The 61482-nt window shown below is 42.8% G+C and overlaps 6 protein-coding genes and 1 long non-coding RNA gene across 15 annotated transcripts; 5 read left to right on the top strand and 2 right to left on the bottom strand.

Annotated features, from left to right (window-relative positions):
* Positions 1-770: 770 nt before the first annotated feature.
* Positions 771-10276, bottom strand: LOC144716356 (long chain acyl-CoA synthetase 9, chloroplastic-like). Of its 8 annotated transcripts, none has more exons than XM_078591481.1 (13): positions 10119-10276; positions 9149-9619; positions 8442-8522; positions 6586-6858; positions 6061-6192; positions 5800-5973; positions 5499-5728; positions 4707-4824; positions 4499-4630; positions 3383-3517; positions 3092-3298; positions 1479-1672; positions 771-1046 (listed from the first exon to the last, which is right to left on the bottom strand). In XM_078591481.1, exons 2-12 carry the CDS (start codon positions 9593-9595, stop codon positions 1508-1510), a joined length of 2094 nt encoding a protein of 697 aa, XP_078447607.1. In that variant the 5' UTR covers positions 9596-9619; positions 10119-10276; the 3' UTR covers positions 771-1046; positions 1479-1507. The 8 variants fall into 8 exon arrangements, with proteins under 8 accessions (XP_078447607.1, XP_078447603.1, XP_078447605.1 ...); XM_078591477.1 differs by having other exon boundaries at positions 771-1022; XM_078591479.1 differs by having other exon boundaries at positions 771-1019.
* Positions 10277-10722: 446 nt separating this feature from the next.
* LOC144716358 (DNA ligase-like protein) lies at positions 10723-16441 on the top strand. 2 transcript variants are annotated; one of them, XM_078591483.1, is made up of 9 exons: positions 10723-10955; positions 11052-11141; positions 11618-11677; positions 11831-11870; positions 11947-12040; positions 12264-12323; positions 12406-12497; positions 12595-12699; positions 16235-16441. In XM_078591483.1, exons 1-8 carry the CDS (start codon positions 10849-10851, stop codon positions 12679-12681), a joined length of 630 nt encoding a protein of 209 aa, XP_078447609.1. In that variant the 5' UTR covers positions 10723-10848; the 3' UTR covers positions 12682-12699; positions 16235-16441. The 2 variants fall into 2 exon arrangements, with proteins under 2 accessions (XP_078447609.1, XP_078447610.1); XM_078591484.1 differs by lacking the exon at positions 16235-16441 and having other exon boundaries at positions 12595-12783.
* PNSB4 (NDH dependent flow 6) lies at positions 12991-13774 on the top strand. Its single transcript, XM_078591485.1, has one exon. It carries the CDS (start codon positions 13080-13082, stop codon positions 13596-13598), a length of 519 nt encoding a protein of 172 aa, XP_078447611.1. The 5' UTR covers positions 12991-13079; the 3' UTR covers positions 13599-13774.
* A 592-nt stretch (positions 16442-17033) lies between the features above and the next one.
* LOC144716360 (V-type proton ATPase subunit c4) lies at positions 17034-28742 on the bottom strand. The gene is made up of 3 exons (XM_078591486.1): positions 28551-28742; positions 28201-28486; positions 17034-17394 (listed from the first exon to the last, which is right to left on the bottom strand). The coding sequence occupies exons 1-3, from the start codon at positions 28630-28632 to the stop codon at positions 17262-17264; spliced, it is 501 nt and encodes a 166-aa protein (XP_078447612.1). The 5' UTR covers positions 28633-28742; the 3' UTR covers positions 17034-17261.
* On the top strand, positions 19725-21457 carry LOC144716357 (uncharacterized). The gene is made up of 2 exons (XM_078591482.1): positions 19725-20838; positions 21180-21457. The coding sequence occupies exons 1-2, from the start codon at positions 19725-19727 to the stop codon at positions 21206-21208; spliced, it is 1143 nt and encodes a 380-aa protein (XP_078447608.1). The 3' UTR covers positions 21209-21457.
* Positions 28743-29878: 1136 nt separating the features above from the next.
* On the top strand, positions 29879-33247 carry XRCC2 (homolog of X-ray repair cross complementing 2 (XRCC2)). The gene is made up of 10 exons (XM_078591135.1): positions 29879-30114; positions 30196-30349; positions 30713-30852; positions 31109-31179; positions 31572-31634; positions 31792-31929; positions 32570-32621; positions 32701-32737; positions 32818-32915; positions 33014-33247. Exons 1-10 carry the CDS (start codon positions 29935-29937, stop codon positions 33083-33085), a joined length of 1005 nt encoding a protein of 334 aa, XP_078447261.1. The 5' UTR covers positions 29879-29934; the 3' UTR covers positions 33086-33247.
* Positions 33248-35062: 1815 nt separating this feature from the next.
* LOC144716298 (uncharacterized) lies at positions 35063-37657 on the top strand. Its single transcript, XR_013584879.1, has 3 exons — positions 35063-35735; positions 36202-36297; positions 37341-37657. It is a non-coding gene; the product is annotated as an uncharacterized LOC144716298 (long non-coding RNA).
* The last annotated feature ends 23825 nt before the right edge of the window (positions 37658-61482 follow it).

The following is a 61482-nucleotide window of genomic DNA, read 5'->3' as shown; positions in this document are numbered from 1 at the left end:
TTTTATCTAGAATATAACCCACGAATAATATAAATCTCTCTTTAGTAATAACATTCTTCCAATTTTCTTTCTAAAAATATATCTCTTAATTTACCTTATCTTAATTTTCAACTACAACATATTCAATGTGACTCTATGAAACTCTATTAACTCAAGATTTTTACACCATTCTATTTTGTTATAATTTCTCTAAACACTGATAATAGCAATTTATCTACGTTAATAAATCTTTCAATGGTGAAAGAAGAATCTTAAATTAATCAATCTCCAAGTATGATTGATATAGTTGAATAAAAAAAAAGAGTATTCAGAAATTAAAATATGATTAATCAATAAATGTGTATAGTTAATCAAAAAAAATCTCATTTGTGATAATCAGGAAATCAATTCCAACATTCTCTTCACTGTACATATAAACCAGGTCAGTACTGCATCGTCCCTGTGGGCAATAAAATGAAGCTAACCTGTCCCACATCAAGTGTATGAAAAGAAAAAACAAAAGCCCTCCACGCTTTCACTTACAGTCAAAGTTGATTCTTATTTCTTGAATTTGTTCTGGTATTGACCCCGTGATGCGTGGTTGAGTGACAATACCTCTTGCATTAGATGCTCCAGCACATCAGTGGCACGGCGCTGATTTTTGTTTGCCTTGTTGGACAGAACGTTCAACTGATTTTCTAGTTCTCACATTTCCTCTGGGGGGTCTGATAACCAAAATGTTATGATCCTGATTTAAGATCAGTGATCAAACGGTAACTCATGTATGAAACTTCAAGGAAACGTCATATGTAGTAATGTCATTCAAGAATTCTGTCAAAAGCAAGATTAAAGGGAGAATGGTGAGAGATGATGTGAAATAAGAGACAGTAGTGGCCGAGAGTTGCAGTCGTATCAACTCCTCTCCAGCTGCATGGAGTCAGGAGAATCTACAAGCTCCAAGAGGCCGCTGCTCCTTTCTTGGAAATCAAGCAATTGATTCAATACCCAACCTCCTTTATTTATAGGCTTCCAGCTCCTGGCTTCTAACAATTCAAATCAGCCTATGCCTGAATGATTTCACATGCTCAAAGACACCTCATTCTTTTATTTTCATGCTAGGCTCTCGATACAACATTATCATTCTCATAGTTTCTTAAAGTATTTCTGAACTAGCTCAAACCCATGAAGTATCATTAAAACATAGAAGATAGCAATACAAATAATCTTTTATCTTTATGAAAGATTGCAACAAGCATCAAAGGTTGTACTTCCACTTCCAGGTATCTTATGACTGTTAGTAGTTGTCTGACACCACCTCATTGTCCAATGAAAAATGAGGAATAGATTTCAGGAAAGCATACAGAAGCAGAATAATATTGCTGAAGTGAACCTGAATTGTCCAGGGAGATGATTCTGCTGAACCTCAAAGTAGAGCTGAATTATGGATAAAGGAGGGGGAATTAAGTGTGAGAGAGGAGAAAAACAGACAAAAATTCTACCTGATGAAGTGGAAGAGTGTGTCTATGTGTCACTGGTAAAGATGGGCAAGATCATCAGCAAATGTCTTCCTGATGACTTCCCTTTTGAGCTTCAGCGCTGCAGTGACCAGCCCAGATTCTGGAGTCCACGGCTCTGGCACAAGCTTGATCTTCGATGGAATCTCAAATTTCTCCAACCGCCCCTTCTTGGCCACCTGCCCAAATTGACTGGTCAGAGAGAGGGAGGGAAGAGGGAGAGAGAGAGAGAGAGCGTGTGTGTGATTGTGTGTGTGTGTGAGTGAGAGAGAGAGAGAGAGAGAGCGTGTGTGTGATTGTGTGTGTGTGTGTGAGAGAGAGAGAGAGAGAGAGAGAATGCCTGTATGAAGGAGAGAGTATTTGTGCGCATTGATGAGGGCAGGGAGGCAGAGAGAGAGTGCATGTGTGAGGGAGAGAGAGGGAGTGGGAGAGGGGGAGAGAGAGAGAGAGAGAGAGAGAGAGAGAGAATGCCTGTATGAAGGAGAGAGTATTTGTGCGCATTGATGAGGGCAGGGAGGCAGAGAGAGAGTGCGTGTGTGAGAGAGAGGGAGAGGGAGAGGGAGAGGGGGAGAGAGAGAGAGAGAGAGAGAGAGAGAGAGAATGCCTGTATGAAGGAGAGAGTATTTGTGCGCATTGATGAGGGCAGGGAGGCAGAGAGAGAGTGCATGTGTGAGGGAGAGAGAGGGAGTGGGAGAGGGAGAGAGAGAGAGAGAGAGAGAGAGAGAGAGAGAGAGAGAGAGAGAGTGTGTGTGGGGGAGAGAGTATGTGTGCGCAGAGGAGAGGGGGGGGAGGGAGAGAGAGAGTGTGTGTGTGAGGGAGAGAGGGGGAGGGAGAGAGAGAGAGAGAGAGAGAGAGAGAGAGAGAGAGAGAGAGAGAGAGAATGCCTGTATGAAGGAGAGAGTATTTGTGCGCATTGATGAGGGCAGGAAGGCAGAGAGAGAGTGCATGTTTGAGGGAGAGAGAGGGAGAGGGAGAGAGAGAGGGAGAGAGAGAGAGAGAGAGAGATTTATACAGGGCATCATCACAAATCAAGATTTAGTGAAAAAATTTATGAATAAGCATTATTATGTATAAAAATAAGCATGACTTCTTTATTATTTGCAAAAATTGTAATGATTATCAGGTTAAGGCAAATTTTCTAAAGCATGTAACAAACATTAAACATGGACGCAAGGTTAATTACAATGAGCACAAAGCATCATTTAAAACAAGGTTTTGACAAAAAAGGGGGAATATGTTTTATTCATCTCCCATTTACTGAAGTATGATTATGTAACTAAACAAAAAAAAGGTTCCAGGACATTCAATACAATGAGAAGGGTATAAATGAAATCATTTCCCAGACCTCACTGACAGATGTTCGAATTCCCCACAGATCAAGATTTAGTAAAAGCTCACGTGAATGGCTCATAAAAATAAGCATAATTTATTTTAGTTTGCATTATCCACAAAAAGCTTACTGACTATCAGGTTATTGTAATTTTTCTACGAGATGCAGTAAACATTAAAAGACGGATGCAAGCAGTAAAAGTTTCACCAAGTATTATTTCAAACATGAGATTAACTAAAATGAGAAGGGTATAAATCCTTTCCCAAACCTCTCTCAGAGATGCTTGGACTTCTTGGACTGCTTCTTCTTTCTGGCACAAATCTGACAAGTCAGAATATGAAATTCCATGTTTCTGGGCCCACTCTTCCAAGGCCTGATGAACGGGGACGACAAGCGACACACAGTAGCTGTAAAAAGAATTAGCATGGACCATGATATTGTCAACGTAAGGGCTTGCCACGAGCATGGCTTCGACCTGCATTGCCACCATCTTGCAGTGAGAGAAAAACTAGAGAGATAAAGTAGAGAGGGTAGAAAAAATGGTCAACGACATGCTGACCTTGCCCAAAGATACATATTCACCATGCTGTAGTTTGACTATGTCTTTCTTCCGGTCAATGATCTCAAGGCAGCCATCAGGATGGAACTGCCCGATATCCCCAGAGTAGAACCACCGCATCCCCCTTTCATCGACCTAATCAACAGCCAAACAGACCATTCATATTCTTCAACAAGTAAGAAAAAATTAAACGAAAAAGAACTATAGCATATAGGTTTTGGTTTGATCCCCATAGGATCAGAAGGTCGTTAAGCTTGGACCGCAAAGTGGTATTTGATAGATCAATCTTGTTCTATCAATCATCATTGAATGATCGTTGGATTCTTGGTATGATGCACACCATTTATAAGAAGTCTCGTCATTTCACCAGCTAGGGGTGTTTCGCCATTTCCACTCTGCTTGAATTCCTCTTAAAATTGGGTAGCCCTCCCTTTAGGAGGGCAGCCAAGAAGTAAATGGAAGCTGTTGGGTTTTATACATCCTTCTCTGGTGATCCTCTTCGTGCTACCTACCTCCCTCTGCCAATGATCTTTCTGGTGCTCTCCCTCTCTATCTGAATTCTTGGCAACAATCTTAACGCCATTTCTCTTATACCCTTTCATATCCAATAAGAACACTCCGGTTTTTATCAATTTTTTTCCAGGAAGACACAAACAGTGTGGATGACAAATCATCATTGTTGCTGTCATAATTCCAAATCATCAGATGAAGCATTCCTCATCATTTCTTTACTGCCATATCATTGTCTCCTCAATTGTAAAATACCAAAAAAACAGTTGATGATGATGATGCTGGAAAATTCTTCATAGCCTGCCAAACCATAACTGTTTTGATTGATGAAAAAACAATAAAATGATGCAGCAAAAAAATCAAACAATAAGATCCAAAGAGTCCCCTGTTTATCAACTTTACCAGATTTCCATATCAATTGATCAATGGCCGATTATAACTTCCATTGATTGAAAAAATTGGCTATGATCCAACCAATCAAAACGATTTGATCAATATTTGACTGAGTCCAATCAATGAGACCAATATTTAAATGGATCACATTGATAAATATTGAATTAACAGAATTGGGTTCCCAACCCCAAAAGCATAACATCTTTAACACACCTTGTAAACCTCACTGGTCTTTTCGTTGTTCTTGAAATACCCAGCAGTGACATTTGGGCCGCCAATGACTATCTCTCCCCGAGGCATTGGTAAATCAGTAGTCAGATACCCACCCTCTGGCCAGTCAATGAGCTGCAACATAATCAAAGTTGATATTTAATCGAATTTAAATATTTTTTATTTTCTAGTTTTCTTCCACAAGGATTACCTTAATGAAGGAACACGGGAGAGGAGAACCAACTCGACCAACAGAAGAGTCATCAAACTCAGAAAAAGTCCCTCCAGCACAGGTCTCAGTGAGCCCGTATCCTTGCCCAATAGGCGCTCTGCAACCAAACAAAAACATAAGCTGATAGGAAAACTTAATCGTTCTTCAATGAGTCAGAGGTAATAGGCAATTAGACCAAATTGGATAAGATCCGGGGGTTCAAAAGATAAGCCCTGACCATGAATGTATTGACTAGATCAATTATTGGATCAATTAGTTGATCCAATCTATCCCATCAAAAATCTGATTGATTGCTGCCTGGTACTAGTGGTAGGCATCAGGGATCTGATTAGATTGGATAGGATCAAAAGAATCAATTGATCCATCAGCCCTGATAGTGATCTGTTTAATCCACTCTGACTGGAGCAAAAAATCGATGGCTCAGCCCTGATCATGACTGGGTGAGCTGGATCAAGGTCAGATAGAGCGGTCAACTCATTAGGTTTGATAGAAGTCTGATCAATAGGCAAACTATAGCAGGGGCACGGGTCAGCACTGGATCGGGTCAGATCTGATTGAAGTATTTGATCTATGCATTACGCCTTATTGGATAGATCTGATTTGATCTTACGATTCAAGATCAGAAGAGTCAGGTGGAGATTGGATCAATCAGTTGATACAATAGATCGCCAAAACTATGACAGATGTGAGTGACTCCAGCATATGTCATAATTACATAAAAAATAAGCAGATCTTCGTAAACAATGTTTAAGTCAAAGAAAAACAATATACCCAAGAGTAATGTTAATGAATCTCTGAGTGTCACCAGAAAGTGGGGCCCCGCCTGAAAGAAGAAACCGGATCTGGCCTCCTAGAATCGCCCGCACCTTTTTAAAGACCAAAAAATCCCATAAGATCCTTTCAGGCCCCCGCGCACCCAGCCAACTGCCATTAACTGCACTCAATCTGCGATTGTAGGCAACATCAAATAACTTCTTCGCGATTCCTCCTTTCATTTCCACCTGAAAACAATAACTTCAACTTCAAAAGTCTATGCAAAGAATTCAATTAGCATGAAATAGACTTTGATTACCTTCTTCCTAACACCATCCCTGACCCTGTCAAGGATTGCAGGAACAGCCGTCATCAGCGTCGGGGCTAAGACTGAAGCATCACCTTTTGTGCCTTTTTTTATTTTGTTTGAAGTATCAGTAAGTGTCAATGGGGAGCCATATCCTATGGCGCACCCGACAGCCACCATTACATTCTGCGATCATTTATATATGTTAAACTGATCAAGGAGAAATTATTTTACTTGGGGAAAACAACAAGTGGAGTGAAAGTTACATTGTACCTCTGCTGCTAGTTCAAGAATATGGGCCAACGGCAGATAAGCCAGATAGACATCTTTGCTCCGAAGTCCAGGGACAATAGTCATGACTGCAGATAGCGTGGCTAATACATTGCCATGACTCATCATCACTCCCTGTGAATAAACAGGAATAGAGAAAGAGATCAGCCAGCTAAACTTTCTATACGTGGCAGAATCTTTAGCATCTGAATGGTGAAATATAGACGAAGGTAAGTTAACGGAAAAGATTGGTCGGTCAAAATTTGTTAAATAGTATTTATCTATCTCAGCAGGAAAGATCAATGAACCTTTGACCATTCGTTAAATTTTAGTATGACACAATGATTACAAAATTAATGACGAATATGTAGGCTTTCTTATAGAAGATAATACTGGTACATGATTAATCATCAGACTACTTGCAATATGATTTTTTTGAAGAAACTACTTGCAATATGATCAATACGTCATTCGAAAATTTTATAAAAATTAATATAATAAATATTTTTTTCTCAAGGAGTAGGTAACCTTAGGCAAGCCAGTGCTGCCACTTGTATACATGATCACGGCTATGTCTGCAGAGGCAGGCAACTGTGCGCTGGCGGGCCTCCCCAGTCCAGATTTCTTGACTTCCTCGAAAGAATTGATCTTCCAGCTTGTGTTTCTCTCTGCTGTGGAAACATCGGTAATGATGCCCTCTTCTTCTATATGAATAACACGTTTAACATTGTCAAGCTGCCCGCTAATCTGAACCAATTTCTGGAATTCCTTTGGCCCACAAATCACAGTTGAAACCTCCGTCTAGTGTCATAGAAAAGGTAAAAATAAAATTAAATCAATGTCAAACAAATAAGAGTAAAATCATCGTTCTTGCTATTAATGGTGACAAAAGAATCTCTAAATAAATACTCCATAAGAAGTGTCTTTTATTTGTGCCTGTTAAATAGAATAGGTAATAAAGCGTCTCAAGTTAAATAAAGGATCAGATATGAGATTCTTTTCTCAATGGCCTGTGACACCAACAAAAATATTTATTATCGATGAAAACTTTAAGCGATCAAACTTCGGCAGTTTGATGTGAAGAACGCCTTCCTACATGGCGATCTGAAGGAGGAGGTGTATATGAAGCAGCCCGAGGGGTACACCCTTGGTCCTCCCGGCACCGTCTGTCGGGTAAGGAAAACGCTGCCGAAAATCATGGGACAGCGTATGCGTGTAGAGCCACCCCAGGACAAACTTCTCTTCCGCATTCCACGTGGCGTAGTGGACATGCGTCGGTTGGAGCGGAGCCTCGGTGCAGTGCTTGAACAGGAAACGTGATTCCAGGGTGGTTTGGACGTAGCGGGTCCATTCCAGTAGATTCGGGCCCCGAAGAAGAGTAGATTCGGGGACCGCTGGGAGGGGACTCACAATTTTGTAGGAGAGAGGCTTCTCGAGGAAATCGGCATCTTCGAACGGCATGATGTCAAGTTTTGGGTGCGGGACGGCAACCGGTTAGAGGGGCGACCGGCGTCGGAGAGGCAGACGGCCAGAACAGGGCCTGGAGGACGTAATGGGGCCGTCCAGGGGGCGGATGACGGAATGGATGACGAAAAACAGTCTCGGGATGACGCACAGATGAAGAGGATGACGGAAAAATCGTCCGGATGACGGTTCGGACGGGTCGGTTGACGGTTCGGACGGTGATCGATCGGATCGGATCGAATGAGTCGGGCGTGATCGGATGACGATGCGGACGGGATCGGTTGACGGATCGACTCGGGATGACGCGCCGGGATGACGGTTGGCGCTTGCTGCGGCTGCCGGCTGCGGGCTCGGAACGGCCGTCAGACGCCGGAAATCGAAGGAGGAAGACGGTATGGAAGATTTTGAGGATGAAAATCGGAAGAGGAACGATTTTAAACCAAAAATGACTGGAATGAAGAAGAAATTGCGAAGCGGAAGGGAAGTTCCGCAAGAGAAAGGAGACGGTTCCGCGTGGCGAAGATAGTCTGCGCGGGAATGTTCGTCGGTAGAGGATCTCACTCCTTAGAGAGCCATTGGCTCTGATACCATGTTAACCCTAGGAGGGGGAAGTGGATCAAGAGAGATGGAGTGAGAAGGAAAATAGAATAATGTACCAAAGATGTTACAAGAAGAGGGTATATATATATACCCTAAGTGAGAGAAGAGAGATAAAGGGCTAATGGGCTTATAGAACAGGGCCCATTAGCCCGATATAGGAATATATCACTAACAAAACCCACTTCTCTTCTTATCCACATTTAAGAGACCAATAGGAGCCGCTTGATGCACGATCTTTCACCAGACAGGGAAAGGGAACGGAATAATTTTGTAATAAGAAATATCTATAAAACGTTAGATACACATAGTTTGTGGGAGACCTCGTTCAACGAGTAGCAAAGCGCCTCCTCTCCAAGCGAAGCATAAATGGTGACAACAGTGATGTTTTGCCGGAAGCATCCCTAATTCATAGAAGATCAAGAAAATATGATTTACAACAAACATAAAAATCAAAGTAGGAAAGAGCCGAAACAAAAAACGTCTTATATCATTGGAAAACCCATACCCCAGAGAAATAATTTTTCTCTCTTCTTTCTGTGGTAAAAAATGTTTTAAAAAGCCTAAGTGCTCAACCGAATGGGCCAGAGTGCAGCTCAGATTTCAGACCTTATAAAACATAACACCTTAAAATTTATATTTATATAAATACGGAAATCCATTCGTAACATTTTCTCAGAGAAAAATATTAATTGATTCGTATAGACATTATCCCTCGTTATTCCATGGCTTGACCAAGTCTTATGACAATGCGACACACATTCCTTTGAGGATACAAAAAGTTGTTGCCGTATTCACAACTGATGAAGTTTGAGGGATGAAGGTCTTGTCTTTCCTGACCATTGTTTTGATTGAAAACTAAATAATATGGCGATAAAGAAGCGCAAACTTACCTAAGGCATCTGTTCAATTCATAGGAATGGAAAGAAACAAGTCCATCACAATATTATAGACCTCTAAATTAAAAACACATATTTCAGGGTAGAACATGTTTCTACGGTCTACCAGAGATCCGGAATTAGTAAGATACCTGCAAGGCTATAAACCATTCAGCCCTCGTCTCAGCAAATATTGCAGCACGTTCTCCTCTTCCGTGGCCGATTTCAAGCAAACCAGATGCGAAACAGGAAGCATCTACAAAAGTTTGGCCATAGCTAATCCATTGATACATTCCTAAATGAAGCTTCTCCAAACTCCTTCCGTCCGCAGCTACTTCTGTCTCTTTGGAGATTAGCTCCCGCGAACCCAGCAAATTTCTGCTTGAATATAACTTGCATGACTCCTCGAACAACTCTGCGAGTGTTGAAATTCCTTCCCATGCAGTTTCAGTAAGTGTTGAAGAACGATAATTACGGATCGCGTATCCTGGTTCTCCACCCACATCAACTGGCAACCCTCTTCGTTTTGGTTTCTTGCCCTTCCGCAGAAAGAGTGTGCAAATGACCGGAACAACAAGGCCGATAAAATAAGGGTTCATCTTTTAAGACTCCTCGTCGCTGGCCTGGCAATTGAAATATCAATCAGGGGAGGAATATAGATTGAACCCCTATTTGGAAACACCTGCATGAGTGGACGCAATCTAATGGCCACCAGAAATTGTAGGACGGAACTGAAAACTCAGGGAAATAAACTTTGGGGACGATTGTAGAAAGAAAAAAATATGGCAGTTCAGTAGACTTCGCGATTGTACTGCATTTCGAAGTTGGCATCTCATCTTCCCACTAAATTCTCTTATCACCAACTTTTCAATTCCTTTGCTAGGAAACCGTGAGCGCACCGTCAAAATTGGAGACCATCTTCAACTGTATAAGCATGCATGCGAGGATCTTCCTCCACAGATACGAGGATATTCAATGCAGGTCTCCGGATGATCGCAAAATAAAAATCCACCACGGGAATTGCGAAAAAGGGCAAGAAATGCGACGAACAATGCAGAAACAAAACATAAATTTTCAGATAACGAGAAAAGTTTAGTTAAATTAGCAATAGGGACACCATACTTCGGCCGCAGAAGTCCGAGCGCTTCACGTAGGAATGAACTAAGCCGATCTTCCGGACATGCGAGCAGCGCCACAGCTCCGGATGAGGAGCTCCTGCGACTTTGAGTTCTCCGCAATATATATAGCCGGTCCTCTCCAGACACGTCGTCCCGCATCCGTCCCAGCTCCGTTCCGTCTCCCCATTTTCGTTGTCCGTCCCCGAACTTCCACTAGGTGTAAACTCGTTTTCACGACACAATTGGCCTAAAATGCCTTTTCGTTTATCGAAATCGTGCCCTCCAAAACTATTTACGGAAAAACCAAATAGTTTAAATAAATTAAGTTTTCATCTTGCATTGTACTCCCCGTCTTTACTGTTGCCGGCGAATTAGCCTAAAAGGCTTTTTCGTTTATCTAAATTTTTCGTTTATAAACGGACAAACCAGATAGTTTAAATAAATTACGTTTTCGTCCAGCGTTCTGCCCCCCGTCCCAACTGTTACCTGAGGAATTTTTTAGAAAGGAACAAAATAAAATTTATTGTAGAATTCCACAACCATTTGGTACTGTGCAAAATATACAATGTTGAGGTTGATATAGTAAAGGGTTTTGTGTCACTATATAAGCGGATTTGAAAAAGCGGAGAGATGGGTGTAGAGTTCGGTTTTGGCGCCAAAGAGAAGCGACATCAGGAGACAAGCCCCGGAGATTTGAATTTCTAGCGTGTGGATCTGTCGATTTGCGCAGAAGGATGTCTGCCGTGAAGAGGAAGGAGAGAGGAAAGGCAGCCGATCCATTGATCTCCGAGAAGAAATTAAGCTTAGATGATGATTTGGATGCAGATCTAGATCTTTCCAGGTGAATCTTCTGTCATCTCGCTGATTTCTACTTGTCTTTGTACTCTTGAGAGTTTCAATGCGTCTCTGCTTTGGCCTAATCTTTTGAGATGTCCAGCGACATCAAAGGGATCATCTCTGCTTTGCAGCAGATAAGAGAGAAGGCACAGAAAGACGGACAGAAGAAGAATGAAGAAACTGTTGGATGGTAAATTCTCTTCGCTGGCACTCTTCATCGTTTAATTCCAGCGGAAGAAAATTCTGCCTCTGGTTTTGCTCTCTGTACGGTAATCCTCTTCCCGGAGTTCCGTCGGATTTTCCGGAGAGAATTCCTTGTGCCTTGGCCACTTAGTTCCTAGATCTGATAGATCTTTCCAGTTGATACTCTTACTGCTCGATGAGATTATGCCAAGGGCTCGTACTCTTCGGTCCGGCAAACATAATAACTATGACTCAGATATTGGTTGAACAAATAGCTGTTAATTTTGAAAAAATGCAAGGCAAAGGTGCTAGTCATTATTAACTAATATACAGGTGTCATGACAAGAAATAGGAAGTTTGTTTAAATAATATGGTTAATTTAAAGTTAAAATCATCATAAACTCATTCATAAATAATTGTGTTCCAATCTCCAAGAAACTAATTGTTGCTGCCTTTGCGTTACTGATTTTATATTGTTTGCAGTGTGGCGTCAGAAGTGCGGTCTATGTTGGATGATGCCAAGTCTAAATTCGAGAAAGAAAGGTAATGATTCAGGTTGGCGGTAAATCTGTATATTATTAGTTTCTACTCATAAGTTGGAAATTTCCTAAACCTAGTTTTAAGATGGCGGAATCGGACAACGGTGCCGTTATGTCACCCCGAAGGCGTCCATGACCATTTTATCTTTGATTGTAGGCAAAATTTTACAAAGGCTCTCACTAAGAACGCCAAAGAGGTAAAAAAAATCTTGTCATAGAATTAAATTAAACTCTTTGTTGAATATTTGGTGGCGTATTTTTTGTCATTTTCAGTGTGAAAGTATACTCAGGAGCGAATATGCCAAATTCCTAGCAGTACATGACAAATTTTGCAAAGACAAGGCGGCATATCTCGAATCTTTCAAAGGTAAATCACCGTTTTTTAAAGCGAGGTTTTCTAGAGGTATCTCATCTGAAATCCATGCGCCTTTGAATTTTTTTACAATCACTAGAAGGATACGACACATTATTATTATTTTTTAGCCAGTAAAAGAATTTCCTTTTTTTATATGCTCCATATAATCATTTTACCTCTGAAATGACGCACGAGAACAACAAAAATATCAATCTGTTCATCGACATTTTCCCAGAGATATTTTGCAAATTCGAAGATGAGAAGGAAAAATTGTTCGTGCGCTATGAACAACAACGTGAGTAGCAAGAATTCTTTTCTTTGCCAGAACGTTATTATGAAATCACGAATCTTACGTACAGAGCATCTGTTCCTTGCAGGCAAAAGAGAGAAAGTCGCGCTCGCTGAAGTCGAAAAGGCTTGTCTCGGGAAAATTGCGGCAGCAGAAGAGTCTCTGAAGAAGAAAAAACAGGTGGGTATTTCCACATTTAATATATAGTCTCATTAAAGTGCGTTTTCTCTTTAATTTGAAATAACACGATGGTTTTTTTTCTTCCGCAAAATTGCAGGATGATAGATCCTTCAGCATGCTCAGAAAATCCCTCGGTTCATTCCTAGATAACGGCTCCGATGATGATTACGGCCCAGATGACTGACTGACTGACTCTCCGATGGTATTCATCCTTCACCTCGCGGCATAGTCCCTTTTTCTAGGTCCCTTTTTTTTAATATTTTAGCGCTAAGAAAAAAAACAGAAATATCCTGTATATCGTCTCATCTTGGCGGAAGCTAATAACGGAACGGAACGGAACGGAACGGGAACTCTAAGGTTTTCGTTCCGCCTCCACTAGGATGACGATGACGAAGTTCGTCATCGTCGAATAAGAAGCCACGTGGAAAATTTTCATTGGCGGAGCCTAGAGTTTCCCCCCTTATCGATAACGAAGGGGAATGTGTGGAAAGGAGAGCAGAACCCAGAGGCGAAGGAAGAGTACAGGCAAAAATAGGGGTCCGTCCATCAATCAGTCTGCCCTCGTCTTCCCCGAGAAACGCCATGGCTACCTCCATGGCGGGTCCTCATCTCCCCGGCGCCGCCGCCCGGGCCATCTGCGGTCGGCGGTCGCACTTCCCACTGCGTCGGGTCGGCTCGTCTCCTTCGGAGAGGAGGCTGCCGCCGTTGAGGGCGACGCCCGCGTGGCAGGCCATCTCCGACTGGCCAATCATGGCGGTGATGGTGGAGCACGTGGCCGGGCAGCGCGACTACCTGGTGCACAAGGCGGTCTGGCACTTGAGCGATGACACGCTCAAGTACGTGTACACGATGTACATGATGTTCACTTGCTGGGGGTGCTGCTTCTTCGGGTCGACCAAGGACCCTTTCTACGACGGGGAGACGTACCGTAAGGACGGGGGGGACGGGACGGTGCACTGGGTGTACGAGAAGCAGGAGGATATCGAGGAGGCGGCCAGGGCCGAGCTGTGGAGGGAGGAGCTCATCGAGGAGATCGAGCTCAAGGTCGGCGGCCTGCGCGAGCTCGAAGAGGCCGGCAGGGAAGAGCAGCTCGTCAAGTGAGGCCCTCCCTCGCCCCCCCCTCCGATGATCACGCATGAGATCATCGTCTTTGCTTTCTAGAGAGAGAAATCATATCTCTCTCTCTCTATATCTTTGTCTATCCTTGTCTCACTATACGCATGCCTCCATTGTTTGCCTGGATTCTCTTGGACTTAATTATGGTGGCGGCTACCTAACCATGTCTTCTGTTTTTCTAGAGAGAGAAAGTCCCCCCTCTCTCTCTATTCTCTATCCTTACTATACCATAAGCATGCTCCCATTGTTTGCCTGGATTCTCTTGGACTTAATTATGGTGGCGGGTACCCAACCATGTCTTCTGTCTTTCTAGAGAGAGAAAGTACGTCGACCTCTTTCTCTTTATCTATTGTCCTTACTGTACCATATGCATACCCCATTCTCTACCCGTATTGTACCACACGCATACTCCCATTGTTTTGCCCTCCAACCATGTCTTCTGTCTTTCTAGAGAGAGAAAGTGCGTCGACCTCTTTCTCGCTTTATCTATTGTCCTTACTGTACCATATGCATACCCCATTCTCTACCCGTATTGTACCATAACCATGTCTTCTGCCTTTCTAGAGAGAGAAAGTGCGTCGACTTCTCTCCCTCTCCCTATCTATTGTCTATCATTACTGTATCGTATGTTTGCCTGGCTTGTCTTGGACTCGTTGATAGTGGCATCTGTCTTTCTAGAGAGAGAAAGCGCCTAGCACGCATATCTCTCTCTTTGTCTATCTTTCCCATGCGATAATCACGCCAACTTTTCTTATCTGGATGACCATAGAATTATTGATGCTGGTGGCCATCCTATCATATTTCAGTTTTTCTAGAGAGAGAATCGCCCTTTCCTGTATCTCTCTCTCTGTGTTTATCTTTCACTTAGCATACCCATGCCACCATTTTTTAACCTAGATTTTCTTTGAATTATTGATTGTGGCTCCATTCTTCAGTGTTTCTAGAGAGAGAAAACCCACGACATGCATATCTTTCTTTGTGCCTCTCTGTCTATCCTTCCCATATCAACTTCATCCCACCATTGAATATCTGAAATTGTCTTAAGAGTTATGGATGGTGGCGGCCATCGTATCATGTTTAAGTGTTTCTCGATAGAGAGAAAGCGCCTGGCATGCATATCTCTGTTTTTTTTCTATCTATCCTTCCCACACCATACGCCTACCACTTATGTTACCAGTCACGGAGGTGGCGCCAATTTCTTTTGCCTACTGCAGCAGGAGATCCACGGCTCTTTTCAAAGAAAGAAAAGAGGTGAGAACCAGAAAAAGAGATAAAAAGATCGATGATGAGTGGATGAATGCTAGATAGATGTCTATGTAGGTTGATAGAGTGATCCATTAGAATCAAATATGTGACCATATTGTATCTCTTGAATCACAAGTGAAATTCCATCAGATTTCGGCTATCCTCAAAGCTGAATTGTGGATGACAAATACATAAACATGGTGGCAAGAACTTTTTCCTTCATTTTATTCTTAAATACGTGGAATATCCTCTGGTCTAGGCAATTATAATGTGTAAGCTACGCTCAAGCAATCGCCTAGAGCCTAGACTGGGCATTTCTCCCGGAGCAATGAGAGCCTTGGCGTATAGGCCAAGTAATGGAGTTTGGAAATGGGTTTTCATCATGGGTTTTTCATGATATAATGATCATAAGAGGTGAACAAATTGAAACTTGAAACCCTGTTCAAAATGATCCAGACCAAATCCTAGAGATAGTTGAAGTATGGATGGGAAATTGAGAAGGGTATTCAAGTCAAGAGAACTTTAAAACTCTGGATATTCCCTATTCGCGCCATGGATACTTCTTACTCCCTAGATTCTTCATCTCACAATGTCCCACAAGGACAAAATACAAAGTCACAACAGAAGAAAAGCAACCTGGCCTTGGAAAGTTGTACATGCAGATCCCTTGCCTCTACCACTTATGCTTTCACAGCTTTGAGCTTAATTCTCATCCTTATGCCGCCAAGGCTTCTTAAGGGTGGATATAATCCAAGTTTTACTCCTAAACTAGCGCTCGTGCAGCATGCCGCGAACCACCAGTCCGCCCACACAAAATGTAAATTTATTCTTTACTAGCTCCGCACCCATAGCAATATTCTCAATTTTCAGATCAATCCCAGATAATTATAATTCAGCTCTACGTCGTTTTTTAGATCTTTACCAATGGTCTAATAGATCTTAACTTCAGTTCACCGTGGTGTCAATTTATTTATTGATCTCCACTCCAAGCGAAGCTCAATTATTTTCAACAGTATAGGTCAGTCCAATCTCATATGCAATTTCAATTTAAAACAACCCATATTTATCTCATGGAATTGCAGACCGAATCAATTGACTTCAAATCAGTTATTACTTATCAGCTCAGCCCTACTCATTTGACTCTCTTTTTGTATTTCCATCCAAATCTATTTATTACTTCAGTTCGATTCAATGCTATATCTCTGTATAACTTCAACTTTAATTCAAGGTCCTCTCTTTATATTTATCAATTCCCCAATTAATTAATTTTTTTTTCATCTCCTATATTTCACCCAACTAACTACGTCTACCGGAGTCAAGTTTAGGATGATACTTTTGAATAATCAGATTCAAGTACATGATTCATTCTCTTGCAGATCTCTGTGTCTGATCTTGGCGATCAATATTTAGATTAACGAATATGCAGTCCAGGGAAACGTACTTAAGGCTAATTTTTGCTAAATTGGACATCAAACTTCGTTCCTTTCCTTCTTTGTTTGAGTTCCTGTTATTTTGAGAGCTCGTACAAATTTTGCATATGTGAACCAGGCAACTCTAAAAATATATACCAAGATTCTGTTTTCCTTCAATCTTCTTCAATATTATTTTTCGTCTCAGATTTCTCTTAAAGAATAATGAGATATTTCACTCGGTTTTTAACTACTTCACTCATGTTAAGAGTGGAGCAGAACATTTGGCTGGAATATAGATCACAAAAAATGAATATTGTCATAAAATTATGAACTTCATACCCTAAATTATCATTTTCAATCCATAGGTTTGACCTGTTGACTTTGATGGCATAATTAAGCTTCATTAACATGAGATACCAACATCAGACCAGAATGATTTATTTATTTATTCCTAAATGGGACTGGGATGTTGTAGGTATATCTTGAGTGTAGACAATTAGTTGATCTAACTCACGCTGTTTGACCACGGTTTGACTGTCTATTGAAAACACATTTCCCATTATTGACATGGGAACACAGAATTTGAGAAATATTTTCGACAACTTTTTATGAAAAAAAAAAAGTGAAATTCCGTTATTCAAAAAATACCAACTTTTCGTCGCTCGCAGAAAGAAGCATCAATCGCAAGAAGGTTTCGGGTGCGCGAGTGCACACGTCGGATCACAAAAATAGGCAAATAAAGCGGGTACAATTAGAATAAAAGTTATTCAAGAAAAAAAGGAATCTTTCCGGATTATTTCAGAAGGATAAATTCAAGTTCCGGTTCAACTAACAGGGTGCCCCCACAATCATGAGATTTCGAGGGAATGAAATAAATCCATGATTATTCAGACAATCCACCTGGCTTTTTTTCCTGCTAAACAAGCTTTTCGGAGAGACTTTTTATGGATTTTCTTTTCTGAAGAGAAGTAAACTGGACAACCAAGCACCTTCATTCAGCTCGGGATTGGCCGGCGCGTGACGAGAGGATGATGCCGACGATGAGGCCGTAAAGGGCGAGAGCCTCGGCAAAGATGAGGATGAGGATCATCCCCACGAACAGCTTGGGCTGCTGAGCGTTGGCCCTACACAAGAAAAATTCGTTTTATAAGGTTTACACTCTCAGAATAAGTCATCTTTCAAAAAAAACCCTCACAGAATAAGCATAATCTCTTATCAAAGCCATTGAGGGATGTTTCTAAACTCTCTCTCTCTCTCTCTCTCTCTCTCTCTCTCTCTCTCTGACAGGAATCTTGGAGTTCCTATCAGGGAAGAGAGGGATTTCAGAGGGAATGATAAGAGAGAACCAACGGGGTGGAGGAGAGATTGATCAGAGGTGAGGCAGGGATTATCCCACACAAATAAAACCAGGGATAGATCCACACGTTCTTGACAAACGTGTCAGTTGATGACGACCGATGTAACCGATAATTGCAATGGTTCTTGATATTCAATGGCAGAAGAAGTCTGATCTAGCGAGTAGATAACGCAGGAAAGAGAGGGCAGGAGAAAGGAGACTAATAAAGGAAAATGATGAAAATACATTATTCTCTCTTCTTGGCTGCCATGTTTAAAAGGCAAACATGCAGGCAAAGCAAATTACAAAAACATCCATAGAATACCATAGGGATTGTATCATACACACCTAGGCAGATGAAAACGGTCGAAGAAGATAGAATATAATGGTTATGATGCGTTCTTTACAAGAATGAATTGGCCAACTAGAACACACGTGCGAGCGCTTGCCCGTGCGAACCAGTTTAAAACAGGAGGCAACCTGTGCGGGAGAGGTGTCGCGTATTTTCTTGGAAGACTACTAGAATCGGAAGGGCAGTCGGAGCAGCGGAGGGACCATTCGCAACCTGAGGGGACTCGTCCGTCGAGGGCAGTCCATCTACTATTTCTCTCTCTGTTTGATTTCAATGTGATGAACTACTACTCTTGAATGAAATATCTTGGATTTTCCTACGGAAGAATGCGATCTGGATACATGATCGTATCAGGTTACAGCCTGTGATCTGTGCATGTCATCCAAGATGTCCATTTCTTTATTTTTTATGCCTAATTTACAACGTTGCTAAGACTATTGTGTCTATTGGATACAGGCTACAGGGCCTGTAAGAATTTTAGGGTTTCTTTTTAAAATCTGGTTCTCTATTCGTCTAGGGTTGGATAGAAGAGACAAAAGAAGTTGACCAGGGCAACAGGTGGATGAGGCCTTCATCAACCTTGGTCAACATTGTATCAGAGCAACAAAGACGGTACGTATCACTACAAGAACAGGGGGAGTTCATGATTTTCAAGAGTTGTTCTGGCCATATCTAGACACAAGGCTGTTGCAGAACCCACTGGCAGCAATGTTGATTTTGAGAACTCATCTCAGGACTACCAGAGATTCTAGATCTTCCAAAGTAAGCTGACGATTTGGAGACTTCTTGGGCAAGGCTATTGTCCACGCATGTAGCTATGATAGAGCTAGGAGGAGCCTTGTTTGTGATTCAAGCAATTCCCGAGTCGATGAAGCATAATAGCTTCAATCATTCCCGTTGGGGCAAGTAAATTGAAATGGTTCTTGAGGGGAAACAATTTAGTCATTACTTGACAGAAGAGGCACGCCCAACCGATCCTCAGTTAAAATCGTGCAAGTCAGAAGACGCTATGGCTAAAACATGGCTCCTAGTAAGCAAGAAGCGGTAGTTTATTTATCAAGTATCTTCTCCTGGACGTGCCTCTTCTGTGGAATCAGGTACACAAGAGTTGCTCGCAGCAGATTAATAATTGGAGGTGTGGGCATTATGGCTCCCATTTTTTATTTCCTAATTAGCCCATTAGGGCATTCTCCTTAATCAGCCCATTAGGGCTCCTATAGAAACACTTGTAATCGTGTCTTTGAGAAAGTAGTATTTTTCGATTTCTCTTCTCTTCATGGTATCAGAGCCGAAAACCTAGTTTCAGCCTTGGCTGTGCTATCTGTTCATCGGCGGTTTCCGGCCAACATCAGAAGCTCCGGTGAATCTTCGCGCGATATTCCGGCCTTCCTCCTTCGCACGATATTCCTTTGCGAATCTTCCTCACTTCGCGCGGCCTTCCTTCGGCCTCCTATGCGAGCGGAAGAATCGCTTGTGTGGCTACCTTCACATGGAGTACTTCTAGCCGGGCGGAGCTCTTCTTCAGGATCTCTGCTTCGGCTTTCTCTGCTTCTTGCGGCTTTCTCTGTTAAGCGGCTTTCTCTGCTTCGGGCGGAGCTCTTCTTGCGGCTTCCTCTGTTAAGCGGCTTTCTCTGCTTCGTTAAGCGGAGCTCTTCTTCTCTGCTTCTTAAGCGGTGCTTCTCTGGACCCGGCTAATATTCGGAGCTCTGCTTCACCGGCTAATATTCTAGCCCGGTCTTCTCATAGTGAGGAACTCTCCTACATCCATGGAGACCGTTGATCATCCCAAAGCTCAGTCTTCAGGTGTGTCCCCAGCCTCTACTCCATCCAGTTCTGCTCAGACGCCTCCTGCACCGGGGTCATCTCTTGAGCCGGGAAATTGGCGTACTTCATCTGGACTTTTTTCTCTGCCTAAGATGCCTCCGGACGGGATGTTTACTGGCTTCAACTTGCTTCAATGGCGCCAGTATGTTCAGATCACTCTCAAAGGTCGTCTGATGCGCCATTTGCTTGAAGATGGACCACCCAGGACGGATTCCAAATATTATGACTGGCTGGATGTTGAAGGGGTGGTCCACCGATGGCTATTGGACAGTATTTCACCTAGCATCAAGGGTGAATTTTTGTCCCTTGAGTCAGCTCGGGCAGTGTGGGAAGCTGCCCTTGAAAGTCACTCCAAGAAGCATAACATCGCCACGCTATATGAGCTAGTACATCGGGCTGCCAACCTGCATCAAGGAGACAGATCTGTTATGGAGTATAGCACGGAGCTTATTTCTCTGTGGAATGAGATTGATCATTACATGCCACCTGATCCTCATTCTGTGGACCGAAAGTATACTCTCCAGCTTCGGGTCTTCCAGTTCCTTATGGGACTTAACCCGGAGTATGAATCTCTACGGGCTCAACTTATTCACCGGGAGAAAGAGCTTACTTTCAAGGATGCGCTTCGTAGTGCACGGGTTGAACAATCCCGTTTTCAGCAGACTCAGAACCCGGCTTCGGCGCTTGTTATACAGTCCTTTGCTTCCACTCGTCCTCCGACGACGACAACATCCACCAGAGCTTCGTCTCATGGTGCCTCTACTCGGACTGAGGAATCTCCTAAAGGTGATCCTTCGCTTTTCTGCAATAACTGCAAGAAGCGAGGTCATTCGAAGGAGACGTGTTTTAAGCTTCAACGGAAGCGAATGCACCAGGGCAATCTTGCTACTACCGCTTCTTCTGCCAGCCAAGAGCCACCGCCTGCTCAAGTACCTATGCCATATGATCTTCTGCCCACCAATGCCTCGCCTACCAGCTTTACTCCTGAGGAAATGGAACGTCTCCGGCGACTGCTTGATCCTCCTGTCGTAGGCTCATGCTCCTTAGCCCACGCAGGTACGTCCATCATTCTTCCTACACCTTCGTCAAATTCTAGGCAGTCTAATTCCTCCTCCACTTGGCTTCTTGACTTGGGTGCCACTGCTCACATGACACCTAATCCGCGCCTTTTTGTGACTTATGAACCTGTTTCCGGTTTTTCCAAAGTCAAAACTGCATCCGGTGATCTTCTCACTGTCGCCGGAATTGGACGTGTCGCTCTTTCTTCTTCTCTGCACCTCCCTAAAGTCCTTCATGTACCTCGCCTTGCTCACCATCTTCTCTCTCTATCCAGTCTTGTTCGTGATCTAAACCAGGACATTACCTTCACTCCTAATACCTGTTTTTACCGTGATAAGGTGTCAGGGAGGACGATTTCCATTGCTGAGGAGCATGAGGGTCTCTACCTTGTTCGACCTTCTTCGCCCTCTCTCTCTGTTGCTGCTGCTGCTGTTTCCCTTTCGGCGTCCCATAAACGTTTGTGGCTTCTCCATCGACGTCTCGGCCACCCGTCTTTTGACACTCTTTACCGTTTATTTCCCAAACTTTTTCAAGGTCATTCTGTTGATCGCTTTGTTTGTGATGCTTGTCGCATCTCCAAACATCATCGTATGACGTACACTATTTCTTCTTCTCAGTCTACGTTCCCCTTCTCCCTTATTCATACCGACGTGTGGGGCCCAGCCTCTGTTCACAGCGCCTCTGGAGCTCGGTGGTTATGCATTTTCATTGATGACGCTACTTGCTTCACGTGGGCCTATTTATTAAAACAAAAATCAGATATATCTCTTGTGATCCCTCAGTTCTACTCTCTTATTCACACCCAATTCTCTACCCCTATTCGTCGCTTCCGCTCCGACAATGCCCGAGACTATGTCAACTCTACGTTAACCACGTTCTTCCAACAAAAAGGCATTATCCATGAAACCGCTTGCCCCTACACCCCCCAGCAGAATGGTGTAGCAGAACGCAAATTCTGTCACCTTTTTCATACCACTCGAAGCCTTTTATTTCATATGCATGTGCCCAAGTATTTTTGGGGCGAAGCCGTTCTTACCGCCACTCATCTCCTCAATCGCCTTCCGTCCCGGGTGCTCGATTATTCTACTCCCATTGATCGTCTCCAGCATTTCTTTCCCCATCTTTCTCTTCGAACAAATCTTCTCCCTCGTGTTTTTGGGTGTGTTTGCTTTGTCCCTAATCACTCTCTTCGTCGTGACAAACTTGACCCTCGTGCCATTCAATGTGTATTCGTCGGATACTCTCCCACGCAAAAGGGTTATCGGTGTTACCACCCGCCCTCTCGTCGCTTTATCGTTACCAAGGATGCCACCTTCGACGAATTCACCCCTTATTATCCTTCTTCTTCTCACGTTTCCCCTTCTTTAATCCCACCGTCGGATCCCCTTGAATTTCTTCTTTTTCCCCCATCACCCACGTCTCTACCAGCATCCCTTCCTCGCCAGTACCTTCTGAAGAATTACCACCAAACCCTCCCATGGATCTGGCATCCTCTGTCCCTGCTCATTCACCGGATTCCCCAGCTGATCTTCCCGAGGATCCACCTTCTGCTCCATCCCCTCCTCCAGAGGATACCCCATCCGACACATCTCTTCCCCCCTCTGGTGCTCTTTTCCCTCCACGCCGATGCCCTCCGGAAAAACGTTATGGTCTCACCCTCGCTCGTCGAAAACCTCGTGCCCCCCCCACTCCTACAATACACTCATCCTCCTCCAAACCTTCAGAAAATTCCTCCTTAGCCCTGGTGTCTTGTCCTCGTCCCTCACCATTATATCCATTACCTGCCTTTGTATCATCCCACCGCCTCTCCCCGTCCTTCCATGCTCTTCTCACCTCCCTTGACTCCATCTCCCTTCCGAAGACGGTGGACGTTGCCTTATCGCTTCCTCATTGGCGTCGGGCTATGGAGGCGGAGCTTCACGCCCTCGCTCTAAATGATACATGGGATCTGGTTCCTCTCCCGCCGGGCAAGCATTTGGTTGGCAGTCGCTGGGTTTATGCTGTGAAGCAGCATTCTGATGGCTCTATTGAATGGTACAAGGCCCGTGTTGTAGCCCAGGGCTTCACCCAGAAGTATGGCATTGATTATCAGGAAACGTTTGCACCTGTGGCCAAGATGAACACCATCAGGATTCTCTTGGCCTTGGCTGCAGACCGTGGCTGGACATTGCAGCAGTACGATGTCAAGAATGCTTTTTTCCATGGTACCTTAACGGAGGAGATCTATATGGCTTTACCGCCTGGGTATTCCTCCTTAGTTCCCTCTACCTCGCGCTCGGTTGTCTGCCGCCTGAAGAAAGCTTTATATGGCTTGAAGCAATCTCCCCGGGCTTGGTTTGGCCGTTTCACTATGGCCATGAAGCACCGTGGATATCGCCCGTGTAATGGAGATAACACCCTTTTCTACCGTCATTCCACGTCAGGGGGAGTTGCTATTCTTCTCGTCTACGTGGATGACATTATTATCACGGGTAATGATACGGACACTATTGCCCAGCTTGCTGCTTATCTATCCTCGGAGTTTGCTGTTCATCATCTTGGGCCGTTACGGTATTTTCTTGGTATTGAAGTGGCTTACTCGTCCAGTGGGATTTTTATCTGTCAGCGTAAGTATACGATGGATCTCCTTTCTGAGCTTGGCAAGGAGGACTCCAAGCCCATTTCGACTCCAATTGATGCAAACCATCGACTTGGCGCTGATGAGAATGAAGATTTTGCTGAGCCCGTACAGTATCGGAGACTTGTGGGAAAACTGATTTATCTTACCCACACTCGTCCTGACATCGCGTATTCAGTGGGTGTTCTTAGTCAGTTTATGCAAAATCCTAGAATGAGTCACCTTCATGCTGCCCATCGACTTCTTCGGTTTCTGAAGGGCACGATTGGCCGTGGACTTCTGTTCCGTCGTCATAGTGGACTTCGACTAGCGGTATATACTGATGTAGATTATGCAGGGTCCGTGGTTGATCGTCGGTCTACCTCCGGGTACTGCACCTTCTTGGGAGGAAATCTTATTACTTGGCGGAGTAAGAAGCAGACGGTGGTTTCCCGATCCAGTGCTGAAGCGGAGTTCCGTGCACTTGCGCATGGTCTTTGTGAAGCACTTTGGATCACCAAGATTCTTAGTGAGCTACGGTGTCCGGCTCCAGCCCCGGTTCAACTGTTCTGTGACAACAAATCTGCTATCAGCATTGCTCATGATCCCGTCCAGCATGATCGCACGAAGCACATAGAGATCGATCGACATTTCATTAAAGAGAAGCTGGAGTCGGGAAAATTCTGCACGCCATATGTACCGTCAACAGATCAGATTGCAGACATCTTCACCAAAAAGCTCCATGCCCCTAGGTTTGAGGAACTCTGTGTCAAGCTGGGTGTGGAAAACATCCACTCTCCAGCTTGAGGGGGAGTGTGGGCATTATGGCTCCCATTTTTTATTTCCTAATTAGCCCATTAGGGCATTCTCCTTAATCAGCCCATTAGGGCTCCTATAGAAACACTTGTAATCGTGTCTTTGAGAAAGTAGTATTTTTCGATTTCTCTTCTCTTCAGGAGGATCCATGAGTTGACCTCCATAACAACACTTCTTCAGCAAGGGGAGAAGATTGTAGGCCAATATATTTCTGAATCAATAAGCCTACAGAACTGGTGACGATTAAAGAATCATCACCACGAATCAGTAGCCCTCAAGATGATGATTTTAATTCAGGCAGGACTATTGCACTGAAAACATGGCAGCGGGCCTGTACCCAACACCGTCAATGTGCCTAATCAAATACTGTTAATTCCAATCAGTTGTGCGCTCGATACCACACGTTTATTGCAGGCTCTGGATAACAGGATTAGTAATCCTCACTCGAATGGGCATCTCCTTCCCCCCATCTAGTTACGACTACAATTACCTTCTCGAAAATGTTGACACCTCTTCAGGTCCTCCTAAGCCTTTATTTATATGGCTACCTTAATTCAGTTGACTGCACACCCTTCATAGATGTTTAATGTTCTTATATGTTAGCGGTCGACTCCAAAGGCAATTCATGAAGCCCAACAAGAACAACACTGGAGGAAGGCGGTGGATGAGAAAATGGAGGCTCTAATCAAGAATTAGACATGAGATACTGTGCAACTGCCGCGTAATAAAAGAGCAGTCAGGCTCAGGTTTGTGCATATTATAAAACATGATGCCAATGGTTGATTTAGTGGTGTAAGTCCAGATTTATGGCACAAGGCCACATCCAGTCGTGTGAAATGGATTTTGGAGAGTCATGCTCTCTGTGGCAAAATAGAATATTATACAGATGTAACTGGCTGCGGCAACTCGCCTGGATAGGAGAATATATGAGTATGATGTTAAAGATGCCTTCCTACGTGCTGACCCATATGAGGCCTATATGAAAATTCCAAAGACTGTTGTTCACAGATCCCTAAAGGGAAAGTATGCAAGCTGAAGAAGATACTGCATGGACTGAAGCAGTCTCTACACAAGCCTGGTTTCGAAGATTTCTCAAGCCAAGAAGAATATGGGCCAAAGACAGAGTAATGGAGATCATGATGTGTTTATTAAAGTGTATGTGGTAAGGTGGCAGTGCCCCTAGTATAAATTGATGAAGATCATCATCATCGCAGAGAATGACGAAGATGAAAATTAAGAGTCTGAGTCAGAGACTCTCTCTCATCTTTGACATCACGGCACCTGGAATACTGCAATACTTTCTGGGAATTGAAGATGCTTAATCCATGGAGGGAATATTCATTTCAGAAAGAGAGTATCTTGTTACAAAGATAGAGTATCTTTGACATCACGACAGACCAAGAAAGCATTCAGACGAAGATAGAGTAGAGTTTCAATGTGCTAATAGAGCTAAGGATGGCCAGATCAGTACACCCTTCCCACAACTGCTAAGAGAATCTCCCCCCGAACTGCTCCGAGGAATCACAGCTCCTTCTCATCAAGAAATCGTTGATCCCCTGAACTGCTCCCAATCCTTCTTATTTATAACCTCTGCTCCATCCCTTCATGAATTTTAACTCGCACGTGCTGGACCTGAGCTACGTGCCGACTGGTGCCTCCTCCTCTTATAACTATGACAAATTCGTGTAGGAATCTTATCATATACTTTGGATATCCTGGAAGAGGCAGGAATCAGTGATAGCAAGCCATCGGTAGTGCCAATTGATCCCAATGTGAAGTTAGGACCCGGTGAAGAAGCTACTCTAGTCAACAGGGAGTGTTATCCAAGGTTGATAGGCAAACTGATCTACTTGAACCATTCTAAACTGGATATCGCCATTACTATTGGACTACTGAGTCAGTTTATGCACAGTCCCTGAGAGTGTCATATGCAGGCAGGGGGGGTACATTACTTGCCCTTCTAAGAGGAAGTGCAGGTCAAGATTTGATGTTTCAAAAATATGAATACGTGGTACTGGAAGCATACACCGATGCAGATTACGGAGGTTCTTTGGAAGACAGGTGATCTACTACAGGATACTCTTCAATCTGGGTGAAATACATTATCACATTTTGCAGAAAAGCCAGAAAGTTATGGCAAAATCCAGTGATAAAGCAGAACTTCGATCAGTCGCCAAAGGAATCTGTGAAATTTTGTGGATCTGAGGGATCATACTATATCTAACGATAACTCACAACACTCCAATAATGCTATTCTGTGATAGAAAACCAACTCAGGATATTAGGCACAATCCTGTAAAACACAACAAAGACAAATCAAGGAGAAATGTGACTACAAGGTCATCCAGAGGAAGCACTTTCAGCAGTAGGGGCAAGTGGCTAATTACCTCAACAAGGGTGTACCTGGGAGTACATTTCAATGGATATTCTCCAAGTTGGGCATGCAGAGCATTTACCTACCAGCTTGAGGGAGTCTGAAAGTTGAGACGTCCAATTCTTTATTTGTTTCATGAGTTTTATGTTGTTACGAATATTGCGTGAATTGAATATGGGATATCGGTTCTGTCCGATAGCATCCCACTTATGCGCTCACGGTATGTAAACCGTGGGCTGTTTAAGAAAAAAAAACGAGGTATTCTTTTCAAATCATGTTCTCTAATCATCTAGGGTTAGAGGAGAGATATAGAAGAAGAGGACTAGGGTTTCAGGTGGAGGTCTTCATCAGCCTTGGTCTACAGTGCCTGCCCCCACTTCAGGAATATCTCCCCAGCCGATTCAAAAAGTTGTTGACTGCCCTCCTTACCAAAGGGCTCCATGATTTTTTTTAAAAACGACTCAATGGACAAATAAAAAATACCCTAATAGGGTTGAGAATCTTATCAACCCGCTGAAGATATGGCGATAAATGACTAGGGGATAAATGAACTGAAAGGAAGGGACTGAGACGGTCGAAGGAGTCTGGAGATGGATAGAGGAACTAATGCTACTTCATTTCTAAATTCTTAAATTCCCGCCTAAGGAAACAGCCTACAGATATGTAAATGAAAAAAGTACCCAAACAATCAAAGACCAAAACGTCCCCTTACGGACTGCAAGGAAATAAAACCCCTAACAAGTATATAGATTGTTGCACTCTCTCAGTGAATTCAATTTTCAGGCAACAAAACTAAGCGGAGAGCCTCTGGGATGACATTCATGGAGATAGATGACATATGATTTTCTCAAAAGGAGAAACTGAGAGACCATGCAATTCTAAATATTTGGTTTCGTTGGTGTGAAAACTCGATATCAATCTTAATTCACACACCACTCCGCGCAACTTCATCCCGGAACTGGTTACACCTTAAATGACAAAATTCACGCGAATTTAAGGAATAAATGTCGTGAAATTATTAAAACGTTTCGAAGCTAAATTTTCCAAAGCAAATTGTCCCTTCGTTTGTATTCAATATAGTTCGCAACACGCAAGTGCACGCCCAAGTACAAATGAGTGAATTAGAAAGTAGCAAATAATAAGTTCATAACATTGAAATAACCAAAAAAGCAAGCAAGCTCATCCCTATCAGCAGACAGAACTTCAAAAGCGACGGAAGGCTGATTAAGATATATTAAATAGATGCATACCCAGAAAACGAGTGAGTCTCTCTGAGAAATTCTTCCTCAAAACGAAAAATTTGTGGGAACTTATTTAGCATCAGTTCTGCTTGTTTTTCTTTAAAGCCATCGTACATAAGCTAACACAGGAAACGATTCCAAGACCATTGAGGGCAGCCCCAAAGTATGAGGTTCAAAGTCGCATATAGATCTGGTCCTTTTCTCGCATATAGATGTATAAATAATCCACGACATAAATAGAGGAATAACACGAAAAACAAAGCTGAAGGCGGCAGGAAGCAAACAAGATAAACCCGCAAATAAAATTACCAATATTTCAGAAAAATTATTACCTCACTCCTGCGTCTCCCACAATCCCGATCGCCATCCCTGCGGAGAGTCCCGCAAGCCCACAGGCCAGACCAGACGACAGATGCGCGTAACCATCAAACAGATAATACGACTTAGCCTTGGGGTTAATCCCAGTGCTGATGATGACAGCTATAATCAATCCGTAAATCCCAAGTACTCCCGCCATGACAACAGGAACAATCGATTTCATCACCAATTCGGGCCGCATCACGCCCATCGACGCCACTCCAACGCCACTCTTCGCGGTTCCATAGGCTGCTCCCATACCTGCAGGACGAACCAGCAAATTAAGCATCTCAATCTGTGAAATCGAAGCAACGCGCACACTCACATGAGAACACAAGCGCCGCGGCAGCTCCGAGGAAGCCGAAGAACGGCGCCGTCTCATCCCCACTGAAGCCGGCACTCGACATCTTCAACAACAACTCCAAGATCCGCAGAAGGAACTTCGATTTCCGCGTGCGATCTCAGCTTCTCGCTGTTCCCTCTCCGTCCTTTCTCCACGAAAAAATCACGAGTTTCCTGAGAGCTCAAGCCTATAAATAAATAGCCTCCATCCAAAGGTAAAATAGGTATTTCATCACCATCCTCATTGTTTAGTGTTTACTGTCCTGACTTTTCTAATAATCAGTGTAAACTCCTATTTATAATAAAACTATGTGGGCATAATCGGAATTATATATTTTATGGTCTTTGATATTTTTGTTGGGGTACCTAATTTATTTTTGGGTTAATATCACGTGGCAGTCCAAACCACGTCAAACCTCTGCGATCTAACCTCAGCTTTTTTTTTTGGTATAGTATATCCCAAACTCACTAAGTCGTTTGAGATATAACCTGGTGATGACGTGGAGTCCATCGTGGCTGCCAGGTGGATCATCGACTAGTTTTTGACCTAGAGGGACCCACTTGGCAGTCACGGTGTACTCCACGTCATCACCGGGATATGTAGACCTGCCAAGGGTTTTCCGGTGAAAGAGAGACGTGCATTCTAGAAAGAGAGAGAGAAGGAGAGAGAAAGAGAGGTGTTCTAGAGAGAGAGGGGCATTTTTTAGAGAGAGAAAGGGAGAGAGAGACACTCTCTCTAGAACACCTCTCTTCTAGAGAGAGAGAGAGGTCGGGTCTCTCTAGAGCGCCTCTCTCCCTTTCTCTCTCTAAAAAATGCCCCTCTCTATCTAGAACATCTCTCTTTCTAGAGAGAGAGAGAGAGGTCGGGTCTCTCTAGAGCACCTCTCTCTTCCTTTCTCTCTCTAAAAAATGCCTCTCTCTCTAGAACACCTCTCTTTCTCTCTCTCCTTCTCTCTCTCTCTATCCCGCCTCTCTCTCTCTCTCTCTAGAATGCACCTCTCTCTTTCACAGGAAAACCCTTGGCAGGTCTACATATCCCGGTGATGACGTGGAGTCCACCGCGGCTGCCAGGTGAGTTCTGCTAGGTCAAAAACTGGTCGACGATCCACCTGGCAGCCACGATGGACTCCACGTCATCACCAGGATATATCTAAGACGGACTTAGTAAGTTTGGGATATACTGTACCAAAAAAAAGCTGAGGTTAGATCGCAGACGTTCGACGTGGTTTGGACTGCCACGTGATATTAACCCTTTATTTTTTTATCAAGAGAAAATGACCGGATTTGAAATGGGGACTTTCCCGCCAAAATGGAGTATCAATACGGGGTAGTTGTTGCGGGATCGATGAATTTTCAGGAAAGGGGAAATGGAGGAAGCGCGGAGATGGATCGAGACGGACGAGAGCGCGCTGGAGATGCTCGGTCGAACCCTCGCTCAGCGGCCTTTTCTCCTTCTCCCGCCCCTGCATCGCGTTCCGTTGCGAGTTGGCAATGTTGTCGAGATCGTCGGCCCCTCTGCTTCTGCGAAATCGGGGGTCCTTCTGCAGGTAATCGTTGTGAAGGTGGTGATTAGTACTTGTCGATCGTCTCATGATTTACTCCTTCGAATTTTGATGCTGTGTCTGCAGGCGGCTGTGCATTGCATCCTCCCAAAGGACTGGAATGGCGTACACTTTGGCGGGATGGAGCGGCTGGTGGCGTACTTTGACCTGGACTGCCGCTTTGATGTTCTACGGCTTTCTAATGCGCTGCGGTGTCGGATTAAGGATGCCTTGAGCGAAGGTATCGTAATCGAGTCGTCGTTGACGTTGGTGTCTTCTGTTATTTGTTTGAAGGCGATTTGCTCGTTGTTCGCAACTACGGCGTAGATTTTATCCCCATAGTGGTGACGAGATTTTCAATTTACGAAAAAGTTTAAAAGTTTATGTAATTTTTCTATCCCAAAAGGTAAACCAATTCGCGGTATAGGAATCGAGCGGTAGAAGGGGCTTGGTCGGACTCTTCTCGCTGGAGAATCTCTGGTGGAATAATTAAAATCTTATGTATCAACGTATTTCGTCGGTGCATTATTTTCTGATTTACTGATCTCTCTGAAATATGGAGTCGTTAGTTGATTCGCGATGAACATTGCTGGTTTCGTGTCAGGAGAGATTGGTGCTGGTCCGGTAAATCGGCATCAAAGAGTTGGTGATCACTATAAAATCGAAGAATTGTTACTTGTTTGCATGAGACGCTTCCTATACATCAGATGCTACAGCAGCTCCGAATTTCTGTCGGCTCTTAAGGTGAGTTCACATTCATCTTCATAACGTGAATCTCTTCCAATTATTACTGTTCTCTGACTGACCCAGTTACTATCTCCAAAATCGTCTGTCCCCTCAATTGCCTGGTCAAGCGCTTTTCTTGCATTTAATGTCCAATGTTCGCTTGTCTACAGTATTTTACAAAAATTACCGTTTTTTCTTTAATTTTTCATTCTCTCCTTCAGCTTGAATCCATAATTTTGTTGCAATTTTTCATACTTCTTTTTCCAAATCGTAGACAATCCAATATCAGATGCATAAGGAAACTGAAGCCCAAGGAGTTCGTGTTCTTTTCCTCTTGATTGATAGGTCTGTGAACTAGCTGGGTTGTCAATTTCTCTTTAAAACTTATCCCGATGTCTTTTTAGCCTTTATTTTTTCAAGTATTTTGACTTGCTTATATGAATTTTTAGGAAGTATCGAAAAAAATCTCTGTAGAAGTCTACCTTTTATCCTAACTTATCAAAGCATAGACTGAATCCATAACGTTCTTGAGGAAAAATCGTAGAAATTATTGACCACCCTTTGTGCAAAAAAGACATAAAGCTATTATCTATGTTTTGTTATAAACTTGCACTGTATAAAATCTGAAAGCCCGCTTATATTTTCTCTAGAACGGCAAATACGGTCAGTACGTCCATTAACTTACTTTTTTTTTTTGAACAGTCCATTAACTTAGTTTTTAATTCCACTTCTTGCAGCATCAGTGCTTTTTATTGGATGGATCGAGCATTGCAACCCATTCTAATGTCAAATGACAACAGGTGACTATCCTTAGGATTATTTCCTCTGTTTCTTCAAAGAATTCTAGACTTTTATATCCTTCAGCATGCTGAGGGCAAACTTTTCCTTTTCTTCGTCCCACTTATTTTCATTAGTTTAACGGATGATCTTTGCCATGCTTTTCTGGACGATGTTTAGGAGAAGCCTATCGCTTCAACACATCTCTGAATCAATCGTCCTGGAGATCAGTAGGCTTTTGGAAATGGAGCCAATGCTTGTCCTTTCGACCAAGACAGCCATATTAGGCCCTGATGTTGCCAGAGATGAACGGAAAAGGTTTGTTGTTCAGATTACGTTGATGAAGTAAAACATGATCTCCTCTGCTTTTATGTATGCTACCCTTCAATTTCCCAACTGTTTAGATTCATTCTTGATGATAATGATGATTTTGTCATCGTCATCATCATTTCATATCATCTCGTCAATGCCTCGTCATTATCTCTTGATCGTCTCCTATCAAAAACAATGTTAAATATTGGGGATCGGAATGCCAATTATCAACCAACCTTACCAAAAAATAAAGCGAACTAGTTTGTAACAGTCGACCGTGGACTGTTCAGCTGTTTTTTGTTTATTTTTTCCTTATACCCTGTACTTTGTAAATTTGTGTAATTGGCCTTATGAAGCTCACGTGCGAGGGTCCTTTTTTAAAAAGGCCCGATAAGGACCACTCAATATGAGTGGCCCACATTGTAACATTACATATTTTGGTAGGGACCCTTTACTGTGCATCTGAATGTCCATTTTTTGTCATCTACCTTGTCAGCTAGGATTTATGCAGATGGAATCGACAGAGAGAGAGCTGGAGACGCCAGCTGCTGACTGCTTAACTTACATAAAATTGTGCAATTTTTTTTTCTAAGTTCTGTCTTTTCTAGTTTGTACAATTATAACAGTATATAATACTGTGTCACAGGCTGGACAGGGGGCATAAAAAGTACCGCGAGTTCATGCCTTCTGCTTGGCAGGTCTTTGACTTAGTTGCACTAGCATGAATATTTTTTACTGCATAATATACTGCCTAATCTCCCGATTATTAATTTCCAGGGCTTCGTCACGCACCGGGTGTTACTGAGACTCTCTGGTTGCCGTTAGACCTTATGATTTTCATCTCGGTTTCCATCCTTCATTTCCTTGTATTAAAAAGAGAGTTTCTATGCACAGAGGATATTATTGGTAATGCTGATGGTCATCCCCCAATCTACACATCTTCGTGGCTGCAGCCTTTTGTCAACTCTTTGGACAAGTTCTTTGTCACTGATGTGAGTGCCCTTTTCATTTAATCCTCTCGCATGAATCATCTTCCATGCTCATTCACGCTTCAAAATTCTTACAGTCTTACTTGCTCTTGTTGTTCTAGTCTGGCATTTCGATGGTTGAAGGGTCGGGGCATGCCTGGCGACTTGGCGCCCAATCTAAGTTTGTCACTTGATATATATTTTTTTTCATTTTCGATGATCTCTTTAGTTTAGAAATTTATGAAATTATAACATTTTTTCACACGATTTAAAATTAATCGTGTTAATCCTGATAAATGTGGCATGTAAACACAAGATTGTTATATTTAAAGGTCAAGGTCATTTTCATTTTGTTATTGTTAATTTTGTCATCCAGAGTTGTGTTGATCTAAGAATATTATGATGAATCTCTGCTAAGCATGACTTTGTGACCTACATGTAATAAAAGTATCACTTCAAACAAAATATTTGGTGGCTACGAGTACGGCCTGAGGCCATGTCATCCAAATTATAGTGTCATCATGGACCGCCATTATCTTGGGCCATGCTACTTCGAGAGCCATGAGTCTGTCCCTGAGGCTATATCATTCATGATGTGACGTACTTTGTCCAACAGGCAGAAGGGATGTAGATAACATGATGTACTTTACCGAGAAACTGACTCACAAACTAAGTGCACGAATTGTTGTAAAAAATTATAAATTTTAATGTAACAAATAAAAATTTGTAAACCTAAAAATCCAGGGTTACCATTGTTTAATCATCCAATGTTCTTAAGTTGAAATTTCCAAATATTTTCAGTATACTTAAATCTGATAATTTTGTCACATAAATTCTAAAAAGGGTACTTCTAAATATTAGTTACTTTATGTGATATGTACCAAAGCTAGTAATTAAAAAATAAACGTTTCATAATACTTATATGAGGTTACTCTTTACATGTTTTAATAGTGATGTTCCTACATATTAATTATCTTGATTTTATATGTTTCGATAAGCACACGAGTTCGATCGTTGCCTGGTTTTGTGAAAAAACTAAACCTAGACCTGATCGATCATGGTATCTGGTTGGGTCCCAGTCTGGTCGTGTCCCAGTAGGTCATGTTGACTAGTCAATGTGAAAGTCAATGCCAGGTTGATCTGGTCTACTCATTGCATCAAACTAGATATCGTGTGAACTTCACCATGGGTGCGCTTTGGTAATGAGAGAGAGAAAGAGTGGCAGGACACCAATTAGAAAGTGAAAAATGAGAAGGAGAAGGAGAGAGTAAAGGGGGAAATAATGAGAAGGAGAGAAAGGGAGAGGGAGAGGGAGGATGAGAGGGAGATAGTGAGGGCGCGAAACAGGGAGAAAACATGAGAGGGTGAGTGAGAGGGTGAGATTAAGAGATAGAGAGAGTGCCACTTTGAAAGAGGAGAGCAGAGAGAGTGAGAGATTGAAAGAGGGAGAGGGGAAATTGAAAGGGAGAGAGTGCAAAAGGAAAGGAACTGCGAGAGGGAGAGAATGAGAATGGGAGAGAAGGCAAGAGAGGGAGGGAGAGAGAATGGGGATGATAATGGGAGAGATGGAGAGCATCGGGGAGCGAGAATGGAGGGAGAACGGGAGATAGGGTGAGAGAGGAAGAGCGTGAGAGAGAGAGGGAGGGAGGAGAGTGAGACCAGGGAGAGAGGGTGAGAGAGAGGAGAGTACAAGAGAGAGAGAGAGAAGATTGGGGGGGGAGAGAAGGTGAGAGAGAGGAGAGTACGAGTGTGAGGGGGGAGAGAGGGAGAGAGAGAGAAGGAGAGTATGAGAGTGGGGAGAGAGAAGGAGAGTACGAGAGTGAGGGGGGAGAGAGGGTGAGAGAGAGAGAGAAGGAAAGTACGAGAGTGAGGGGGAGGGAGGCTGAGAGAGAGAGAAGGAGAGTACGAGAGTGAGGTGGGACAAGGGATCGGGATTCAGACAGATCATTCAAATGTTCGATCAGATTGGGCATTCGAAAAACGAATCCAAACACCGATCTGTCCACTTCCGATCCGATCCGAACATGATCTGCGTGTCTGTTCGTATCGGATTGTTTGAACAAGCTTGCTGTTCAGATCGAATGTTCAAATAAGATCCGCCTCTAACACATTGTTCCAATTGGATCTAATCGAATGTTCGAATCCAGTGGCGCCAGCTAGGAACGGCATGTCCGGGATGTGACGCCCCGGACGTGACGGGATGGATGACGGGTTGTGATGAACAGTGACGTGACAAAAGTTTCGTCACGTCACCGTCACGTCACTCATCCGAGGATTTTACAAAAATCCATCACGTGCCCGTCACTCATCCTCGCGTCCTCATTTTGTCATGCCACCGTCACGGTGACGGCGTCACCATCACTAGTGACAGGATTTACAAAATTATGTTATATGATATGTATTTGTTATTGTTATTAATATCAGTTAATAACGTCACCGTCCCTCTCCCTCTCTCTCTCAATCGCTCCCTCTCCTTCTCCCCTTACGAGCTCTGTCTGAGTCTCTGTCTCCCTCTGGATCACTCCCTCTCCTTATTCCCTCCCTCTCTCTGTCTCTCTCTGGATCGCTCCCTCTTCCTCTTCTCTCTAGATCGCTCCATCTCCTTCATATATATATCTCTCTCTGTCTCTCTCCCGATCCCTCCCTCTCCTTCTCCCTCTCCCTTTCTGGATCACTCCCTCTTCCTCTCTCTATTTCGATCGTTCCCACTCCTCCCTCTCTATCTATAGTAGTTTATTTTTCTTTTCTCCCACAGACGGGGATTTCCACGTAGGGCTGGATACTGATCTTGATCTTAGATTGGGGGTCGCGATCAGCCTGCTAAACTCTCGGGGTACCAATCAGGTAATTTTTTTTCGAATTTCAATGTCCTTTTATGCATGAATGATTGATCGTCTCTTTTCTTTGCTGTTTGTATTTGTTTGCTCAATCGTGCTGAAGAACGAGATTGAATCAACATTGAATTTCAGGTTTTATCATCGCGGGGCATTTCATGCTCGACTGTGACGTTAAGGCGCTTTCTTAGAAATATTATTGCAACCTTATCAACTGCTTTTCTCTTTTCTCATCCATTGCGTATCGTCAAGGATTCAATTGACAACATTTAACTTTTTGGCCCCCAATTGGACTGAAAACGCTGGGAAACATAAGCCAACAAAAATTCTGTCGACAACATTCAGATTTTCGTGGCCCACAAATTGGCGTAAAAACGCTCGGAAACAGAATTCTAACGCGACTAATTTTGCATGTGAATGGTCATAGTAAAAGAAAGCATCTCGTGAGTGACGCATATTCTCATCTTCTTACGCAGAGCGATTTCACTGTCGTCTTCTCTGCCGTAGAAGGGTCGAAGGCTCAAAGCCCCCTGGACCTTAAGTTGAAGCCTGGAGCAGGAAATTAAATCCGGGTACTCCTCCTCTCTCTCTCTCATTCTCTCTTCACTCTCTTCTCTCTCCCCCTCTCTCTCACTCTATCTTCTCTATCACCCTCTCTCCTATTTTACTCTTCCATTATCTCTATCACACTCACTCTTCCACTCTATTCTCTCTTACTCTTTCTCTCATTCTCCCTTCACTCTCAATTCTCTCACCCTCTCTCTCAGTCTGTCTTCTCTCTCACTCTCTTCTCTCTTCCAGTGTATTCTTTGTTGCTCTCTCACCCTCTCTCTCACTCTGTCTTCTCACTCACTCTCATCTCTCTTCCACTCTATTCTCTCTTGCTCTCTCACCCTCTCTCTCACTCTGTCTTCTCTCTCACCCTCTCTCTCACTCTGTCTTCTCACTCACTCTCGTCTCTCTTCCACTCTATTCTCTCCTGCTCTCTCACCCTCTCTCTCACTCTGTCTTCTCACTCACTCTCGTCTCTCTTCCACTCTATTCTCTCTTGCTCTCTCACACTCTCTCTCACTCCGTCTTCTCTTTCACCCCCTCTCTCACTCTGTCTTTTCTCTCACTCCCTTCTATCTTCCACTCTATTCTCTCTTGCTCTCTCACCCCCTCTCTCACTCTGTCTTCTCTCTCACTCCCTTCTCTCTTCCACTCTATTCTCTCTTGCTCTCTCACCCTCTCTCTCACCCTCTCCCTCACTCTGTCTTCTCTCTAACTTCCTTCTCTCTTACTCTCTCTCACACCATCTCTCTCAGTCTGTCTTCTCTCTCTCTCTTCCACTCTATTCTTTCTTGCTCTCTCACCCTCTCTCCCACTCTGTCTTCTCTCTCACTCCCTTCTCTCTTCCACTCTATTCTCTCTTGCTCTCTCACCCTCTCTCCCACTCTGTCTTCTCTCTCGCTCCCTTCTCTCTTCCACTCTATTCTCTCTTGCTCTCTCACCCTCTCTCCCACTCTGTCTTCTCTCTCACTCTGTATTCTCTCTCAATCCCTTCTCTCTTCCAGTCTATTCTCTCTTGTTCTCTCACTCTGTCTCCTCTTTCACCCTCTCTCTGATGGCGCAGCACCAGTCGCAGCCCCGGAAACGTCTTTGGAGACGTCACCATCGTCCCCGACATCGCCAGCCGTACGTGTTCAACCCTCTTGGCAAGCCAAGGCGACAGTACGCATGCCCGGATTCAAATACTCCGGGTAACGGACGCTTTATCACCGTCTTTACACCTTCGTTTTATTCGTCGTTTTGGTTTTGGTCTTCGTCGTTCATCGTTTTAAAACCGTCATGGTCATGTGTAAGGAGGGAGGTTCATCCTATAAGGATCTCCCCTTCCCCCTCCTCTCGTTTCCCAGTCCTTCATCGTTTTCATTTCCTTAAGGTCGTAGGTCTAGCGTTTGTTTTTTTCATATTGCTTTTGGTCTAATGGGCCACCCATATTCCCCCCCTATATAAGGGAAGAATGGGTGCCCTAAACAGCCACCCTTTGTTAATTTTGAAGAAGAAAGTTTCATCGTTGAGAGTTAGGGTCACGATCCCTCAAGGGAGAAAGGAAGAAGAAAGAGGAGAGGAAGAAGAGGAAGGAGGTCTATCGTCGCCGCCGATGCCTCGGCCGCCGCCATCGCCCTCCGTCGCCAGGCCACTGACCAAGCCGCAGAGGATCGCCACACCACCGCCCGCGTTCCCGTGCACGTCCTCGCCACGCACGCCGCTCCGCGGACGTCGCGCCGCGCCGTTGCACCGCTCGCGCTGTCGCCCTGCACGTGCCGCCGTTCCCCCGGCTGTGCCTTTATGACGCCCTCCACTCCCCTCTGCAAGTTGCAACTTGCCCGACAGTCGGCGTCCCGATAGTGCCCCTCTACAACCCCATCGGTGCTGGGTCTATCTCGACGCGGAATCGACCGTCGTTGCCGCCAGAGTTGCACCCGTGCGCGCCACTGTCCCCAGAGACTGTTGGCAGTCGCCGCCTTGCCTTCTCGACCGTCCGAGACCAACCCACGGCCTCGAGTACCCGTCACCGACCTGCAGGACGAGGGCGTCGCCTCTGCGCCGCGCCCTGTGTTACTCTCGTCGCCCAGTGCATGTCGCACCACGCCCGACGTGCCGCGTTCGCCCCTCTGTGCCGCCGCAGCCGCGTACCCGCGACTCTAGCGCTGGTCGGTTGTAAGCGCCAACGACCCACGCCATCGCCGTCGCTACGCCTCACCGTGCCGCACACGCTCTGCGCTGTGTCGCGCCCGTTACTATCCAGACCGACACCAAGACCGTTGTCTCCCGCCACTGATCGTCGCCTCCGACTACGTCATTTTTGAACCGCCCGAGACCGAGACGACAGTCCACTGGAGGACTACAAGGTACACCGTCCCGACTTGTCTCTTATCTTTTGCAGTGCGTTTTTGGTTGCCTCCCCCGCGCTCGGGTTAGACGTGGGTGAGCGTTGTGCGAAGATCTATTGAATTAGAGCGTCTTACCTGTTTGGTACGAGGCGGGAGTCATCCCGTTCGGCGTCGTAACGTCCGTACCTTTGCTCGGCGTCCTAGCGTCGTAACGTCGTAACGTCCTCGTCTGTCCGGATGAGGGCCAGGGGGTCTATCCCCGTTTCTGGGCGACCCCATCGATGCCTCGGAGGTTGGAAACTCTTTGCTCGTCAGCAGCTGTACGTACTAGACACGCTACGCCCGTACCTTTTATCATAGGTCTCCCTCGTAGGAAACCCTTTGCCAGACGACTACCATCGAAATCGACGTCCGACATCGTCACCTCGACACCGAGCTCAAACTCCTCGGTGACGGCATGATCTCGTCCACAACGTTGTCCTGCATCACTCTCTCACTCTGTCTTCTCACTCACTCTCTTCTCTCTTCCACTCTATTCTCTCTTGCTCTCTCACCCTGTCTCTCACTCTGTCTTCTCTTTCACCCTCTCTCTCACTCTATCTTTTCTCACTCCCTTCTCTCTTCCACTCTATTCTCTCTCTCTCTCTCACCCTCTCTCTCACTCTGTCTTCTCTCTCACCCTCTCCCTCACTCTTGTCTTCCCTCTCTCCCCTTCTCTCTTCCAATCTATTCTCTCTCACTCTCTCTCATTTTCTCTTCACTCTCCTTTCTCTCACCCTCTCTCTGTCTGTCTTCTATCTCACGCTCTTCTCTCTTTCAGTCTATTCCCTCTTGCTCTGTCACCCTCTCTCAACTCTGTCTTCTCTCTCTCTCCCTTTTCTCTTCCACTCTATTCTCTCTTGCTCTCTCGCCCTCTCTCCCCCTCTCTCTCACTCTGTCTTCTCTCTCACTCCCTTCTCTCTTCCAATCTATTCTTTCTTACTCTCTCACCCTCTATCTCACTCTGTCTTCTCTGTCGCCCCTCTCTCTCACTCACTCTCTTCTCTCTTCCAGTCTATTCTTTCTTGCTCTTTCAACCTCTCTCTCACTCTGTCTTCTCTCTCACTCCCTTCTCTTCCACTCTATTCTCTCTTACTCTCTCTCTCATTCTCCCTTCACTCTCCTCTCTCCTATCTCTCACCCTCTAACTTAACCCTCTTGATCTCTCTATGCAAATAACCATGAAATGGCATGTTTAAGATAAATCTTGACAAGGAAGGTTTGGACATGCTCATCTAGATAATTGTCATTTTTCTGTTGATAATTCTTGCAAATGTCTTATAAGTACTTGTCAGTTTCATTAGACGTTTGTGAAATGTGATAAGTTCCAAGACTTCAGACACAAATTTTAAATCACAGATGAAACATCCATATCTTTCAATTATATCATTATTAAAAAGGAGGATGAAAAGTTAATGTCTGCAAAACACATGCATATTGGATGCTGAATCTTATTTGCAATGGTATGTTTTTTATGTGTTCATAAATGCGTTCATTCACCTGTTTCCCTAGGACAGTCCGCAATGGGCAATCCAAGTGGCGACGAATGCGTTGACTTGGGAGTAGAGTCCTCGAATGAGGACATATATAAAACGACCCTACTGGTGGTAGGGCCGTCACATCCCAAATGTAAAGGGAAGGCTGAAATATTTCGGTACTTTACAAAGGTAGGATCAGGCGTGTGGGCGTGCTTACTATGCCGCGACCAAAAGGATGACCCATTGCGGAACAGATTGAAGTGGCGTAAAAATGGGTCTACGAACATCTTCTGGAGATATCTGGAATGCAGCCATAGCAGAATATACCACGAGATGAAGGGGACTAATCTCGATCAACGCACAATAACTGAAGCGTATGGGAAGAGTGGTGTTGTCAAGAAGACGTTGGAAAAGACTAAGGATATTATAGCGCAATAAAAGATGCGACGCGTAATCTATATGGGAACATGAAGAGAAAGCTCGTATAGTTATTGGCAGATGTACCCAAGGTCTCCCTAACGGTTGATGCATGGACCACCAAGAATTCCTGTGGTTTTCTCGGCATCACGGTTCACTAGGTGAACAATCGGTGGGAACTATGCGAACGTGTACTTGCTATACGCGAGCTAGTCGGCAAACACAATGGTGAGAATATGAGTGCAATAGTGATCCAAGCCTTGGAAGACTTCGGCTTGAAGATGAAGGTCAGCAGCTCCTAATCTGGCTTCAATTTAGGCTCGTACTACCGTACCGAAAATTTAACAATTTTATCATGCAGGTTGGTTCAATCACTATCGCCAATGCATCAAGCAAGGGGCGGATGATAGCGCTGCTCGCAAAGGAAGTCAAGCCTATTAATGACTGTTTCATTGAGGACCGACATGTCCCTTGTGCTGCCCACGTGTTGAACATCATCCTCTAGGTTGCACTGCAGTCATTACGTGTATTAGTGAGCACACATCTTCCTAAGACTACTGACAGCATCGCATCAGACACAAAGTATAAACCTGATTACGACGCTGATACAGACGACATGGACGCCATGCTGTAGGCTGCAGCCAGTCATGCAAAAATGGTCAGCCATGATAGTGGCCTCGTCTTGGGAGATGCAATTGCCCGTGTTTGGAAATCAGTGATGAGCCTCCGAGCATCAACACATCGACGACAACAATATGTGAAAACGTGCAACGATATGGGAAAAATCAGAAACAACTTCTGTTAAATTGCCCGACACGGTGGAACAATACACATGACATGTTGCATGCCGCATTGGAGGAGAGAGAAGTTGATTTTATGGCGTTACAGATCATGTCAGTGACCGATAAGGATATTAGAATCTCATGTGAGGAGTGGGAAATGTTGGCAGACTTTTGTCACATTTTAGGGCCATTTTATCGAACGACAAAATACGTGAGTGGCTCGAAGACTGAGAGTCGTGGAAGTGAATTGCATCTTGAAGGCACTAATGCGACATATCGACACGATCTTGCTTAAGTTTGATACGTCTATAATTTTTTCATCGAGAAGAAGGATGACTACTGCACAAGTTTGATATGTCCATCCGCATAGCTTGTGAGAGCATGAAGTCAAAGATGTTAAAATACGAGAGGATGATTTTGAAAAATCGTGCAACGATGACAGCTTCAATTTTGGACCCTTTCAACAAGGGAGCGTCGCTTGACTCTAGCGGCATTCAGGAAGCACTTGCATTTGTTCGTCGCCTTATGCCACAACACGGTGAGCAAACCCGAGGATGAGGACTGGCTCGCAGAACTTATTGATGGAGTAGCACCATCTAGGGAGAAGGAATGACGAGTACAAACTCCAGCCGAGGAATTGGAGGCGTATCTACAATCAACGGAGAGGAAGGACAATGAGACAGCATTGGGATGGTGGGCGCTTATTGGTGCACGAACCTACCCATGGTTTTCTACACTTGTGCAAGAATTCCTCTCATTATGTGCAACTAGTACCCTAGCAGAACATTTATTCTCGGCGGGACGTGCAGTTGTCACTTCCAAGCGAGCACGTCTTAGTGCTGAAAGCATCAAGCTCCTAGTTATAGTGAAGTGTTGGTTACGTGCCGAGAATGTACAGTTGTGCGATGGTGCTAGGCCCCTAACTAGGCGGCATTCCCTTTCTGTCAGTTTGCATGTATCTCTCAAGGTATCAATTCACATACCACTTAATGCATCCATCACTCTGATAATCTGCTCAAACATCAATACACCAAAACCACCAATCTTGACCTGAATCCATCCTTCCGAGGAAATACTTATCCATCAATATGTACATTCACCATTGCTCGAACCCTACCATTTCATCCGTCTTCCACTGGAGGTTTTCTATCTGTATTTTAAATAATCTTCTGGGTTCATTTCATTTACATACTAGTCACATTTCATTTTAGGTAGACTGGCTATTCCATCTGGACTTTTCAAAGAGGCCACTACTCTTCCTAAAACTGCTCTCACCGTAACATACATAATTGTGGAGTTTTCTTCTCCTCGTATCCACTCTGGCAAGTTGGACGGCATATTTGTACTCCCATATATCATGTATGGATTGATGTATGAAGTTTCCTTCCCCTCACATCTACTCTAGTAAGCTCAACGGTTGTTTATTCATACACCCATTTATCTTGTATGAATTGATATATGTAAGTCCATTTTTTGTTTTAAGCTTTGAAAGTCTATAAATACTCATTGTGTTAACTATGACATATGAGAAGAGTGGAGATTGGTTTTTTCTCTCTTTCTTTTTAATCTCTTTGTATAACTCCGTCTATCATTAAAAACTCAAAGTCAACTTCCTGCATGTGTTTCCAGGTGGGTAGACATCAAATTAACATGTCTTTCTTTTCAACACTGTGCCCTTTGGAAATGACCTGATCGCTGCGGTCTATGCATAGTCTTCGTTTGAAAATGATATTTTCATCTTTCAAGATTGGCAACTGCGGTTCTTTGAGAGCGCCACCAATCCCCCATAAGAACAAGAAAACTGTGTTCACTCGGTCGAATTTACTGACTTGACTTTCTGAATCAGTTTCAATCAGTTTCAATCAGTTTATAAGAATAACAAAACTTCAAAACAGATTCTTTCTTCATAATCAGCTTCTAAATTTTGGGATTATCTCTATCGCTATATTAACTTATTATATCTTCTTTTCATCACTGGTGAGTCACTAAATTGTTCAATAAATTAATAAATTAATATATGAATATGAAATCTTGATGACTGCGTCAACAGGGTAATTATTACGCTAATAATTTCACATTAGTAAAAAAAATCAGATTTAATCAAACTATTTTAGCTAAATATGTAAATTCCCAATCAAGCACTTAAATCTTAAGTTACTTATATGATGTCAATAATTTTGGTATCCTAACATATTAAACCATATGACAGTAAATACTACATTCTTCCAACATGATATAAAATTATGAAATTCTTCTAGTAGGATAATTCTTTATTTATTTTTAAAATGTAAAAAAATATCAAAAACTGTAAAAATAAATTATTCAATTTAACTGGACTTTGCATTTATAAGTCCTTAATTTCTCGGCCAATAAATTAATTGGTACAAAAAATTTCTTACATCCCTTGACAAGTGTCAACAAATTAGTTATTAACCTGCATATAAAAAATATATAAATGTCTCACTTTTCTGTGAATAAATTATTCATAATATTCTTTTATTTTTCAATCAATATCTTAAATTATAAATTATCTACACTCGAAATTTTAGGTCCATAATTTGATTATCATAACACATTAAACCATACATCTCATTTTAAACAATTTGATCTTTACCATCTATTTAATAATAAATTATTATTGTATTAAATTCCATCACGGACGTCATCTGTCACTGACTATTCGTCACGTCATGCATCCGAACCACCCCATCACTGTCATGTCACCCTCACGGGTAAACCATCACGCATCACCGTCACCGTCACGTCATCCGTCACGTGATCGTCACAGTGATGAGTGACGTGACGGATGACGATTGCTGGTTGCTAGCGCCAGCCGCGCCTAGTGCCGGCCAGCGCCACCAGCTCCGGCCAATGACCCCCAGCCTTGGCTGGCGAACGCTCGCGACCGCCAGCAGTGCCTGGCCAATGACCGCCATCGGCACTTGCGACCACCGCCCAATGACCCCCAGCGGTGCTAGTGGACGCCAGCAGCCGCCAGCGAGAAAGTCGTTGGTGACCCCTAGGGCCGCTGGCCATTTGTCTGAAATTGTTCGAACTTGTTCGAACAATGTCAAACTTGTTTGAACAAGGTCGAACAAATGGCAATCAAACACAAGCAACCCAATTTGTTCATTTGAAACTTTCGATTGAACGCGAACAAAGGGTCTGTTTGATCAAAAGATTGGAAAAGATTGTTCTAATCGGCATTTGTTTGTTTGAATCTCTTGATCAAGATTCAAACGGTCCGATCCAATACGATCCCCGATGCCTAGGGGGGACACAGGGAAAGAGAGAGAGTACGAGAGTGAGGGGGGAGAGAGGGTGAGAGAGAGAAGGAGAGTACAAGAGTGAGGGGGGAGAGAGGGGGAGAGAGAGGAAAGGAGAGTGAGGGGGGAGAGAGGGTGAGAGAGAGAATGAGAGGACGAGAGTGAGGGGGGAGAGAGGGTGTGAGAGAGAAGGAGAGTATGAGAGGGAGAGGAGATTAAGCGGGGAAGAGGGGTAGAGAGGCGGAGAAAACGAGAGGGAGAGGGGAAGTGAGAGGTTGAGATAGAGAGGAATAGGAGAGAGAGAGAATGATATGGAGAGAGGGAGAGAGAGAGAAGATGAGGTGGAGAGAGGGTGAGATAGAGGGAGAGAATGAGATGGTGGGAGGGTGAGAGGGAGGGGAAGAACGAGATGGAGAGAGTAAGAGCGGAATAGAGGGTGCGAGGAAGGAACAGCAAGCCTCATCCATCACGTTACACGTCTCCGTGATGGAAATATGATGGATAACGTGACGTTGATGGTGACAGTTTTAAGGGTGCGTGATGATGACGTGACATTGATGGGGTGCTCAGGGCGCGTGATGTGACAAAACGGACATCACGAATGACGGCAGTTCCGTTATATCTAAATACAGTTAAAAAACAGTATTTTTAAACATTCATAACTGCATCCAATGGCCGGAAAAGTCCCAATTTCTTCAAATTCTACGAGAAACCATACAAATTGAAGAGATATTCAGGCACCGCACCTTGACAGCATCCGTTTTGCGCTTTGTGATCTGGTTCTTTGCGATACAGCTATTCAAGATATCTTATGCGAACTCAACTAAGTTCTTCCCATCATCAATCAAACTGATCGCAGCTGTAGAAATAAATTACAAGTCGATAAATTTTACATATAACCCAGGAACAATCTAGAGCAGACTCATTTGATGACTTCCATGGGGATCTGGAAATTACAATTCCCAGCCAACTTTTGCATCGTGTAAATTCAGCAACAAGGGCATTCCTAGGATGAGGGCAATCCATTGAAGCCAAATCTGGGAAAGAGCAGAATTAAGAAGAATTTAAAGGAGAGGATATGGTTTCTACAGTCATTGTGAGATGGGAAGTTGAGAAGCACCGTTGAAAGAGGAGATAGGTGAAATTGATGAAGCAGGCCAAGTGTTTTCTGAATGGAATTGGTGATTTGGTTAAGATTCTGCTCTGAGTCATCATCCTCGTTGCTCCGCGTGCTCTTTGAATTTGTATGGTGATTTGGTTAAGTCCACTCAGCCTGAAAAATTTTCTATTAATTTTTTTCACTTTGAAACTCTTTATTTTCCTATGTGGTTCTGGCAATTTTTCAATAAATTGTATCTGGGGGATACTGTTAGGGAAGATGAAGAATGAAACCTCCAATTTTTTCTGTGGAAGTGTGTTTAGAAAGCGTGATTATATTTTACGACAATGAAATTTCTGATATCAAATCATCAAACGATCACCGAATTAAATTATTTCTATAATAAAGAATGATATCTCCAAGACTAAATCATCAAATTTCACCAAAACAGATTGTTCCCAACCCCTGAAATGAAAATTTCTCAGATCAGACTGTCAAATAAACACCAAAACCAAGTATTTCAGCAGCCCAAAAAGAAATATTTGGAATAAAATCATCAAATTACGCCAAAGCTACTGCTGGCAGTACAAAGCAATCTGCCATTCACACTTCAAATCAACACGGAAACCAAATTAATACTTACCTTTTGTCTATCTATGATATTCTCTCCGTATATTTCTCTGATATTTATCTCTCTATATCTCCTGATATATTGAAATATATTTATATTGATAACTACAAAATTATCTTTACATACATTGATGGATATGCCAAATTGTATGCAGTCTGTCCATCATTTTTCTACACTTCAATCTTCCACGCTATCCCTTTTAACGTAAATTAAGCCACACCAGAGACTGATCTAGTTTTCCCTGAAGAACCTTATGGAAAAAAAGAACATGCGCGACTTCAAGAAATTCAGAACGGTGTTAAGAAATTCATAAGTAGGGTTTTTCATGTCACCAGTGATGGTGATGCCATCAGGGTGATGTGGACATGATGTGACACCCAATAGTGGAATGTGTGGCAGAATGTGACTTTTTCTTGTATTTTTAGGTTGAGTGATGTGACAGTGACATGACAAAACTTTCATCTCATCACCGTCTGACACGTTACATCATCCGTTTCATCACGTCCGGGCCGTCATGTCCCGAATGTGTCGTTCCATAGGTTAGATAGAGGGAGAGAGTAAGAGAGGAATAACAGAGTGAGAGGCAGAGAGAGAAAGAGAGGAAGAGAGGGACAGCAGGACAGAGGGAGAGAGAGGGAGACAATGAGATAGAAGGAGAGGGAGAGCATGGTAGAGGGTGAGAAGAGAGGTAGAGAGGGAAAGAGAACAAGAGTGAGAGCAAGGTGGCAAATGAGAACGAGAGGTGAACGGTGAGAGAGAATTAGGGAGAAAGATTGATAGGGAGAGAGGGAGGGAGAGAGAGAGAGTGGAGAAAGGGTGACGGGGCGAGAGGGTGACAGAGAGAACGAGCAGGAGAGAGGGTGACAGGGAGAGAGGGAGAGAACGAGCAGGAGAGAGGGTGACAGGGAGAGAAGGAGAGAAGGAGAGAACGAGCAGGAGAGTGGGTGACGGGAGAGAGAGAGAGAGAGAGAGAGAGAGAGAGAGAGAGAGAGAGAGAGAGAGAGAGAGAGAGAGAGAGAGAGAGAGAGAGAGAGGGTGAGAGAGAGAGAGAGAGAGGGAGAGAGAGAGAGAGAGAGAGAGAGAGAGAGAGAGAGAGAGAGAGAGAGAGAGAGAGAGAGAGAGAGAGAGAGAGAGAGAGAGAGAGAGAGAGAGAGAGAGAGAGAGAGAGAGAGAGAGAGAGAGAGAGTCAGGCCAGAGAGTGCTTCCCTAGATATGTTACAACTATTCGGCTGTAACATTAATATAGATGATACTTAACAAGTAAAACTTTAATATGATGGGATAATATTATTGATTTAGCCAAACTTAGCCAGATTTTCAAAATTTCTTTAAGCTTAAAGCTTACTAATGTTCTTTAAATTAGATACACTGGGTTAAAATTATGCACTGCCATTATTAGCTGATACTTTAAAATTGTTATATACCAAACTACAGTGAGTATAAATTACATACTCATATAACTTATAAAAACATATTTTTGAAAAAAAAAAACTGAAATTGGATGTGTTCGTCATAAATTTGTGCGTGATATCTTTACAACTTTACGAACTTGTCTTCAATTGTTTCAAGGTGACTAATATCCTTAAAATATGTGCCAAAGGACTAGAAATGATTAAACTGGGGGTCATAAATATCAAGAGACTTTTAATTAATACTTTCATGTATTTTATGAGCTTAACTTCATTCGAATGATCATAAATCCATGTTATTTATGGTTAAAAGTCATAAATCCATGTAGCCCTCCTCCATTCTTACCTGAGATCGCATTCCCCTGTCGGAACCTTCGGAACCTAGAATCTTTTTGCACTTTTCAGGTTCTGAGGTTATCCGAAGGGGCTTACGAGCGGGTTTTGAAGTCAATTCATCTTCATCTTCATGTTACAAAGTCAATGATGATTCATGTTACGAAGTCAATGAAGATTAAAATGCAGAAGGCGCGAGGGAGCGGAGCAGAAGCGACGGAGCGAAGTAAATGAAGGCGCGCAGCGCGCAGCGGATAATGAAGATGAAGATTCAGAAGAGGATAGGATTAAAGAAAGAAAAGAAAGGTTCTGCAAGAACACGGATAAGGCGTGTAGCGCTAATCAATGTTATCCAGCAAAGAAACAAAGTCAAAGAAAAGAAAGAAAAAAAGAAATCAATGATGAAAAGTGTATTTAGTGCATTTTTTGAATGAACTTCCATTTTCATTTGATTATAGTATATTAACTTAGTTTTCTGACATTAATTCCATGAATGAAACATATTACAAGTCAGAAAATATCTATTTAGATATCTCAAGAGTTTTATTATATTTTAAATGATATTCATTTTTTGGATTTTTTGATATTTCTATGGCATTTTCTAAAGTTAAATTCATAAAGAAATAAGTTGATAAGACATAAAATATAATTATGAATTTATAAAATATTTTAATTAATTAATTGAGTTTTTTCCTCTGAGAGGTGCGTGTCATGTTGGAAACCTTCCATGTAGTTAGGAGAAAGAAAACTTGCTGGCTCAGATTGCTCCAAATTGAAACAATGATATCCACTGTTCCATAAGGAGTATTGGGCTGAACTTTTTATGGTAGTTCCACCTTTACCTCCTTTATCCATCCATCTGAATATATAAATAGAGCCCCCTATCGTTTTTTAAAAATCCGCCTGTGGATTTTGTTTCTAATTACAGTTGACCAAGTGATTTGTTCATTCAAAATCTTTTTTGGGTTTGTTCTCACACTCCAAGAGTGAAGTATTGAAGTTCTCATGTTCAGATCAATACACATTACGAAAAAGCACAACTCGTCATGCTGGGCATGAGACAATGAGGTTAGTATGATCTTCATCTTTTTCCAACTTAAAGTGTCATCCTTTTTTTTTTTAGTTTATAATTGTCAATAGTCTTGGTTCCACTATCATGCATGCCATCTATAACTCCTCCACTTGTTGACACGTAGGCACTTACATCTCCATCACACTGGCGACCATAAAATAATCATTTGGCCCTGCTCTACATCTCATCCACGTGTATTCGCCATCATACTTGTTGCAATCACCGTGGCATAATTTCATTCACTCGCTGCACTCACCTGCATCTCCACCAACCGTCACCCAGCGTTGCAGAAGTGCCGAAGAATGCATTATAGTTATAAATTTCTTATAAAAGTTCCAAATATTATTCTGTAAATTTTTAATATATTTGGTTAATTAGAATTAATAATTTCTGAACTTCCTCGAATCATTTTGAAAGACGTTTCATTACTTTGTTTTCATAAAATGAGACTTCCCTGAAATAAATATCAAAATCCTAAAAAATAGAAATGAAATATAAAATTCACTTACTCAATGTTTTTCTATATGTGATTCGATCCTTACTTGCCCATATGCTTGTATGGAAACTTATAAATATTGCTGCATAAATCAGAAGCCTTAATCAATATTTCTAACCCTAATTTTTGGTTCACTAGCCATTTTAGCATTTGTGCACTAAAATGAGAAAAATATAAATCATTACTTATCTAATGTTTTTGGATAGATGACTATAAATTTATTTTTTATTTGATGACACTTTTAAAGAATTAAATAAAAATAAATAACATAAATGAAATTATTTATCAAAGTTAAAATTCTATAATAATGAAAAATAAATATCATTATTTATCCAATTTATTTTAAATTGTAGAAATAAATTTTGGAATTTGGGGCGGCATGCGTGGTTATAAAAATTAGGCTAGCCACACTAATGAAACTGTGAGTCAGAAAAGAAAAAGATCACAATAACATGGTCATCATGTGCCCCGCTGGCCCTTTCTATTCATGTGTAATGATCTGAATGTCACTCCCTCAATATTTTGCTTTCGGAATGCAATAGCAAGCCCAAACAAAATTTTCAAGGAGAAAATGAATCAGTTTTACCACAAGTAATGACACAATAAGAGGTGAACTTTTTTACCAGAATCGGAGGTGTGTTCATAGACTTTAGGCAGTTGATGCAATGAGTAGATAAAGATGGATCTACTCTAAATATTTAAGTTCAAAACTCCTTATGCGTCTTTAGATATCTTCATTTCAACTTGGAGTAATTTAGGCCGTCATATTTTAAATTTCACCACTCTTTTTTTCTGTCATCTGTATGCTGCATTCCCATAATGGAACAAAGTTTTTGGAAGAGTGGGAAAAGTAAGAAACGTCTTAGAGAATATTAGGAAGAAATCAAAAGTATATCTATGACATAAAATTGTTTCGTTTTTTAACTGAACATTGAAAAATCCATAAAATATTAGATGCAAAACCCCATAATTTCATTCGAAAAATATAACAAACCTCATTAGATATTTATATAAAGTTAAATCTTAAATTTTAACTCAAAATAATTTCTTTATAAATTTATGTCAAAAGCTTCTACGTAAATACTAGAAATAATCCTACACATTTTCATGGTTTATAAATTTATTTTAATAAATATTTTTTTGAAGAATTTATGAAGGTGCCTAAAAATTAAAAAATTGTAGTAAATCATGAAAGCCTTAATAAATTCATTATGAACATTTTAATGATGATAAACACTTAAATTATCAAAAATAAGATGTTTATTTTGTGATATCAAAGATCCCTGTTCCTCATGTTCTACACAGCTCTCTCAATAAGGTATGGCATTTATGTTTTATGCTAGAAGTATTTTTGGTGATATACTTCTCAAAAACAGGTTACACATTCTGTTGTAATAAAACATCAATAGTCTTAGTAGTCTCCTTCTAAAGGTTCATGCTTGACATTCTTAAGAAAGTTAAGTTGTTCATTCTTAAGAAAGAATGGCCATACTCATCATATTAATGATGAACATAGAATCTGGGTCATCATTCATCTTAGTTCATTCAGTCATCTTGTCTCAATAGCCTATAGTGTCTCAATAACATGTGAGGCATGATAAACCAATCACCCTCTCAGCATCTTGTTCCATGTTAATCAATAGGACATATTCATTATAATGCACGTGTGATGGTTATAATGAAGTCCATGAATACATGATCAGACTTAGTGAAATTATAATGAGATCGTAATACGAAGATCACCAGTTTTAAGCATGTGTTTTAAATATTATTATTCAAAGGATACTCCCATTGGACATCAAAGTATCATGATAGAATATTACTATCTTGTCTCATTCATATGATGAGTATGGCCATTCTTGTAGCCATTAATGTGGATTCATTAAGGATGGATAGTGGGTGAACTATAGATAAAGAATCCATGGTGAATTGTACCATACCTTATGTGTGTTTCATGTGCGTGGAACCAGGTCTTTTTTGGTTCCAGCTTAACGCTACCTTATTTCAGAACATTGGATAAGCGACTTCTGTTATGTTGACTTATTAAAGAACATTGGATAACCGCTCCCGCTAGTAAACTCGTGCCTTTGTCACCCCTTTCATAAACCCAAGTGATCCTTTCATAAGCATTTTTCTTGGGGATACTATTTTTTTATATGATCATATGATTTCGTATTGTGTCTTTCGTTGCGTGGAATCTTTGTGTTCATCCATATCTAGGTCTCTAGAGCCTAACAATCCGTGACCCTCTATGGGGGCAAGCACCAGGGCAGCCCAAGTGTGCTCGTCTCAACACAACCCATTAAGATGGCCAATACATGGGCAGCCAAATTGAGCCCGTGGATGCTTACACAACCGCCGCTGTGAATCTTGGCCCCCCTAGGTTATTGCTTTAGAACAGCATGACAACACTTCTAGACTAGTAACTGAATGAATCTAAACCCAACGATCCCACTGAGGAGATTAATGATAGAATCCTAGGCACATCATGCCAAATGTGTGGAGTCCAACCAATTGTTTTTATCCTACATGTTGCAACATGTTCCAAGAGATATGAGGGATCTTTCCTAAGGATTTTTCAAGATTCCACCAATCCAGACACTATTGAGTAGAAATTTATTAGGAATGAGAAAACTTAGGCTGGAGCGATATTTGAAAGGTTTAGCAACACTCTCTATAGAGGACAAACAAGCGTTCGTGATCATATCATGAGAGTGTGTGATATCGTTGGGAAAATGGCTGAGCTTTGACATACCCATGGTTCACAACATATAACAACTCCTATGAGTGGCCTTTAATGTTTTCAAGGTTTCCTAGAATGCAATCAAAGAGCAATGATCAATTAATGAATTAAGTGTGAAAAGTGTTCAGGAGGATGAGCGGTAGGCAACTATTATGCTTGAGTATAAGATGAACAACATGAGCTTATCAATTCCAATGATAGGAACTATACTTCAAAGACTTTAAAGACCAAGAATCATACATCAAAGGGACATACTTATACCAAGAAATTGGCCCCAAAAGTGAAGTGTCACTTTTGCAAAAGCCTTGGTCACATCAAAAAATAGTCAGGTAATATTGCATAGTTGGCGAAGTAATATTGCCTACATGATAACACATGAATAATATATAGCATCTGTCCTCAATCGAGTTCGTGGATTGATTTTGGAGCCACAATCCACATTTCAATTACCTTGTAGACATTATAGACAAGATGGCATCAAACTAAGGCGAAGCATGTGTCATATCTAGTAATATGATGGAGTCACATGTCAGTCTCTGAGGTATTATCACCTCACTTTGAATATCGAAGAAGCGATGAATTCTTTTCATTGCATTCTTTCAGAAAATTTTTATCTATGTAACCAGTTAACGACAACTATAAAGAATCGTTTGATTCATATAGAATGTCATCAACGAGGGAACATACTATTATTGGTACAAAAATAATAGGTGGATTATTCAAACTTCTAATTGGTTTAGTTGAATCACCCAGTTCTCTAGTATCCTATGTATAGCCCAGAAAGGGATATATCCCAAGCAAAAGATGAAAGACTAGAGGAGGAGATTTCAGTTTTCCTAAATTTTATTAACTTCCACAATTGTGTTGATTGTAAAAGACTAAGATTACCAATGTCCTTAAAAACATTGCCAGTAGAAGCCAAAATCTACTAGATATGGTTCAAACTGATGTGTGCAGACCCTTTGACCCTTTCTTCATCATTCAAAAGTACTTTGTTACCTCCATAGATGATGACTCCAGATTCATGTTTCTCTACCTCATCTGTGAGAAATCCCATAAGTTAATTGAAGAGAACCAACTAGGTCACTTAGAGAGAATCCTTGATTTATTATTTGGGTAAATAAAACCTGGATATCCCAAGATGTAAACAAGTTACAATTGCTTCCTCATGTTATGGAAATATATGTGGCCGGGAAGTCAATCACACATTCTGCATCTCGTTCAATATTCATTAATAGAACATATTCATTATAGTGCACGTGTGATGCTCATAATGAAGTCCATGAATACATGATCGGACTTAGTGAATTATGATGAGATCGTAATACAGAGATCACTAGTCTTTAAGCATGTGTTCTAAACATTCCTATTCAAAGGATACGCGAGAAGGACATCAAAGTATCCGGATATAATAACACTATCTAACCTCACTCATATGATGAGTATGGCCAGTCCCGTAGCCATTAGTGTGGCGACACTAAGGATAGATAGTGGGTGCTCTTTAGTAGAAAGAGTTCACTGAATTGATCCGTACGAATCCCTGAATGGTATTATACCGAACTGTCAATTAGGTTGATTCACATCACGGTTGTGTAAGTGGTCCTTAGACCTGAGACACCAAAGACGTCTTATGGACGGGCGGTTATACTTTGGCTATGGCCAACGAGTCTCTAATCATGGGGTTCTAAACGGTCTTAGTTCAGGTACATCAATAAGTTCACGAAGATGATTGAGTGGTCAAGATGGGATCATCTACCCTTGGTATAAGAGGTAACAGCTCAAGGAAGACGATGCAACGAAGTCCTTGGCAGTGAAATATCGGAGAAGAGTTCTCCGATGATTTCTGAATGCATTAGTACTAACTCGGATGGCCGATTAGGGTTTGACAATTGACCATACCCTAAGTCGTCCAAGGAGCGTCAAGTACACGAGGGATTATACATACACGGTAACCGATGAGGAACAGGTTCCATGAGTGAGTCGATACACACTCCTTTGTATCTTTTACGACACGAGGAGTAGGTTGGCACCCCACGTGTCGGAGTCTCGATCTATCGATTGGGTTAAATCGATCCGAAGTTAATTAATCTATATGATGATATAGTTAATTAATCTATATGATGATATAGTTAATTAATTTGGAAGGCCAATAAAGGTTATTGGGCCGCTGGAGTCGTTAACTAGACTGATACATGGGCCTAGAGGGTCACACGCGAATGGTCTTTTGGAGGTTGGAAGATATACTTAAGTTTTGGGGGTTTTTATGAAAAATACCCACTTAGTAGAAATAGGGGAAGGCCTTGAACAAAATTCACCCAGGCCAGAATTGTTCAGGGGCCTTTCCCCTTCTTCTCCCTTCTCCCCAGACCCCTCTCCATCCCTGATGTGATCGGGACGACGTAACGACGCCAACGGAGAAAGAACGGGGCTCGTCAACAAGAAGGAGGAGATCCGACGCGCCGAGGATCGCGGATACGTCTAGAGGCTGCACACTTGAGCAGCTCGACTCGTCTCACTCTCGGATCGAAGAAATCACAAATGAGATTTGTGCAAAGGCACGCCCGCTTTAATATTTTTGTTGATGCTTCGATTCGCAAAGAGTCTTCTGTTAGCATCATTTTGATTTGTTCATCCAGGTCTAGGCCTCTAGAACCCAACATTGAGGACAAATAGTTGTACTTTGGCTATGGCCAACGAGTCTCTAATCATGGGGTTCTAAACGGTCTTAGTTCAGGTACATCAATAAGTTCACGAAGATGATTGAGTGGTCAAGATGGGATCATCTACCCTTGGTATAAGAGGTAACAGCTCAAGGAAGACGATGCAACGAAGTCCTTGGCCAAGGCAGTGAAATATCGGAGAAGAGTTCTCCGATGATTTCTGAATGCATTAGTACTAACTCGGATGGCCGATTAGGGTTTGACAATTGACCATACCTAAGTCGTCCCAAGGAGCGTCAAGTACACGAGATTATACATACACGGTAACCGATGAGGAACAGGTTCCATGAGTGAGTCGATACACACTCCTTTGTATCTTTTACGACACGAGGAGTAGGTTGGCACCCCACGTGTCGGAGTCTCGATCTATCGATTGGGCTAAATCGATCCGAAGTTAATTAATCTATATGATGATATAGTTAATTAATCTATATGATGATATAGTTAATTAATTTGGAAGGCCAATAAAGGTTATTGGGCATTGAGTCGTTAACTAGACTGATACATGGGCCTAGAGGGTCACACGCGAATGGTCTTTTGGAGGTTGGAAGATATACTTAAGTTTTGGGGGTTTTTATGAAAAATACCCACTTAGTAGAAATAGGGGAAGGCCTTGAACAAAATTCACCCAGGCCAGAATTGTTCAGGGGCCTTTCCCCTTCTTCTCCCTTCTCCCCAGACCCCTCTCCATCCCTGATGTGATCGGGACGACGTAACGACGCCAACGGAGAAAGAACGGGGCTCGTCAACAAGAAGGAGGAGATCCGACGCGCCGAGGATCGCGGATACGTCTAGAGGCTGCACACTTGAGCAGCTCGACTCGTCTCACTCTCGGATCGAAGAAATCACAAATGAGATTTGTGCAAAGGTACGCCGTTTTAATATTTTTGTTGATGCTGTTCGATTCGCAAAGAGTCTTCTGTTGCGCATCATTTTGATTTGTTCATCCAGGTCTAGGCCTCTAGAACCCAACATTGAGGACAAATAGTTGTACTTTGGCTATGGCCAACGAGTCTCTAATCATGGGGTTCTAAACGGTCTTAGTTCAGGTACATCAATAAGTTCACGAAGATGATTGAGTGGTCAAGATGGGATCATCTACCCTTGGTATAAGAGGTAACAGCTCAAGGAAGACGATGCAAGTCCTTGGCTAAGGCAGTGAAATATCGGAGAAGAGTTCTCCGATGATTTCTGAATGCATTAGTACTTTCGGATGGCATTAGGGTTTGACAATTGACCATACCTAAGTCGCCCAAGGAGCGCGTCAAGTACACGAGGATTATACATACACGGTAACCGATGAGGAACAGGTTCCATGAGTGAGTCGATACACACTCCTTTGTATCTTTTACGACACGAGGAGTAGGTTGGCACCACGTGCGAGTCTCGATCTATCGATTAAATCGATCCGAAGTTAATTAATCTATATGATGATATAGTTAATTAATCTATATGATGATATAGTTAATTAATTTGGAAGGCCAATAAAGGTTATTGGGCCGGAGTCGTTAACAGACTGATACATGGGCCTAGAGGGTCACACGAATGGTCTTTTGGAGGTTGGAAGATATACTTAAGTTTTGGGGTTTTTATGAAAATACCCACTTAGTAGAAATAGGGGAAGGCCTTGAACAAAATTCACCCAGGCCAGAATTGTTCAGGGCCTTTCCTTCTTCTCCCTTCTCCCAGACCCCTCTCCATCCCCTGATGTGATCGGGACGACGTAACGACGCCAACGGAGAAAGAACGGGCTGCTCAACAAGAAGGAGGAGATCCGACGCCGAGGATCGCGGATACGTCTAGAGGCTGCACACTTGAGCAGCTCGACTGCCTCACTCGGATCGAAGAAATCACAAATGAGATTTGTGCAAAGGTACGCCGTTTTAATATTTTTGTTGATGCTGTTCGATTCGCAAAGAGTCTTCTGTTGCGCATCATTTTGATTTGTTCATCCAGGTCTAGGCCTCTAGAACCCAACATTGAGGACAAATAGTTGTACTTTGGCTATGGCCAACGAGTCTCTAATCATGGGGTTCTAAACGGTCTTAGTTCAGGTACATCAATAAGTTCACGAAGATGATTGAGTGGTCAAGATGGGATCATCTACCCTTGGTATAAGAGGTAACAGCTCAAGGAAGACGATGCAACGAAGTCCTTGGCCAAGGCAGTGAAATATCGGAGAAGAGTTCTCCGATGATTTCTGAATGCATTAGTACTAACTCGGATGGCCGATTAGGGTTTGACAATTGACCATACCCTAAGTCGTCAAGGAGCGTCAAGTACGAGGATTATACATACACGGTAACGATGAGGAACAGGTTCCATGGTGAGTCGATACACACTCCTTTGTATCTTTTACGACACGAGGAGTAGGTTGGCACCACGTGTCGAGTCTCGATCTATCGATTGGGCTAAATCGATCCGAAGTTAATTAATCTATATGATGATATAGTTAATTAATCTATATGATGATATAGTTAATTAATTTGGAAGGCCAATAAAGGTTATTGGGCAGTCGTTAACTAGACTGATACATGGGCCTAGAGGGTCACACGCGAATGGTCTTTTGGAGGTTGGAAGATATACTTAAGTTTTGGGGTTTTATGAAAAATACCCACTTAGTAGAAATAGGAAGGCCTTGAACAAAATTCACCCAGGCCAGAATTGTTCAGGGGCCTTTCCCTCTTCTCCCTTCTCCCGCACTCTCCATCCCTGATGTGATCGGGACGACGTGCCAACGGAGAAAGAACGGGCTCGTCAACAAGAAGGAGGAGATCCGACGCCGAGATCGCGGATACGTCTAGAGGCTGCACTTGAGCAGCTCGACTCGTCTCACTCTCGGATCGAAGAAATCACAAATGAGATTTGTGCAAAGGTACGCTTTTAATATTTTTGTTGATGCTGTTCGATTCGCAAAGAGTCTTCTGCGCATCATTTTGATTTGTTCATCCAGGTCTAGGCCTCTAGAACCCAACATTGAGGACAAATAGTTGTACTTTGGCTATGGCCAACGAGTCTCTAATCATGGGGTTCTAAACGGTCTTAGTTCAGGTACATCAATAAGTTCACGAAGATGATTGAGTGGTCAAGATGGGATCATCTACCCTTGGTATAAGAGGTAACAGCTCAAGGAAGACGATGCAACGAAGTCCTTGGCCAAGGCAGTGAAATATCGGAGAAGAGTTCTCCGATGATTTCTGAATGCATTAGTACTAACTCGGATGGCCGATTAGGGTTTGACAATTGACCATACCCTAAGTCGTCCAAGGAGCGTCAAGTACACGAGGGATTATACATACACGGTAACCGATGAGGAACAGGTTCCATGAGTGAGTCGATACACACTCCTTTGTATCTTTTACGACACGAGGAGTAGGTTGGCACCCCACGTGTCGGAGTCTCGATCTATCGATTGGGTTAAATCGATCCGAAGTTAATTAATCTATATGATGATATAGTTAATTAATCTATATGATGATATAGTTAATTAATTTGGAAGGCCAATAAAGGTTATTGGGCCGCTGGAGTCGTTAACTAGACTGATACATGGGCCTAGAGGGTCACGCGAATGGTCTTTTAGAGGTTGGAAGATATACGTAAGTTTTGGGGGTTTTTTTATGAAAAGTACCCACTTAGCATAAATAGGGGAAGGCCTTGAACAAAATTCACCCAGTCCAGAATTGTTCAGGGGCCTTTCCCATTCTTCTCCCTTCTCCCTGCACTCTCCATCCCTGATGTGATCGGGACGACGCCAACGGAGAAAGAACGGCTCGTCAACAAGAAGGAGGAGATCCGACGCGCCGAGGATCGCGGATACGTCTAGAGGCTGCACACTTGAGCAGCTCGACTCGTCTCACTCTCGGATCGAAGAAATCACAAATGAGATTTGTGCAAAGGTACGCCGTTTTAATATTTTTGTTGATGCTGTTCGATTCGCAAAGAGTCTTCTGTTGCGCATCATTTTGATTTGTTCATCCAGGTCTAGGCCTCTAGAACCCAACATTGAGGACACATAGTTGTACTTTGGCTATATTCGAGTCTCTAATCATGGGGTTCTAAACGGTCTTAGTTCAGGTACATCAATAAGTTCACGAAGATGATTGAGTGGTCAAGATGGGATCATCTACCCTTGGTATAAGAGGTAACAGCTCAAGGAAGACGATGCAACGAAGTCCTTGGCCAAGGCAGTGAAATATCGGAGAAGAGTTCTCCGATGATTTCTGAATGCATTAGTACTAATCGGATGGCCGATTAGGGTTTGACAATTGACCATACCCTAAGTCGTCCAAGGAGCGTCAAGTACACGAGGGATTATACATACACGGTAACCGATGAGGAACAGGTTCCATGAGTGAGTCGATACACACTCCTTTGTATCTTTTACGACACGAGGAGTAGGTTGGCACCCCACGTGTCGGAGTCTCGATCTATCGATTGGGCTAAATCGATCCGAAGTTAATTAATCTATATGATGATATAGTTAATTAATCTATATGATGATATAGTTAATTAATTTGGAAGGCCAATAAAGGTTATTGGGCTGGAGTCGTTAACTAGACTGATACATGGGCCTAGAGGGTCACACGAATGGTCTTTTGGAGGTTGGAAGATATACTTAAGTTTTGGGGTTTTTATGAAAATACCCACTTAGTAGAAATAGGGAAGGCCTTGAACAAAATTCACCCAGGCCAGAATTGTTCAGGGCCTTTCCTTCTTCTCCCTTCTCCCAGACCCCTCTCCATCCCTGATGTGATCGGGACGACGTAACGACGCCAACGGAGAAAGAACGGGGCTCGTCAACAAGAAGGAGGAGATCCGACGCGCCGAGGATCGCGGATACGTCTAGAGGCTGCACACTTGAGCAGCTCGACTCTCACTCTCGGATCGAAGAAATCACAAATGAGATTTGTGCAAAGGTACGCCGTTTTAATATTTTTGTTGATGCTGTTCGATTCGCAAAGAGTCTTCTGTTGCGCATCATTTTGATTTGTTCATCCAGGTCTAGGCCTCTAGAACCCAACATTGAGGACAAATAGTTGTACTTTGGCTATGGCCAACGAGTCTCTAATCATGGGGTTCTAAACGGTCTTAGTTCAGGTACATCAATAAGTTCACGAAGATGATTGAGTGGTCAAGATGGGATCATCTACCCCTTGGTATAAGAGGTAACAGCTCAAGGAAGGCGATGCAACGAAGTCCTTGGGTGAAATATCGGAGAAGAGTTCTCCGATGATTTCTGAATGCATTAGTATTTCGGATGGCGATTAGGGTTTGACAATTGACCATACCTAAGTCGCCCAAGGAGCGTCAAGTACACGAGGGATTATACATCCACGGTAACCGATGAGGAACAGGTTCCATGAGTGAGTCGATACACACTCCTTTGTATCTTTTACGACACGAGGAGTAGGTTGGCACCCCACGTGTCGGAGTCTCGATCTATCGATTGGGCTAAATCGATCCGAAGTTAATTAATCTATATGATGATATAGTTAATTAATCTATATGATGATATAGTTAATTAATTTGGAAGGCCAATAAAGGTTATTGGGCCGCTGGAGTCGTTAACTAGACTGATACATGGGCCTAGAGGGTCACACGCGAATGGTCTTTTGGAGGTTGGAAGATATACTTAAGTTTTGGGGGTTTTTATGAAAAATACCCACTTAGTAGAAATAGGGGAAGGCCTTGAACAAAATTCACCCAGGCCAGAATTGTTCAGGGCCTTTCCCTTCTTCTCCCTTCTCCCCAGACCCCTCTCCATCCCTGATGTGATCGGGACGACGTAACGACGCCAACGGAGAAAGAACGGGGCTCGTCAACAAGAAGGAGGAGATCCGACGCGCCGAGGATCGCGGATACGTCTAGAGGCTGCACACTTGAGCAGCTCGACTCGTCTCACTCTCGGATCGAAGAAATCACAAATGAGATTTGTGCAAAGGTACGCCGTTTTAATATTTTTGTTGATGCTGTTCGATTCGCAAAGAGTCTTCTGTTGCGCATCATTTTGATTTGTTCATCCAGGTCTAGGCCTCTAGAACCCAACATTGAGGACAAATAGTTGTACTTTGGCTATGGCCAGCAGTCTCTAATCATGGGGTTCTAAACGGTCTTAGTTCGGTACACCAATAAGCTCGCGAAGATGATTGAGTGGTCAAGATGGGATCATCTACCCTTGGTATAAGAGGTAACAGCTCAAGGAAGACGATGCAACGAAGTCCTTGGCCAAGGCAGTGAAATATCGGAGAAGAGTTCTCCGATGATTTCTGAATGCATTAGTACTAACTCGGATGGCCGATTAGGGTTTGACAATTGACCATACCCTAAGTCGTCCAAGGAGCGTCAAGTACACGAGGGATTATACATACACGGTAACCGATGAGGAACAGGTTC

Source organism: Wolffia australiana, chromosome 20, assembly GCF_029677425.1.
Source record: "Wolffia australiana isolate 7733 chromosome 20, ASM2967742v1".
Classification (NCBI taxonomy): Eukaryota; Viridiplantae; Streptophyta; class Magnoliopsida; order Alismatales; family Araceae; genus Wolffia; species Wolffia australiana.
This window is presented reverse-complemented; position numbering and strand designations above follow the sequence as displayed.

What these genes read in the sequence shown, in the direction of transcription:
- LOC144716358 (XM_078591483.1), top strand. Translation starts at nt 10,849, where the DNA reads ATGTCTGCCGTGAAGAGGAAGGAGAGAGGAAAGGCAGCCGATCCATTG. An exon ending in GCAGATCTAGATCTTTCCAG is followed by an intron (nt 10,956 to 11,051) that starts GTGAATCTTCTG and finishes TGAGATGTCCAG; the next exon opens with CGACATCAAAGGGATCATCT. An exon ending in TCACTAAGAACGCCAAAGAG is followed by an intron (nt 11,871 to 11,946) that starts GTAAAAAAAATC and finishes TGTCATTTTCAG; the next exon opens with TGTGAAAGTATACTCAGGAG.
- LOC144716360 (XM_078591486.1), bottom strand. Translation starts at nt 28,632, where the DNA reads ATGTCGAGTGCCGGCTTCAGTGGGGATGAGACGGCGCCGTTCTTCGGC. An exon ending in CGCGGCGCTTGTGTTCTCAT is followed by an intron (nt 28,487 to 28,550) that starts GTGAGTGTGCGC and finishes TTCGTCCTGCAG; the next exon opens with GTATGGGAGCAGCCTATGGA. An exon ending in GTGGGAGACGCAGGAGTGAG is followed by an intron (nt 17,395 to 28,200) that starts GTAATAATTTTT and finishes TTTCTTGTGTAG; the next exon opens with GGCCAACGCTCAGCAGCCCA.
- PNSB4 (XM_078591485.1), top strand. Translation starts at nt 13,080, where the DNA reads ATGGCTACCTCCATGGCGGGTCCTCATCTCCCCGGCGCCGCCGCCCGG.
- LOC144716356 (XM_078591481.1), bottom strand. Translation starts at nt 9,595, where the DNA reads ATGAACCCTTATTTTATCGGCCTTGTTGTTCCGGTCATTTGCACACTC. An exon ending in TTTGCTACTCGTTGAACGAG is followed by an intron (nt 6,859 to 8,441) that starts GTCTCCCACAAA and finishes CTATGACACTAG; the next exon opens with ACGGAGGTTTCAACTGTGAT. An exon ending in GGGATGGTGTTAGGAAGAAG is followed by an intron (nt 5,729 to 5,799) that starts GTAATCAAAGTC and finishes TATTGTTTTCAG; the next exon opens with GTGGAAATGAAAGGAGGAAT.
- XRCC2 (XM_078591135.1), top strand. Translation starts at nt 29,935, where the DNA reads ATGGAGGAAGCGCGGAGATGGATCGAGACGGACGAGAGCGCGCTGGAG. An exon ending in AATCGGGGGTCCTTCTGCAG is followed by an intron (nt 30,115 to 30,195) that starts GTAATCGTTGTG and finishes CTGTGTCTGCAG; the next exon opens with GCGGCTGTGCATTGCATCCT. An exon ending in TAAGGATGCCTTGAGCGAAG is followed by an intron (nt 30,350 to 30,712) that starts GTATCGTAATCG and finishes GTTTCGTGTCAG; the next exon opens with GAGAGATTGGTGCTGGTCCG.
- LOC144716357 (XM_078591482.1), top strand. Translation starts at nt 19,725, where the DNA reads ATGGAGACCGTTGATCATCCCAAAGCTCAGTCTTCAGGTGTGTCCCCA. An exon ending in ATGCTCCTTAGCCCACGCAG is followed by an intron (nt 20,839 to 21,179) that starts GTACGTCCATCA and finishes TACCGTGATAAG; the next exon opens with GTGTCAGGGAGGACGATTTC.